Source organism: Mus musculus, chromosome 1 (assembly GCF_000001635.26).
Source record: "Mus musculus strain C57BL/6J chromosome 1, GRCm38.p6 C57BL/6J".
Classification (NCBI taxonomy): domain Eukaryota; kingdom Metazoa; phylum Chordata; class Mammalia; order Rodentia; family Muridae; genus Mus; species Mus musculus.
In genome coordinates, this window is record NC_000067.6 from 112,570,335 (window position 1) to 112,642,423 (window position 72,089).

Consider the following 72,089-nt stretch of genomic DNA (forward strand, 5'->3'; position numbering starts at 1 on the left):
CATGTGATTGGTTCCTAAAGTTTTTGTTGTTGTTGTTTGCTTTGTTTCATTCACCACACAAATGAGTTCTGTTTTTCTTCTGTGAAATTTAACCCCAGTGATCCCATTTTTATTTTGTCTGTTTCTCTATGACAGAGTGAAGAAGTTTAGTTCAAAACCACTGACACAAACCCTTTTTATAATGATGTATACATAGCATATGAATTAAAAAGACAAAATACAAAACAAGAAAGTTTAATTTGTAGTAAGTGAAATTACATCATAGCAGCATCTTTTAACAAACTTAGTAAATGATAGAACACATAAAATAATAAACTTGGTTTATTATAGAGGGATTTTGTGTTTGAGAAAGGTTCTCCTACAGCTTTGGTTGTCCTTCAACTGTGCTATTTAACAAATGAAGTATATTTCAGAAAGCCAACCACATTGTATGATTGATATATAGAGAATGTCATGCACCCAAATCATAAAACATAAAATTATCAGGACAACATAAAACCCTTATAAAATTTCATCACATATATAGAGTCCTTAATTTTGATAAATTCAGAAACAGACTGGAAATAAAGCTTGAAAACAATCTTACTAGAATCTGAAGGGGGAAATCTGAGCAAAGAACCTGTAAACCTTGGTACTGGAAGAAATGAGGGAAGTGAAGAAGAATAAATAGTGACATGCTGTCATGCTGTTAGAGTTAGGCCTGCAAGAACACACATACACACAATCAGAAGGGGAGAGAACCTTCAGAAAATGCTTGAGAAAGCTCCCAGTACCAGCAACGTTATGCCATGGATTTGGCCATCATGAAAATTCAAAGCATAGGAGAAAGGAAGAGGCTATAGCACTACATGACAGATGCTCTGCCAATGAAGAATAAATACATTATTTTACCTAGGAAATAATTACTCCTACCATGTCCTTAATATTATATAAATCAGCTTTTTAAGGAAGAAGATGCCTGACCAGGTGACTGATAGACCTAGCTTGAGTAACTCTTAATTATGGAAGTAATGATATACAATGAGCTAATCTTTGGGAGAGATAAGAATATAATATCTCCACACAGGGCCAGAAATAGTTTTTATTATTTAGACACACAAGAAAGAGTTGTCTCTTTCTCTGCCTCAATAGAGCCATGATATCCATACCCACTGGTATCTAAACTTTCCCTTTAAAATCTAGTGCTAAAGATTCAATTAGAAAACTGTTCATTAGAAAGGATTAGTGTTTGAATTGGAGTTTGGGCCTCACAAACATTATGTGTGTGTGTGTGTATTTTTTTTCAAGGCAAGAATACTTATTTAAGAAACCATAGAAAACAATACCTCTCTCTTCATACAATATTTTTCTTCTGCTGCTAAAACAGAACAAAGAATATTTCATTCTTTAGGCAAGGACAAGAGTAGAATGGTTTGCTTTGATAGCACTTGTCATTACATCTCCCTAACTAGTTTTCAGTCCTTCTGGTCTTCACTGGGAGATGAATAAACTTAAAGTACATAGTTAAATCAATGAACAAAGTTTAAGTAAAGACACTCAACAGAAGAGTCTGCCAGTAAATGTTTACATACACTTCCCAAATTCTCAGTTACATTTCAGGACCAACAGTGTGGTGGCCATGCTTGTAAACTAGTTCTGGGATGAAGATATAGAAGGATACTTGGAGTTTGTTGTTCAGCTTGCATAGCATTTTCAGTTTTAGAAAATACTGAAGAAAAATACACATTTTTATACATTAAACACACTTTCATGGGATAGAGAAAGAATATTTTAACTTATTTTATGATATTAAAATTTTCGTTAGAAAAATATATCAAGGGCATTACTAATGAGATAAATTATTTCTTATTATCATACATGCAGATAGCTAAAGTCCCTTTGTAAGAACTTTCAGGTATTTTACTAACAGTTAAAAAACAAAATAATGACAGAGTTTTATTATTTATTGAAGGATTTTGAAGTTAGGCTAATGTTTAAAAAATTAGTTGTTGGTAATTCTGTATAGTAGCAGAAGGAAGGATGCAATCACTTCAATGTATACAACAAAGCATGAAATAAAAGAGGAAATCTGTTCATAATAAATTCTCCTAGAATGCCATGAGGGAAAATGCTGTTTTAAAGCACAAAGAATTTCAATTAGAATAAGATAAAACATGCCTAACGATGGAATATGAGAGCTTCTCCACACTTTGTGTGGTATATTAAATTCTCTTTTAAATTTCAAAGCAGAAAGACAAAAATGTCAGAGCAGTATGGGATTGTACCTGAGACAACCTTAAATGAATTAACTGTGCATTCATATAAAATCATAATTTGTACTGGAAAGTAGAAATTTATACATGCCTATGTGCACAGGAAAGTAGTGTAATAGTCTTGAAAAGTTCAACTAAGCACAACAAGAGCACTCAACTATAGACAGTGAAATCAGACAACTAACCACAGAACAATGTATGAAGTGCATTTTGGGGACATAGATGTCTTGTTCTTTTAAAAAGATAAGTTTAAGAGATAAAGCATGTAGAAACTCTGCTCTGGAGTCTACAGGAGCTACTGATAATGAGATCTTTGTTTCTAAGCCATTTACTAACCAGAAAAAAAAATAAAACAAACAAAATATATTACTATATCACATAAACTATTAAACAGAAACTTCAATCACAGGCAAAAATGATTTTTTGTGAAAAAACCTTTCAGGTTTTATTTTTCAAAATCCAAGAACAATCTTTAAAATAAGTTCCTTATACATTCAATCCATCAAAACCATGAAAATCTTTTTACCGAGTCACCTGAGATACACGTTAGATTTGAAATATTAGAAATGAGGACTGAGAAGTGAAAGTTAGACATGATTGAATTTCCCCAAGTGTTCAACAGCAAAGTTGAAAATAATAGGATAAGGACAACAAAGTCTGAGAAGTACTGCTTAATTAGCCATTTCTCCATTGTCTGTCAAGATTTTATTCTGTCTCTATTGTGGGATTTATTCACAATAATTACATTGCTGAGAATAACCAGTTAATTATTCATTTAACTAACTTTTTTTAAATGGAGGAAATAGTAAAAGAATCAGTATTGGTGAGTTTTCCTTTTAGTGTTCTTCAGTAAAACAAACTGTATGCTGATTCTTGGGGCTAAGTGACTCCTACAGGCCAGTAATGAAATTCATTGTCTCACAAAACAACATGAACAATTCTTGTGGAACAAAAGCTAATATTGACATTTGACATCCACAGCCATATTAATTTCTGAACACACATGTCTACCTGCACAAATATGCACATTAAGAACATTGCTGATGTTGCTAATAATATGGCCAGTGCTTTTCTTTCTCTCTCTACAAGTGCATGCATCTGTCCACACATTTAAGCACGGAGTCTCCATACACATGCATCCACTTATACATTTCTACACACAGTCAGAAGGCTCTATGTAACCAAAAATGTATTCCTGGTTTTTTTTTCCTAAATTGCATTCCACAAAAGTCCAACCTAGTTATTATTTATACCTGTATTAAGCTACCAACTGACTGCATTGTCAAGTGGTTACATCACTTCTATCTTTCTCAACCAGCCTTTACAGAAATTCTCATGATCTGTTAAATGACACCAGAAAATATTCTACTCACCTCATTTCCAAATAGGATAGCCATGATAAACTTGCCAACACAGTCATTTCAATTGACATAGGTTTTCTTCATAGTCCCCCTTAAATCAGAAACAAACAAAGGGTATTTAAAACTCTTTCTTTTGTTTTGTCTCATCAGGTCAAGATTCATATGTTGAATTCTTTGTTTCTCTTGTCCTTCAGATCCATGAGTTCTGTGTATATGGTGTACCACTTTCACTTCCTATGGTGTGATAGAAATACGCTGACAAAAGCAACTTAACAGAGTGTGCTGGAGGTCCTGATGGAAGGAGATAGAAGAAGCATCTGGCATCCTGGATTTGTACTCAAGCAGCAGAAAGACAGAAATGCTGATGCTCAGCTTTCCCTTGTTTTCCTATGTAGTTAAGGCCCACCAAACCATGGAATGATGTCACTCATATTTAAGGTAGGTCTTTCCTTTCCATTATAATTAAGAAAATCGCCTAAAGGCAAACCAAATCTACACTACCTTCCTCAAATGTTCCCAAAGCCTGCCTATATTTGACTAGTCTGTGATCTTCAATATTGATTATCATAGTCTATGAACTATGAACAAAAGTCCATTCATGTGTTTGATGAATCTAGTGATAGGGAAACAGTAGATGATGAATATTGAATATATAGAGTACATAACATACTGTTGTGTAAGTGATACCATTATATAGATATATGAGTCATATAAATGATGGGTGTAATAGTAGATAATGAAGAATAAAATGCTTTACCAACTCTGACAGTAAAGAGAACACCTGGGGCTGAATATCCATCCTATAATGACTGTGAGCCAGTTGCATTAAGAGCGAAGAAGAAAACAGGGGTTCATGATCTTTCTCTCAGGTCTTTCAGCTTCTCTGGCACTGCACTAAATGCTGTGTTTATTTATTTCATTCATAACATAATAACATTTTTAATGATGGCAGGCCCCACATGGTACACCTATATAGTTGAACTTTCTCCTGGAGACAAATTGATCTGACACCAGGATTGCACTGCTAGCTTTGTGATCAGCCTCTTGAAGGGCATAGATTTGCTTCATTAAATTATATGTGTAGAGCTGCTTGCAGAAATGTCATCCTCCATAAAAAACACAAAAAGTTCAAATCTGATGGGGCCAGTATGCCCACTGGACATGATCAATAACTACTTGTTTTCTCTTTTCAATGTCCTTGCCTAAGATATTCATTGGAAGTTGAGAATGTTTGGGGAAACATTCCTGTCTAGGAACTCTGAACAGTGTCTACTTTCCAACTCCAGTTGTTTGGTACCTATGTGATGATCAAGTTGCACATATGTTACATATATTTGGGGAGGCCTAGGTTCAGCCTATGTATGATATTTGCTTAGTGGGTCCATCTCTGAGAGCCCCAAGGCTATCATTCAAGTAGTTGTGTATTCCAATAAAATAAAATAAAATGCAGGGCTTGGAGACGTAATCTAAGCAATAAAATATGTTCAATATAGAATGAGCAGCAGCATTTGAGTCCTAACCACCACAGAAAAACTGGTGGGATATACCAAATGATTATAATCACAGAACTGAGAAAGCAGAAACAAGAAGTTACCTGAGATCCTCTGGCCAACCAGACTATTTGACAAACTCAAAGAGAAGGAAGTGTTTTGTATCAGGAACAAGAGAGAGAGAGAGAGAGAGAGAGAGAGAGAGAGAGAGAGAGAGAGAGAGAGAGAGAGAGAGAGAGATGTTCAAGGCACCAAGTCTGTCCTGAGAATGCCACCCCCTAATGCACACCTACCTACAAAACTATATATATTCCTACAAAACAAAAAGATAGAGGAGGTAAAATATTTTCTTCTATATCAGCTAAGACATTCATAATTTTCTGGCTATACAGGTAAGTGGCTGCACATGGACCGTATGCCTAAAGGATTCCACTATAATTTATGCTACTGGATGCTCTAGACATCAAACCTTTGTTACGAACTGGAATAAAGTTATGAGCTCCGTTGCCTCCAGCATCCACATTGGAAGTTGAGGAACAATACGCCTCTTAACGCAATCAATATATCCATCATTATGATAAAAAACTATTTGTGAAGGAATGTGTTTAATCTTGTGATGGCTAGTTACATGCTGAAATGAATATTTTTTAAAGATTTATTTATTATTATATCTAAGTACACTGTAGCTGTCTTCAGATGCACCAGAAGAGGGTGTCAGATCTCATTATGGATGGTTGTGAGCCACCATGTTGTTGCTGGGATTTGAACTCAGGACCTTTGGAAGAGAAGTCAGTGCTCTGAACCACTGAGCCATCTCTCCAGCCCAAATGAATAGTTGTTATCATGCTATTTTATACAAATTCACAGTGAAGGAAGTCAAAATTATTAAGAAAAATGAAAGAGTGGTGCCAACTATCACACCAGAAATATAAATAAATAAATAAATATTCTCTGTAATACTATAAGTCAATATTACACTAAATTAGAGCACAAATTGAGGTAGAGATACAAATTAGGCAAACACTGCTGTGAAAATTATTGGGAAAATGAAACCATTGTGTACTTATTCATCACATTTATTGGACCTGTCTATTAAATTATTTACATATTTGGTCTTTATACCTTAATACTCAGTAAGGGACATGGGTATTATTTATTGCTATAGCTTTAGCACATGGTGTGTCCTCTGTCACAATCATATGATCATATTTCACAATAAATAATATGCACAAGGATGCAGTACTGCAGTTAGGAAAATACCTTTTCTGTAATTTTACCATAGATGAATGTTGTCGTTATGGATTATTCTTATTAACTTAGATGACAAGAAGAAAGAGGGTGGTAGAATATAAAAAAAGGAGCAAGGGATAATTCCAGTCTGAGGCGGTGACCTGAGCAGACCCTGGAAACTAGATCCACACCCAGACCCACAACACCCAGAGGAAGCTCTACTCCAAAGTTCTGTAACATGCCCAGGATCACATATGCTTTAACACGCCCAGAATCACTGGGTAGAAGGCTACAACATCAGCAGCTCCAAGACTACTAGTAACTGGGACCCCGGGATCCAGGGACACAGGAACCCCATCCAGCCAGTGGCACAGGTTCCTTCTAGTATGAGGCAGTGCCCTGAGCAGAACTTGAGCACAGACTCCTTACCAGGTCCCAAAACAATTAGAGGAGGCTTAACTTCCAGATGCTCTAAAATGCTCAGGATCCCAGGATTTCATAATCCCAGAGGCAGCTTGACTCCCAGGAGTTCTGACACACAAAGGATCTCCAGATCACAGGATATTAGAATCACAGGATCACAGAGACAGCTGAACTCTGTGGAGTTCTAACACAGCCAGGACACGGGAGGGACAGAGTCCAGTCAGAGAAAACAAGAGGAGGTACCACTAGATATAAGATGGCAAGAGGCAAGCCCAAGAACATAAGCAACAGAAACCAAGGCTAATTGGCATCATAAAAACCCAGTTCTCCCACCACAGCAAGTCCTGGATACCTCATGATACCAGAAAAGCAAGATTTGCATTTAAAATCACATCTCAGGTTGATGATAGAAAACTTTAAGAAGGACATAAATAACTCACTCAAAGAAATACAGAACAAGTAAACAGCTAGAAGCCCATAAAGAAGGAACTCAAAAATCCATTAAAGAATTATAGGAACACACACACACACACACACACACACACACACACACACACACAGAAACAAAACAATGGATGAAAAAAATTGAACAAAACCATCCAGGATCTAAAACTGGAAGTAGAAACAATAAAGAAATTACATTGGGAGACCACTCGAAATACAAAACCTAGGCAAAAAGTCAGGAGCCATTGATGCAAGCACCACCAAAAGAATACAAGAGATAGAAGAGAGAGCCTCCGGTGCAGAAGATACCATAGAAAACATTAACACAACAATCAAAGTAAATGTGAACTGCAGAAAGATCCAAACACAAAACATCCAGGAAATCCAGGACACAAAGAGAAAACAAACCTAAGGATAATAGGTATAAATGAAAAGAAAGATTTCCAACATAAAGGGCCAGTAGATATCTTCAACACAATTATAGAAGAAAATGTCCCTAACCTAAAGAATGAGATACCTGTAAAAATACAAGTAGCCTATAGAACCCCAAATAGACTGGACCAGAACGGAAATTCCTCCTGACACATAATAGTCAAAACAGCAAATGCACAAAACAAAGAAAGAATATTAAAAACAGTAAGGGAAAATGGTGATGTAACATATAAAGGCAGATCTATCTAAATCACACCAGACTTCTCAAGAGAGACTATAAGCGCCAAAAGATCCTGGGCAGATTTCATACAGTCCCTAAGAGAACACAAATGTCAGCTCAAGATAATACACTGGTTTTGGGCTAATATCCACTTATCAGTGAGTACATATTGTGTGAGTTCCTTTGTGAATGTGTTACCTCACTCAGGATGATGCCCTCCAGGTCCATCCATTTGGCTAGGAATTTCATAAATTCATTCTTTTTAATAGCTGAGTAGTACTCCATTGTGTAGATGTACCACATTTTCTTTATCCATTCCTCTGTTGAGGGGCATCTGGGTTCTTTCCAGCTTCTGGCTATTATAAATAAGGCTGCTATGAACATAGTGGAGCATGTGTCCTTCTTACCAGTTGGGGCATCTTCTGGATATATGCCCAGGAGAGGTATTGCTGGATCCTCTGGTAGTACTATGTCCAATTTTCTGAGGAACCGCCAGACTGATTTCCAGAGTGGTTGTACAAGCCTGCAATCCCACCAACAATGGAGGAGTGTTCCTCTTTCTCCACATCCTCACCAGCATCTGCTGTCACCTGAATTTTTTTTTTTTTATATTTTCTTTCTTTTTTTTTTTCCATTTTTTATTAGGTATTTAACTCATTTACATTTCCAATGCTATACCAAAAGTCCCCCATATCCACCCACCCCCACTCCCCTGCCCACCCACTCCCCCTTTTTGGCCCTGGTGTTCCCCTGTACTGGGGCATATAAAGTTTGCAAGTCCAATGGGCCTCTCTTTCCAGTGATGGCCGACTAGGCCATCTTTTGATATATATGCAGCTAGAGTCAAGAGCTCCGGGGTACTGGTTAGTTCATAATGTTGTTCCACCTATAGGGTTGCAGATCCCTTTAGCTCCTTGGGTACTTTCTCTAGCTCCTCCATTGGGAGCCCTATGATCCATCCATTAGCTGACTGTGAGCATCCACTTCTGTGTTTGCTAGGCCCCGGCATAGTCTCACAAGAGACAGCTACATCTGGGTCCTTTCAATAAAATCTTGCTAGTGTGTGCAATGGTGTCAGCGTTTGGATGCTGATTATGGGGTGGATCCCTGGATATGGCAGTCTCTACATGGTCCATCCTTTCATCTCAGCTCCAAACTTTGTCTCTGTAACTCCTTCCATGGGTGTTTTGTTCCCAAATCTAAGGAGGGGCATAGTGTCCACACTTCAGTCTTCATTCTTCTTGAGTTTCATGTGTTTAACAAATTATATCTTATATCTTGGGTATCCTAGGTTTGGGGCTAATATCCACTTATCAGTGAATACATATTGTGTGAGTTTCTTTGTGAATGTGTTACCTCACTCAGGATGATGCCTTCCAGGTCCATCCATTTGGCTAGGAACTTCATAAATTCATTCTTTTTAATAGCTGAGTAGTACTCCATTGTGTAGATGTACCACATTTTCTGTATCCATTCCTCTGTTGAGGGGCATCTAGGTTCTTTCCAGCTTCTGGCTATTATAAATAAGGCTGCTATGAACATAGTGGAGCATGTGTCCTTCTTACCTGTGGGGCATCTTCTGGATATATGCCCAGGAGAGGTATTGCTGGATCCTCCGGTAGTACTATGTCCAGTTTTCTGAGGAACCGCCAGACTGATTTCCAGAGGGGTTGTACAAGCCTGCACTCCCACCAATAATGGAGGAGTGTTCCTCTTTCTCCACATCCATGCCAGCATCTGCTGTCACCTGAATTTTTGATCTTAGCCATTCTGACTGGTGTGAGGTGGAATCTCAGGGTTGTTTTGATTTGCATTTCCCTGATGATTAAGGATGTTGAACATTTTTTCAGGTGCTTCTCTGCCATTCGGTATTCCTCAGGTGAGAATTCTTTGTTCAGTTCTGAGCCCCATTTTTTAATGGGGTTATTTGATTTTCTGAAGTCCACCTTCTTGAGTTCTTTATATATGTTGGATATTAGTCCCCTATCTGATTTAGGATAGGTAAAGATCCTTTCCCAATCTGTTGGTGGTCTTTTTGTCTTATTGACAGTGTCTTTTGCCTTGCAGAAACTTTGGAGTTTCATTAGGTCCCATTTGTCAATTCTCGATCTTACAGCACAAGCCATTGCTGTTCTGTTCAGGAATTTTTCCCCTGTGCTCATATCTTCAAGGCTTTTCCCCACTTTCTCCTCTATAAGTTTCAGTGTTTCTGGTTTTATGTGAAGTTCTTTGATCCATTTAGATTTGACCTTAATACAAGGAGATAAGTATGGATTGATTTGCATTCTTCTACATGATAACAACAAGTTGTGCCAGCACCATTTGTTGAAAATGCTGTCTTTCATCCACTGGATGGTTTTAGCTCCCTTGTCAAAGATCAAGTGACCATAGGTGTGTGGGTTCATTTCTGGGTCTTCAATTCTATTCCATTGGTCTACTTGTCTGTCTCTATACCAGTACCATGCAGTTTTTACCACAATTGCTCTGTAGTAAAGCTTTAGGTCAGGCATGGTGATTCCACCAGAGGTTCTTTTATCCTTGAGAAGAGTTTTTGCTATCCTAGGTTTTTTGTTATTCCAGATGAATTTGCAAATTGCTCCTTCTAATTCGTTGAAGAATTGAGTTGGAATTTTGATGGGGATTGCATTGAATCTGTAGATTGCTTTTGGCAAGATAGCCATTTTTACAATGTTGATCCTGCCAATCCATGAGCATGGGAGATCTTTCCATCTTCTGAGATCTTCTTTAATTTCTTTCTTCAGAGACTTGAAGTTTTTATCATACAGATCTTTCACTTCCTTAGTTAGAGTCACGCCGAGATATTTTATATTATTTGTGACTATTGAGAAGGGTGTTGTTTCCCTAATTTCTTTCTCAGCCTGTTTATTCTTTGTGTAGAGAAAGGCCATTGACTTGTTTGAGTTAATTTTATATCCAGCTACTTCACCGAAGCTGTTTATCAGGTTTAGGAGTTCTCTGGTGGAATTTTTAGGGTCACTTATATATACTATCATATCATCTGCAAAAAGTGATATTTTGACTTCCTCCTTTCCAATTTGTATCCCCTTGATCTCCTTTTGTTGTCGAATTGCTCTGGCTAATACTTCAAGTACTATGTTGAAAAGGTAGGGAGAAAGTGGGCAGCCTTGTCTAGTCCCTGATTTTAGTGGGATTGCTTCCAGCTTCTCTCCATTTACTTTGATATTGGCTCCTGGTTTGCTGTAGATTGCTTTTATCATGTTTAGGTATGGGCCTTGAATTCCTGATCTTTCCAGAACTTTTATCATGAATGGGTGTTGGATCATGTCAAATGCTTTTTCTGCATGTAACGAGATGATCATGTGGTTTTTGTCTTTGAGTTTGTTTATATAGGGGATTACATTGATCGATTTTCGTATATTAAACCATCCCTGCATCCCTGGAATAAAACCTACTTGGTCAGGATGGATGATTGCTTTAATGTGTTCTTGGATTCGGTTAGCGAGAATTTTATTGAGGATTTTTGCATCGATATTCATAAGGGAAATTGGTCTGAAGTTCTCTATCTTTGTTGGATCTTTCTGTGGTTTAGGTATCAGAGTAATAGTGGCTTCATAAAATGAGTTGGGTAGAGTACTTTCTACTTCTATCTTGTGAAAAAGTTTGTGCAGAACTGGAGATAGATCTTCTTTGAAGGTCTGATAGAACTCTGCACTAAACCCGTCTGGTCCTGGGCTTTTTTTGGCTGGGAGACTATTTATAACTGCTTCTATTTCTTTAGGGGATATGGGACTGTTTAGAAGGTCAACTTGATCCTGATACAACTTTGGTACCTGGTACACACAATATGTACTCACTGATAAGTGGATATTAGCCCAAAACCTAGGATACCCAAGATATAAGATACAATTTCCTAAACACATGAAACTCAAGAAAAATGAAGACTGAAGTGTGGACACTATGCCCCTCCTTAGAAATGGGAACAAAACACCCTTGGAAGGAATTACAGAGACAAAGTTTGGAGCTGAGATGAAAGGATGGACCATGTAGAGACTGCCTTATCCAGGGATCCACCCCATAATCAGCATCCAAACGCTGACACCATTGCACACACTAGCAAGATTTTATCGAAATGACCCAGATGTAGCTGTCTCTTTTGAGACTATGCCGGGGCCTAGCAAACACAGAAGTGGATGCCCACAGTCAGCTAATGGATGGATCACAGGGCTCCCAATGGAGGAGCTAGAGAAAGTACCCAAGGAGCTAAAGGGATCTGCAACCCTATAGGTGGATCAACATTATGAACTAACCAGTAACCCGGAGCTCTTGACTCTAGCTGCATATGTATCAAAAGATGGCCTAGTCGGCCATCACTGGAAAGAGATGCCCATTGGACACACAAACTTTATATGCCCCAGAACAGGGGAACGCCAGGGCCAAAAAGGGGGAGTGGGCGGGTAGGGGAGTGGGGGTGGGTGGGTATGGGGGACTTTTGGTATAGCATTGGAAATGTAAATGAGCTAAATACCTAATAAAAAATGGAAAAAAAAAAAGATAGATAGATAACAGGAAAATATTGCCAAATTAATAAAATGTACATAGAAATTAGTCTGTGCAGGGTTTTTGAACACAATAGCAAAAATAAATCAATAAAGACTGACTTTACATCTTTCTGTGTGTTGATAGAATACACACACACAGTAAAATAACACCACTAGTCCACTCACCAAATTAAACTGTCTATATTTCTAAAATATTTACTGCATTGTGGAGCACAGAGCCTAATTCTATGAAAAGGATGGTAGTACAAATAAAATGAATTTAAAATATTTAGTGTCTGTGTGTGTGTGTGTGTGTGTTTGTGTGTGTGTGTGTGTGTGTAAAACAGCTATCCAATAAAGTGGTAGAAAAAATATCTGTAGTGGCACTAATTCTATATAACAATATAAAACTTTGGGTTTTACTTTTTTCCAATAGTTTATTTTTTATTCACTTTACATCATGATCACAGTCCTCCCTCCTCTAAGTCCTTCCCTTAAAAAGTCTTCCTCCCATTTCCCCCATCCTGTTCTTTTCACAGAGGGTGGATTTCCTCCTCTTGGGCACCACCCTGTCCTGGGACATCTAATCCAAGCAGGATTAGGTGCATCCTTTTTTGCTGAGGCCTAACCAGTCAGTCCAGTTAGGGGAAAAGGATCCAATGGCAGACAACAGAGTCAGAGACAGCCCCTGTTCCAATTGTTAGGGAACCCACATGAAGACCAAGCTGCACACCTTCTACAAATGTGAAAAAAAATAAAATAAAAAAAAAAAGATAATACACTGAACAAAACTCTCACTTACCATAGATGGAGATACCAATATATCCCATGACAAAACCAAATTTACACAAAATTTTTCCACAAATCCAGCCCTACAAATTCTGATAATTGGAGAACTCCAAAACAAGGAGGTAAACTACACATTAGAAAAACAAGAAAGTAATCTTTTTAAACAAACCCAAAAGAAGATAGCCACACAAACATAATTCTAACTCTGACAACAAAAATAAGAAAAAGCAATGATACTATCTCAATATCAATATACTCAATTTCCCAATAAAAAGACATAGGCTGACAGACTTGATATGTAAACATGACCCAGCATTTTACTACCTAAAGGAAATGCACCTCAGTGACAAAGACAGACACTACCTCAGAGAAAAAGGCTGGGAAATTTTTTTCATGCAAATGGTCCCAAAACCAAGCTGGAGTAGCCATTGTAACATGGAGTAAAATTGACTTTCAACAAAAAGCTATCAAAAATGATAAGGAAGGACAATTCAAACTCATCAAAGGAAAAAATTACCAAGATGAACTCTGATTTCTGAACATCTATACTCCAAACGCAAGGCCTCCCATATTCATAAAAAAAAAAAAACTTTAATAAAACACAAAGAACACATTGTACCTCACACAAAAATAGAATTGGACTTCAACACCCCAATTTCATTAATAGACAGATCATGGGAACAGAACCTAAACAAAGACACTGAAACTAACAGAACTTATGAACCAAAGAGATTTAACATGTATATAATATTGCATCCCAAAACAACAATATACCTTCTTCTCAGCACCTCATAATACACTCTCCAAAGCTGATCATATAACTGAAAATAAAACAGGCCTCAACAGATACAAGAATATTGAAATAATCCCATGCATTCTATGAAATCACCATGGACTTCAATAACAGCAAAAACAATGGGAAGCCCACATATATATGGAAGCTGAAAGCTCTACTCAATGATAATATGGTCAAGAAAGAAATTAAAGGCTTTTTAGAATTTAATGAAAATGAAGGCACACCATACCCAAACTTATAGAACACAATGAAAGTAGTGCTAATAGGCAAACTCATATCTCTGAGTGCTTCTAAAAAGAAACTGGAGAGAGCATACACCAGAACCTCGACAGCACACATGAAATCACTAGAACAAAAAGAAGCAAATACACATAAAAGAATGATACAGCATAAAATAATAAAAGTCAGGGCTGAAATCAACCAAGTAGAAACAGAAAGAACTATACAAAGAATGAATAAAACCAGGATAGATAAATCCATTGCCAAACTAAACAGAGGGGACAGAGGCAGTATCCAAATTAACAATATCAGAAATGAAAAGGGAGACATAACAACAACATAAACCAAGGAAATTCCAAAAATCACCAGATCCTACTACAAAAGCCTATACTCAACAAAATTGGAAAATCTGGATGAAATAAACAATTTTCTAGACAGATACCAGGTACCAACGTTAAATCAGGATCAGAATAATGATCTAAACAGTCCCATAAGCCCTAAAGGATTAGCAGCAGTCATTGAAAGTCCCCCAACACTCCCCCCTCAAATAAATCCCAGTAGTCAATAGATTTTGTACAGAATCTATCAGACTTTCACAGAAGACCTAATACCAATACTCTTCAAACTATTCTACGAAATAGAAACAGAAGGGACACTACCCAATTTGTTCTATGAAGCCACAATTATGCTTATACGTAAACCACACCAAGAACCAATCAAGAAAGAGAGCTTCATACCAATTTCCCTTATGAATATTGATGCAAAGATACTCAATAAAATTCTCACAAACCTAACCCAAAGACATGTCAAAATGACTATCCATTATGCTCTAGTAGGCTTCATCTTAGGGATGCATGGAAGGTTCAATATACAGAAATCCATAAATGTAGTCCACTATGTAAATAAAGTTAAAGAAAAAAACGCATAGACATCCAATGAAATGCTAAGAAAAGATGTGACAAAATTTAACATGTCTTCATGGTAAAAGTCTTGTAAAGATCAGGAATTCAAGGCCCATAACTAATCATAGTAAAATCAATATGCAGCAAATGAGTAAGCAACATCAAGCTAAATGGAGAGAAACTTGAAACAACCCCACTAAAATCAGGGACTAGACAAGGCTGCCTACTCTTTACCTACCTATATATTACTTGAAATTCTAACTAGAGCAATTAGACAACAAAGGGATGAAAATTAAGAAGTCAAAATACCACTAGTAGTAGATGATATGATAGCATACTTAAATAAACCCACTCAAATTCTACCAGAGATCTCCTAAACGTGATGAACAACTTCAGTAAAGTGGCTTGATATAAAAGGAACTCAAATAAATCATTAGCCTTCCTCTACTGAAAGGTTACACAGACTGAAAAAGAAATTAGGGAAGTCACACCATTTATAGTAGTTACAAATAATACAAGATACATTTATGTGATTCTAATGAAACAAGAGAAAGAGCTGTATGTCAAGAATTTCTAGTCTCTGAAAAAATAAATTGAATAAGACCTCAGAATATGGAAAGATATCCCATGCTCATGGATTGGCAGGATTTATATAGTAAAAAAGATTATATTTCTGAAAGCAAAGCTACAGATTCATTGCAATCCCCCATTAAAATTCCAACTCAATTCTTGATAGAGTTTGAAAGAACAATTTCCGAATTCATTTGGAATAACAAAAAACTAGAATAGCAAAAACCATTCTCAACAATAAAAGAACATATGGGCGAATCACCATCCCTGATCCCAAGCTGTATTGTAGGGTAATTGTGATAAAAACTGTATGGTATTGTTTAAGAGACAGGTAGGAAAGTCAATGGGTTAGAATTGAAGACTGAGAAATGAACTCATACATCTATGGTCATTTGATCTTATCAAAGGAGCTAAAACCATCAAGTGCAAAAAGACAGAATTTTCAACAAATGGTGTTGGTTCTACTGAAGGTTAGCATGTAGAAGAAAGCAAATTCATCCATTTTTAACTTTTTGTACAAAGCTCAAGTCCAAGTGAATCAAGAACCTCCACATAAAGCCAGATACACAATAACTAATAATAAAGTGGGAAAGAGCCTTGAACACATATCATAGGGGAAATTTTCCTGAACAGAAAACTAATGGCTTATGCTCTAAGATAAAAAATAAACAAGTGGGACTTCATAAAATGTAAAGCATCTAAAAGGCAAAAGACACTGTCAATAGGACACAATGGCAACTAACAGATAGGGAAAAGATCTTTACCAATACTACATCTCATAGAGGGCTAATATCCATTATATACAAAGAAATCAAGAAGTTAAACTCAGGAGAATCAAATAAGCCTATTAAAAAATGTGGTACAACAATAAACAAAGATTTCTCAACTGAGGAATATCGAATGGCTCAGAAGCACCTAAAGAAATGTTGGATATCCTTATATATCAGGGAAATGCAAATCAAAACAACCCTGAGATTCCACCTCACACCAGTGAGAATGGCTAAGATCAAAAACTCATTTAACAGCCAATGCTGGTTAGGATATGGAGAAAGAAGAACAGTCCTCTCTTTTTGAGAGGATTGTAAGCTGGTACGACCACTCTGGAAATCAGTCTGGCAGTTTCTCAGAAAACTGGACATAGTATTACCTGAAGACCCAGCTATACCTTGGTATATATGACATATACTTTTGGGCATTCGTAAAGAAGATGTTCAAACATGCAATAAAGACACATGTTCCACAATGCTTGTTGAAGCTAAATTTATAATAGTCAAAAGCTAGAAAGAACCAAGATATCTTTCAACAAAGGAATGGAAACAGAAAATGTTGTACACTTACACAACAGAGTTCTTCTCAGGTATAAAAGGAGGGGGATGGGGCAAAATAGTCACAGGAGGAAATACAGAGACTAAGGGTGGAAGAATGACTGAAGGAAAGGCCATACAGAGAGTGCCTCACCTGGGGATCTATCCCATATACAGTCAGCAAATCCAACCAGGATTGTGGATGACAAGAAGTGTATGCTGAGAGGAGCCTGATTTAGCTGTCTCCTTGGAGGCTCTGTCAGAGCCTGACAAATACAGAGACAGATGCTTGAAGCCAACCATTAGACTGAACATGGGGTCCCCAGTAGAGGTCTTAGGGTTTATCTATCTTGTTGATTTTTTCAAAGAACCAGCTCCTGGTTTGGTTGATCCTTTGTTTAGTTCTTTTTGTTTCCACTTGGATGATTTCTGCCCTAAGTTTGATTATTTCCTGCTGTTTACTCCTCTTGGGTGAATTTGCTTACTTTTATTCTAGCACTTTTAACTGGGCTGTCAAGCTGCTAGTGTATGCATTCACTAGTTTCTTTTTGGTGGCACTCAGAGCTATGAGTTTTCCTCTTAAGAATTCTTTCATTGTGTTCCACAAGTGTGGGTATGTTGTGGCTTCATTTTCATTAAACGTTAAAAAGACTAATCTCTTTCTTTATTTCTTCCTTGACCAAGTTATCATTGAGTAGAGTGTTGTTCAGCTTCCATGTGAATGTTCGTTTTCTATTATTTATGTTGTTATTTATGTTGTTATTGAAGATCAGCCTTAGTCCATGGTGATCATATAGGATGCATGGGATAATTTCAATATTTTTGTATCTGTTGAGGCCTGTTTTGTGACCAATTATATGGTCAATTTTGGAGAAGGTCCCATGAGGTGCTGAGAAGAAGGTATATCCTTTTGTTTTAGGATAAAATGTTCTGTAGATATCTGCCAGGTCTATTTGTTTCATAACTTCTGTTAGTTTCACTGTGTCCCTGTTTAGTTTCTGTTTCCACGATCTGTCCATTGATGAAAGTGGCATGTTGAAGTCTCCCACTATTATTGTGTGAGGTGCAATGTGTGCTTTGAGCTTTACTAAAGTGTCTTTAATGAATGTGGCTGCCCTTGCATTTGGAGCGTAGATATTCAGAATTGAGAGTTCCTCTTGGAGGATTTTACCTTTGATGAGTATGAAGTGTCCCTCCTTATCTTTTTTGATAAGTTTTGGTTGGAAGTCAATTTTATTCGATATTAAAATGGCTACTCCAGCTTGTTTCTTCAGACCATTTGCTTGAAAAATTGTTTTTCAGCCTTTTACTCTGAGGTTCTGTCTGTCTTTGTCCCTGAGGTGAGTTTCCTCTATGCAGCAAAACGTTGAGTCTTGTTTGTGCAGCCAGTCTTTTAGTCTATGTCTTTTTATTGGGGAATTGAGTACATTGCTATTAAGAGATATTAAGAAAATGTAATTGTTGTTTCCTGCTATTTTTGTTGTTAGAATAGGGATTCTGTTCTTGCAGCTATCTTCTTTTAGGTTTGTTGAAGGATTACTTTCTTGCTTTTTCTTGGCCATAATCCCCCCCCCCCCCCCTGTGTTGGAGATTTCACTTTATCATCTTTTGAAGGACTGGATTCATGGAAAGATATTGTGTTCTCTTAGGGTCTGTCCTAACATCTGTCCAGGATCTTCTGGCTTTCATATTCTCTGGTGAGAAGTCTGGTATAATTCTAGTCTGCCTTTACTTGATCTTTTACCCTTACTGCTTTTACTATTCTATCTTTATTTAGTACAGTTGTTGTTCTGTTTATTATGTGTCAGCAGAACTTTATTTTCTGGTCCAGTCTATTTGGAGTTCTGTAGGCTTCTTGTATGTTCATGGGCATCTTGTTCTTTAGGTTAGGGGAGTTTTCTTCTATAATTTTGTTGAAGATAATTACTGGCCCTTTAAGTTGAAAATCTTCATTCTCATCTATACCTATAATCCTTATGTTTGCTCTTCTCATTGTGTCCTGGATTTCCTGGATATTTTGAGTTAGGATCTTTTGAGATGTTGCATTTTCTTTGATTGTTGTGTCTATGTTTTTTATGGAATCTTCTGTACCTGATATTATCTCTTCCATCTCTTGTATTCTGTTGCTGATGCTCACATCTATGTTTCCTGATATCTTTCCGAGGATTTCTATCTCTAGAGTAGTCTCTCTTTTGGTTTTCTTCATTGTTTCTATTTCCATTTTTAGACCTTGGATGTTTTTGTTCAATTCTATCACCTGTTTGGTTGTGTTTTCCTGTAATTCTTTAAGGGATTTTTGTGTTTCCTCTTTAAGGACTTCTACCTGTTTAGCAGTGTTTTCCTGTATTTCTTTAAGTGAGTTATTAGTGCCCTTCTTAAAATCCTCTACCATCATCATGCGATATGATTTTAAATCCAAATCTTGCATTCCGAGTGTGTTGGGGTATCCAGGCCTCTCTGTGATGGGCATACTGGGTTCTCATGATGCTGAGTGGTGTTGGTTTCTGTTAATAAGATTCTTACATTTGCCCTTTGCCATCTGGTAATCTCTGGTGTTAGATGTTCTATCTATCTCTGGCTGGAGCTTGTTCATCCTGTGATTCTGTTAGCCTCTGTCAGCACTCCTGGGAGTCCAACTATCTTCTGAGTCCCAGTGGTTAGAGCACTATCTACAGGCAAGCTCTCCTATTGCAGGGAAGTTGCACAGAAGTCTGGATATCAGCTCTGCCCCCTGGCTGAGGATGAAGGCCTGAAGGGACACTGATCAAGAAGCTTTGTTGCTTCTGCAGCCCATGTGCATTCCCCTACACTGGGGCATTGAACGCCCTCAGGCCCCAGCGTCTATCCTCCCACTGTTAGCCAACAAGGCCGTCTTCTCCTACATATGTGACCAGTGCCATGGATCGCTCCAAGTGTATTCTTTGATTGGTGGTCCCGTCCCAAGAAGCTCTGTGGGGTCTGGCATGTTGACACTGTTGCTCTCTCCATGGGGCTGCAAACCCCCTTACCTCCTTCAGTCCCTTATCCATCTCCTACATCAGGGACCCTTGAGCCCAATCCAATGGGTGGCTGAAAGCTTCCCCCTTTCTATTTCTCAGGCTCTGGCAGAGCCTCTCAGGAGACAGCCATATCAGGTTTCTATCAGCAGGCACTTCCTAGCTTCCACAATAAAGTCCAGGTTTGGTGGAGAACACAAATGCCAGCCCAGATTACTATACCCAGCAAAACTTTCAACTACCATAGATGGAGAAACCAAGGTATTCCATGACAAAAACAAATTTACACAATATCTTTCTACAAATCAATCCCATGTACCCTATCAGAACACCACATACTAAGGCTGGTCTTCAATAAAAACAAAAACATTAGAAAGCCCACATAAATGTGGAAGCTGAACAATATTCTACACAATTATAACTTTTTCAAGGAAGAAATGAAGAAAGAAATTAAAGACATTTTAGAATTTAATGAAAATGAAGCCACAACATACCCAAACTTATGTGACACAATGAAAGCAGTGCTAAGAGGCAAACTCATAGCTCTAGGTGCCGCCAAAAACAAACTGGAGAGCATACACTAGCAGCTTTTCAGCACACCTGAAAGCTCTTGAACAAAAAGAAGCAAATACACCCAAGGGAAGGAGACAGCAGGAAATAATCAAACTTAGGGTTGAAATCAATGAAGTAGAAACAAAAAAGCCTATACAGAGAATCAATTAAACCAGGAGCTGAGTCTTTTAGAAAAATCAACAAGATAGATTAACCCTTAGCCAGACTAATGAGAGGGCACAGAGACAGTATTCAAATTAACAAAATAATAAATGAAAAGAGAGACATACAAAAAGAAACCAAGGAAATCCAAAGTCATCAGATCCTACTACAAAAGCCTATATTCAACAAAACTGTAATTCATGATGAAATGGACAATTTTCTAGACTGATACCAGGTATCACAGTTAAATCAGGATCAGATAAATGATCTAAACAGTCCCACAACCCCTTAAATAGAATAGAAGCAGTCATTAATAGTCTCCCAACCATAAAAAGTCCAGGACCAGATGGGTTTAATTCAGAGTTCTATCAGACCTTCAAAGAAGACTTTTCAAACTATTCCGTAAAATATAAACAAAAGAAACATTACCAAATTTGTTCTATGAGGCTTCAATTACTCTGATACCTAATTCACACAAAGACCCAACAATGAAAGAGAACTGATGCAAAAATACATCAACCTCTGGTCTTAAAATTAATCTATAACTGTACCCGTATAGGCATAAAGACCTTCAAACACAATTTCTCTCTAAACTTCTCTCAATCTCTCTCTCTCTCTCTCCCTCTCTCTCTCTCTCTCTCTCTCTCTCTCTCTCTCTCTCTCTCTCTCCCTCTCTCTCTCTCTCTCTCTCTCACACACACACACACACTCACACACTGTAACACAATACTAATCAATTTAGTTTCTTACATAATTCAGTTTGTAGATAATGCATTGTTATCAAAAGTCACTTGTTATTGGTGAATGTTTTTGCATTGAGACAATGAGGATATGAACAGCATAGATGGCCCATTGCAATCACCCCAATTTTGTTGATGAGATTGAGAAATGACCCTTTGAGGCATAAAAGAACCCCACAAACTATTTATTAGTGTATCTTCAAAAAGCAAGTCTAAGGAAGAAGTGTTAGTGCTGTGAATTAGCAACAGACTTCATATAGCCATTGTACTCATGAACTCTTAATACCTATGATCATCTCTGTGATATTTGCACGCAATTGAGCCCATCCATATTACATCATGTAAGAAGGAGTGGCACATGGTACCTTGTCCTTTACTGGAGATTTAGGTGCAGTTAATAGTGTCTCCAATCACTTATTTCTTTACATTGTTTTCATAGAATTCATATTAGTATTGGTCTTCTGGAATTGAAATATCCTACGACCTGACTCATTTATGGAGCATCCATGTATATATCAAGCAGTACTTTAAAAACTTTGACTAATAGGCTTTTTAGTCCTTGAAGTAATACTATGGTGTATATAATATGGCAGTTTGGATATAGCAGATGAATACACTGAGACCGAACTCAAAATGTAGTGGGCAAGATTTAATAAAGTAACAGCAAGAAAGCACATAGACCAGAGCTCTGGGGTCGAAACTCATACACCTAGTATGGTGCAGAGGAGAATCGACCTCGAGCCAAATTTTTCACAGGCTTATATAGGAAAAACTCAAGGGGGGAGAGCGGGGCAGGGAAAGTACAAGTTTGCATAACTAAGGGGTTCTGCCAAGGGACAAGGGGTTCTGCCAAGGGAATTCTACGTAACTAAGGGGTCATGTCTTATTATTTGGCAATGTACCCGGTTCATTCTGAGGTTGTTCCAGGAGGCCCTTATCTCAAAAATGTTCTTGGAACAGTCTTTAGTTGGGAGGGTTCGAACTCTAGGGTGAGGAGTTCAGGAATGCATTCTGGGATGAAGAGTTCAGGAGTGTTCTGGGAACAATCTCTAGATGGGAGGGGTCGGGCTTTGGGGTGAGGAAGAGTTCAGTAATTTTTTATCTTTATTCTTCATTCCCCACTCCTTTTAGAAAATAGCTCTAATCTTAAAGCGAGTTTTCAACCTCTTGGAGGACCCGATATTGTTGCCTTAGTACCATAACCTGTACTGCATTTATCCTTTCTCTAATAAAAGCTACCAACTTATTAAGGATGCAGGGGCCAAAAGTAAGCAAAAGCATAAGTGTAATTAAAGGTCCTGCTATGGTGGAGAGGAGAGTGGTGAGCCAAGGGGACTTATTAAACCAGCTTTCGAACCATCCTTGTTGGCTTTCTCTTTCTCTTTTACGTATATCTAGGCGTTCTCTAAGTTTGGCCATAGAATCTTTGATTACTCCTGAATGGTCAACATAAAAACAACATTCTTCTTTTAGGGCAGCAGAGAGTCCTCCTTCTTTAAGGAATAATAAGTCTAATCCCCTTCTATTCTGTAGCACCACTTCGGACAGGGAAGTTAAAGATTCTTCTAATTTGGTTATAGACTGTTCTATAGTTCTAAGATCAACATCCATAGCTGCACGTAGTTCTTCATAGTATTGGGGGGTCTTAATTAAGGCAGCGGTTCCTGTACCTAGTCCAGCCGCTACTCCCAATCCTAATAGAACTGCCAAAGTTAAGGTAACGGGTTCTCTTCTCCAGCGGACCCGATGCTCAAATTTGTCTAAAAAGGAGCTATCATCATGATACAGGAGTCTAGGAATAAGCTGAACCAAAATGCAGAAATCTTTGGAACTATTAAAAACAGATATAGACACACAAGGAGTGAGACCGGTATTGCAAGCCCACACTGTGTCTAGGGGGGGGCACTAGATACTGACCACTTTTGCTAGACTGGATGTTCTGGGTCTGATTACAGAGGTGCCCTTTATCCTGAGGTACCCGGCCTAAACAAAGCCCTCTTCCTGAAACTGCTGCTAGAGTCAACTTTCTGTTTTCTCCCCAAAGGCATTGAGAATGATCTGAAGTAATATTATAAGTCCTGATCTGAGCTATTCCTTCATAATAAGGGGGGCTAGAGGCATAGCATAACCAGCATGATTGAGTCATATTAGGATTAGTCCTATTTAAAGCTAAAAAAGCTCCCTGGACTAGACTGACCAGATGGCTCTCTGTATCTAGGGGCGGTGGGGAAGCCAAGGTAGACTTTATGAGGGGAGTATTAGTCCCTAGGAAGGGTACCACCGTGTTGGACTGTGGAGTTGGTGGAGCTGGTACGGCTGGGACCTTTGGGGGAGCCTGTACGACTGGGGGGCTCTGTTCTATAAGGACCTTGTTGGGCCCTACGAGTGTCACCGCTGGGTCTCTCACTGTTAGTCTGATCGTGAAAATGAACCCAGGATCTCTTAGTGGAATGTATACTCGCCAACCCCACCTATTTCCTTTAAGCCAACTCAGACGGTGTTGTTTCCCTTTCTCGGTGAACTTTATAAGTAGGGGATTGCAGTATTTACCTTTGCATGATCCCGGGGGGCTGTTTTTAAAAGCGCACCCATTCTCTGGATATTTATAGGGGTTTCTTTCTCCTTGGTTTGACTTATCATAGCCACTACCTCGTTTTACCGTGGTTAGGTCCCAGTCAGAGGAGGGCTTCCAGTAAGCTTCCCCTGTCGTTTCACATGTCCATTTACCACAAAAGTAATCTGATGCCCCTCCACATTCTTGTTGAAGCCTTTTGCTCCGACCCTGACCAGGGCAAACATAAAATTGTGCAGCTCTAAGATTAGCTCGGTAGAACTGCCCCGAACATCCATACGAGTTCCCTATCCCGCCCGGGACACACCGCTGTTCAGAGGGTGGGTTGCTAAGATCAGTATGATCAGGGAGGTCCCAATTGGGGGATCCTGCCGCTAGCTTACAGATGTCAGGTGTGAGATCAGGCCACCAAGTCCAGAGGGGATGGACTGCAGTGGTTGCCCATACAATGTTTCCCTCCTCATTAAGCACTTCCCAAGACTGTTGAATTGGAGCATGAGGGTTGTGGTTCCCTAGGCTCAGGGTGGCACCTGAGGTGCAAACGAAGCTTAAGAGGATTGTCAGTGGCTGCCACTGTCCAATTGTCTTCGTGGTTTTCTTCATCTTGACTGGCGGCCCTCTTGACGTGGGAGGCGTGGATCCAGGAGGCAATCCCGTCAACTTTTACCGCAGTAGGGGTTGTCAGTAACACCAAATAGGGTCCCTTCCACCGTGGCTCGAGGCTACCGGTTCGATGCCGTCTGACCAAGACTTTGTCTCCAACTTGGAACCCGTGGGGTACTGCGGTGGTCCCTGGGGTATAGGCTGCCTTCAGTTGGTCCCAAATTTGGGTCCTAATCACTTCTAGGGCCTTTAAATGAATAAGCAAAGAGGAGGGTAAGACAGGGTCAGAGTCAGAAACCAATGTTCCACCAGCTTCCATTAAGGGGGGAGGTCCTCCATACAGAACTTCAAAAGGAGTGAGCCCGAAACATCCAGAGGTGTTTCGGGCTCGGAAGAGCGCAAGAGGGAGGAGAGCCACCCAGTCTTTCCTGCCGGTCTCAATGGCTAATTTAGTCAAGGTCTCTTTTAAGGTCCTATTCATCCTCTCTACCTGTCCTGAGCTTTGAGGGCAGTAAGCACAGTGTAATTTTCAATCGATGCCCAACTGAGTGGCCAAGCCCTGACTTACCTGGGCAACAAAGGCTGGTCCATTGTCGGACCCGATTACCTTAGGGATTCCAAATCTTGGCAGGATTTCTTCAAGGATCTTCTTGGCCACAATCTGGGCAGTCTCAGTTTTAGTGGGAAATGCCTCAACCCATCCTGAAAAAGTGTCTACAAATACTAACAGATACTTGTTACCATACATTCCAGGTTTAACTTCAGTAAAATCTACCTCCCAATACACTCCAGGACAGTCTCCCCGTTGTCTCTTTCCAGGTTCTTTGTAGGCTCTAGTCGCATTAGTGAATGCACATGGTTTGCAGGAGTCTATAGTCTTTTGAGCCACTGACTTCAGGTTGGGGACTTGGTATCGGGAATTTTTAATTAGTCTCATCATTTTTTCAACTCCCAGGTGGGTGAATTGGTGTAGTCCTTTCACAAATTTTATTCCTTCTTCGGGAGTCAATTCTATTTTCCCTTCAAAAAAGTATGGGAGGGGATCACTGGTCCACAATAGCTCTTTTATGTTATACCTTTCATCCTCAGGGCTTTTGGGCGGATCACCTTTTTCAGTTAAGATCATGGCCCCTTGAGCAACTTGTTTTGCCACTGAGTCTGCCATTCGGTTGCCCTTGGCCACCAAGTCTTCTCCTCGTTGGTGGCCGGGGCAGTGGATGATGGCTACCTTCTTAGGTGCATGTATGGCTTTCAACAGGGCCAGAATTTCTTCTTTGTTTTTAATGTCTTTACCAGCCGAAGTCAATAGCCCTCGCTGCCTGTAGATGGCCCCATGGATGTGTGCGGTAGCAAAAGCATAGCAGCTGTCAGTGTAGATGCTAACGATCTTACCTTTAGCCTCTCGGAGGGCTTGTATAAGCGCTATAAGTTCAGCCTTTTGTGCCGATGTTCCTTCAAGCAAAGCGCTTGCCCAAATTACCTTTTTCCCGTCCACCACCGCAGCTCCAGCCTTTCGCTTCCCCTCTATCAGGAAACTGCTGCCGTCCGTATACCAACTGGGAGCTCCAGGCCAGGGTTGGTCAGTCAGGTCCCTTCTGGTCCCAGTTTCTTCAGCGAGGATGTCTGCACAATGATGTACTGGGACGGAATCATTTGTTAGAGGGAGAAGGGTAGCTGGGTTGAGGATGGCAGGGGGCACAAAGTTTACACGCTCATTTAGCAGCAGGCTCTGATAGTGTGTCATTCGGGCATTTGTCATCCATCTGTCAGGTGGCTGCCGCACGATACTTTCCAAGGCATGAGGGGCTACAACAGTCACCTGCTGTCCCATTGTCAATTTGTCAGCATCTTTGATCAGCAGGGCTACTGCCGCAATAGCTTTCAGACATGTGGGCCATCCACTAGCAACGGGATCTAATTTTTTTGACAAATAGGCTACAGGTCTCTTCCAGGGTCCCAGTGCTTGTGTCAACACTCCCCTGGCTACACCCGCTCTCTCGTCCACATATAGGACGAAAGGCTTAGTCAAGTCTGGTAATGCTAGTGCGGGGGCAGTCATTAGAGACGACTTGATAGCCTCAAAAGCTCTTTGGTGCTCTTCTTTCCACTCAAAAGGAACCCCTTCCTTAGTCAAAGGATATAGAGGTGCCGCTAGGGTTGCAAAGCCTGGAATCCAGAGTCTACAAAAGCCAGCAGTCCCCAGAAACTCACGTACTTGCCGTGGGGTGGTTGGCGATAGGATCATCATAACAGTCTTCTTCCGGGCTTCTGTGAGCCATCTTTTACCCCCTCGGAGGGTATACCCCAGGTAGGTTACCTCAGTTTGACAGATTTGTGCCTTTTTAGCCGAAACTCGATACCCCAAGTCACTCAGTTCTGTGAGGAGCCTCTCAGTTCCCTGGTGACACAGCTCCTTCGAGGCCGCCGCGACCAAGAGATCATCCACATACTGTAGTAGGGTAAGCTGAGGGTTTTCGAGCTCGAAAAGGTGCGAGATCCCGATGGAGGGCCTCGTCAAACAGGGTGGGGGAATTTTTGAACCCCTGTGGTAGCCTAGTCCAGGTTAGTTGACCAGTCTGTCCGCCCTCTGGGTCCCTCCATTCAAGGGCAAACAGGAGCTGACTCTTAGGGTGCAAGCGCAGGCAAAAGAAGGCATCTTTTAAGTCCAGGACTGTATACCATGTTCTCTCGGGTGGGAGAGAGCTTAATAAATTGTACGGGTTCGGGACTGTGGGGTGAATGTCCAGGACCCTTTTGTTAACTTCCCAGAGGTCTTGCACCGGGCGATAGTCATTGGTCCCTGGTTTTCGAAACGGCAGAAGTGGTGTATTCCAGGGGGACTGACAGGCCACTAAAACTCCTTGGTCTAGCAACCTCTGGATATGAGGCCGAATGCCCTCTCTAGCTTCCTTGCTCATGGGGTATTGTCTTACCGAGATGGGGGTGGCATCAGCTTTAAGTTCTACCACAACCAGAGGCACTTGTTTAGCCAACCCCATTCCTGCTTGTTCTGCCCAGACATTGGGGAACGCAGTTAGCCAGCCTGAAGAGACTGCATTTTTGGGTTGCTCTTCATGCAACCGGTACTCTTCCTCTGTGTTGAGGACAAGGAAGGCAACGGGGGCTTTTCCCCAGCTTACTTGTGGGCCTTCTGAAGTAAATTGGACTTGAGCCTTTAGTTTGGTTAGCAGATCGCGCCCTAAGAGGGGAGCAGGACACTCAGGTATCACCAGGAAGGAGTGGGTCACTATGTTCTTGTTTATCTGTAGGGCTCGTTCGGTTGTCCAGGGGTAAAATTTACTACCAGTGGCTCCAATCACCATGGTCTTTTTAGAGCCTAGCTTGCCTAGGGGGCTAGTGAGTACTGAATGCTCTGCTCCGGTGTCTATCAGGAAGTTGACGGGGGGGGTCCCCTCCACGAACAAAGTTACCCTAGGCTCAGGGATGGGGTCTGAGCCCCGACTTCCCTAATCATCTTCTAGGGTCAGGACCTTGGATCGCTCCCGGTTTTTAGGGCAGTCTCTAGCCCAGTGTCCTTTCTCTTTGCAATAGGTGCATTGGTCTTTTTCCAGTGGTATCTTTCTGCCACCTGGCGGTTTCACTGCCCTGTTGCCCAGGAGCCCTGTTTTACCTTTTCCTGACTGTCTATCATTTACAACTGCGGCCAAAATTTTACTCAAATTTCTCTCCTGATGGCGATCCTGTCTATTTTCCCTCTCCTCCGTTTCTTTCTTCTCTCTCTCTTGCCTCTCTTCTTCTGTTTCCCTCTTATGATAGACTTTCTCTGCTTCTTTTACTAAATCTTGGAGCGTATGATCTTGGAGCCCCTCCAGCCTTTGCAGCTTTTTCTTAATGTCGGGAGCGGACTGACCAATGAAGGCCATGGCTACAGCGGCTTTCTGCCCCTCTGACGAGGGGTCAAAAGGGGTGTACCTCCTATATGCCTCCATGAGACGCTCAAGGAAGACTGAGGGTGGTTCAGTCTGCCCCTGCAAGACCTCTCTTACCTTAGCCAAATTGGTGGGCCGTCTAGCGGCTCCTCTGAGACCTGCCACTAGAGTCCGGCGATAGACAAGGAGGCGTCCCTTACCTTCCGCAGTGTTGTAGTCCCAGTTGGGGCGGTTCAAGGGGAAAGCCTCGTCCACGAGGTTAGGGAGAGCAGTGGGTGTGCCGTCCTCTCCTAGAACATTTTTTTCTCGCCTCCATCAGGATTCTTTCTCTTTCTTCTGTGGTAAAAAGAACCTGCAAAAGCTGCTGACAATCATCCCAAGTGGGTTGATGGGAGAACATAAGTGACTCAAGGAGCCCAGTAAGCCCAGAGGGGTTCTCTGAGAAGGGAGGGTGGTTAGTTTTCCAATTATATAAATCAGAAGAGGAAAAAGGCCAGTATTGTAAAGGAATGAGATCATTAGGTCCTGGCGCTGGCCCTCCCACATGTGCTCTAAGTGGCAAGGCAACTGTTGAATCCGGCCCCCCTTCCTCCCCGGGGCTTTGGCCTCGGCGGCTCCGAGTCCCCCCCGCCGGTCCCTAAGCCCCTCTCGCTATTGGTCCCGGTGGTGGGGCGGCTGCAGGTGGCTGCTGGGGCAGGGGGTAAGGGGGAGGTTGGGAGTCCATCCAGAGGAGGTCGTCAATCTCTGGATAAATCTTGGGGGGTGCTGACGGGCCGGACTTTCCGGCTGCATCAGACTGAGCAACCGCGACCGTCAGTTTCGAAGAATTTGGGGTCCAAGGCTTGACCCACGGAGGTGGGAATTGGACGAGATTCTGCCAGGTCACAATGTAGGGGATCTGATCAGGGTGACCCCCCTTCCTCCTGGAAAACAATTCGCCTGACGGCGGCGATTAGTGACAAGTCAAAAGCACCTTCTGGTGGCCAGCCCACTCAAAACGTCGGCCACTCGGAGGCGCAAAATGTCTGCCACGGACCCTTTCTGACCTCCACCGACTGGTTGTGGGCTCTGACCTGCACCTTTTTCCAATGCTCCAGAGTTAGAGAAAGGGGAGTGGACACAGATTGTCCCATTTCCAGAATAATAGTAGACACAACAAGAGCGAACACGAGACTAAGACAATAAAGAAACCAAAAGCGGCGGCAACTTCGCGTCGACCACAAGCAACTCAAAGAATCAGATGGCCTTTCTAAGGCCGGCCGATTGAGACCCTCTGCACGAGGTGGGACTCGAACCCACGATCCCGTAACAAAACACGAGGTGGGACTGAACCCACGGTCTCGCAACAAGGCGCGAGGCGGGACTCGAACCCACGATCTCGCGACAAAACACGAGGTGGGACTCGAACCCACGATCTCGCAACAAGGCACGAGGTGGGACTCGAACCCACGATCTCGCAACCCCAGATGGTCTCTTGGCCTCCAAAGGGGTCCACCAGGCGTACCTGGTCCTCCCCTGTTCCTCCTGGGACGTCTCCCAGGGCGAACGGACGGTGGACACCTGGACACGTCTATCCTTATCCACCCCGCGTTCCCTCTCGGAGCGCGGTCTCACTGAGCGTCCGCAAAACCGAAACTGCGATTGCACCAAACTTAGAAACAGAACACAGACACCAGACCAAGACAGAACAAAGAATCTTACCTTTAAGTGGGTCTAGGACCTCTGGGTGGTCGCGCTGATCCCGGACGAGCCCCCAAATGAAAGACCCCCCGAAGGGAGACCCTCACTCAAGCCTCGGGACAGCCGCGGACCCAAGAAGACACTGAGATCGAACTCAAAATGTAGTGGGCAAGATTTAATAAAGTAACAGCAAGAAAGCACATAGACCAGAGCTCTGGGGTCGAAACTCATACACCTAGTATGGTGCAGAGGAGAATCGACCTCGAGCCAAATTTTTCACAGGTTTATATAGGAAAAACTCAAGGGGGGAGAGCGGGGCAGGGAAAGTACAAGTTTGCATAACTAAGGGGTTCTGCCAAGGGACAAGGGGTTCTGCCAAGGGAATTCTACGTAACTAAGGGGTCATGTCTTATTATTTGGCAATGTACCCGGTTCATTCTGAGGTTGTTCCAGGAGGCCCTTATCTCAAAAATGTTCTTGGAACAGTCTTTAGTTGGGAGGGTTCGAACTCTAGGGTGAGGAGTTCAGGAATGCATTCTGGGGTGAAGAGTTCAGGAGTGTTCTGGGAACAATCTCTAGATGGGAGGGGTCGGGCTTTGGGGTGAGGAAGAGTTCAGTAATTTTTTATCTTTATTCTTCACCATCAAGCACCAAGTCTAGTCAAGTATGTTGGATCTGAAGTATCAAGATTGAAATACTTTCATCTTATAAACTTTTAGAAAATTCTCAATGTTTAATTTTCTAAATTCTTTTCTAATTATTATTAGGTATTTTCTTTATTTACATTTCAAATGCTATCCCTATAGTCAACAATATCCTCCCAGTACCCTAATCCCCTAACCACCCACTACCACTTCTTGGCCCTGATGTTCCCCTGTACTGGGGCATATAAAGTTTGCAAGACCAAGGGGCCTCTCTTCCCAATGATGGCTGACTAGGCTATCTTCTGCTATATATTCAGCTAGAGACATGAGCTCTTGGGGGAATGGGTAAGTTCGTTTTGTAGTTCCACCTATAGGGTTGCAGACCCCTTCAGCTCTGTGGATACTTTCTCTAGCTCCTTCATTGGGGGCCCTCTGTTTCACCCAATAGCTGAATGTGAGCATCCACTTCTGTGTTTGTCAGGCACTGTCATATGCTCATGAGAGACAGCTATATCAGGGTCCTTTCAGCAAAATCTTGCTGGCATATGCAATAGTGTCTGCATTTGATGGCTGATTATGGGATGGATCCCTAGGTAGGGCAGTCTCTGGATGTTCCATCCTTTCGTCTTAGCTCCAAACTTTGTTTCTGTAACTCCTTCCATGGGTATTTTGTTCCCAATTCTAAGAACATACATATGTGTAACATTTTAATTTAAATGGTAAATATAATTAATTAATTAATTAATATTGAAAAGATAGACAAACTGTCAGAGTCAGAATAGGGAGGGAAAGTGCTGGGAAACACCCACTGGCTTCACATAGCCATTACAATTATGATTCATGAATTATAAACACTTATGATCATCTGCAGGAGATCATATTGAGAACATCACCATTCTAATATGGAAGAGGGAGTGGTTCATGATGCCTTACCCTTGCTTGGAGATATATATGCAGTTAATACTTGCTAGGGACAAGTATATATTCTCTTTGTGATATTATTGGTATGTTGGACATGCATCTGTAAAACAATCTCTTACAGAATTTCTTGTAAGTAATCTTAGTACAATCCAATGATCTGTCTCTGTCTCTGTCTGTCTGTCTGTCTCTCTCTCTCTCTCTCTCTCTCTCTCTCTCTCTCTCACACACACACACACACACACACACACACACACACACATACACATTATTATAAGAGGAACTAGTTGAGGACAGATACAAAGTAGCAGGAGGGTGAGCTGAAATGGGGATAAATATGATCAAAGTACATTATAGACATGCACAAATGCCATAATTATGCATACTGATATATTAATACATAATTAGCAGGTGTTAATAAAAATAGTTTTTAAAAGAATTGATAGTAATGTCTCTGTAATATACAATTGTTTAAATAGGGAATATTCTCCACAGACTCATCTGATTAAAAAACATCCTTGGTTTGATACAATAAGAAGATGACAAAACATACCATGTGATACCTAACTGAGGTCACTTCCTCATGGCTCCAGGCTCCTGTGATATAAGAGATCTTGATGGAATGCCTTCTTCTAGTTATCTACTGCTATGATGTATCTCCAAACAAGTGGGATGAATTTGTCATGTAGTGAATCAATTAAACTGTGGGCCAGAGTAAAGCTTACAATGTGATATAAAATATATGTTTCACTTATTTGTACAGCTAAATCTCAGTCCTTAATGGCTTGCTCTTTCACAAATTTCATTAAGTGTCTGAAAACCAAGTGTCATAATTACTAGTGTTCATCTTGCTTTCTCTTTTTAGTTCAGAACCCCTGCCCAAGGAATATTGACACACATCCTTATAGTAGGTCATCTTATCTTAATCAACTCAATGCAGGTGATCCCTCATAGAGTTCCCCAAAGGTCTGTCTTATAGGTGATTGTGGTATCCACCATTTGTTGTTGAGATAAATGCTCACAAGTAGCTGTAAATGGTTTTAGGAACCAAGGATCCTGCTTCCTGTGCTTAGTGTTTACAATATGTTCATTCATTATGAATAAATTTAAAATGTATGTAGTACCTTCTGAGAGCCAAGTACTACAAACAAAGCACATCCTTCAGTGATGAAACCCATTTATTTAATCAAGTAATCCTAGTACTTTCAACTTGAAGCAGGAGGAATATGAGTTTGAATGCATCCTGAAACACATAGGGAGAACCTGTCTTAAAGTGGCATTGTTAAAAAAAATGTTTCAAATAATTACATCAATGTAATAGTTAGATGTATTCACACACAATAACATAAAAGCACAAAATTAAATCCAATGAAAAAAACGATACTTTCCACATCATTTCTTACAAACTTTTCTGGGGGTCAGCACCACTTTATTAGGAAAGTGAAACCCCTTGTTACAGGTGGAATCATGCATTTTATGTAGATAAAGGATTCATGCCATCTTGTACGAAGAATTTGCTGTCCTGTACATTACAGTATCTAGCTTTCCCATACCTGTCGTCAAATACATTTTAGTGAGTAGCTGACAAGTTCCTAAAAAATGTTGAATTCAGAATTCATTTATTAGTTTATAAATCAACATTTCACTTTAACATCCATTGGTACTTTGCACTCTATTATCTGATTTGATAGTTATGTCATGAACGTTTACAGTAGTGTTGGTGGACAGTTATTTTGTCTCTATGGAAAATTGAAAAATGAGAATTTTGGATTTCTTAATCAAATGCAGCAGATACTAATGAATCATCTCAGAGCTTTAGATATTTGGCTTGGGGTGGAATACTGGTTCAGAATCTGCCAGATTCTAGATTCAATTCCTAATATGAGAAAATTTTTAAAAAATGGCAACTGTTACATTTACAAGAGAAATTCACTATCATTTGCAAAATCAACATCAATAAACTGGACTCTAAAGAAAAGTATTTGAGGTCAAAATGTAGAACAATGGACATGAATGTCAGCTATTGGATGGGTCACAGGGCCCTCAATGGAGGAGCTAGAGAAAATACCCAAGGAGCTAAAGGGATCTGCAACCCTATAGGTGGAACAACATTATGAACTAACCAGTACCCCGGAGCTCTTGACTCTAGCTGCATATGTATCAAAAGATGGCCTAGTTGGCCATCTCTGGAAAGAGAGGCCCATTGGACTTGCAAACTTTATATGGCCCAGTACAGGAGAACGCCAGGGCCAAAAAGTGGGAGTGGGTGGGTAGTGGGGTCGGGGGGAGGGTATGGGGGACTTTTTGGACAGCATTGGAAATGTAAATGAGAAAAATACCTAATTAAAAAAAACAATTAAAAAATGTTGCAATAAACATTAATGTAAAGATATCTTTTACGGCATTATGGTGTTCCCAAGTTGGAGCATTATGTACTTTTATAAAATATTTAGTTACATGTTAAGAAGGAACTTTTTGTTTTGATGTTTGCTTTCTCTAAGGTCCTTCTCTTTCTGCATTTGAGACTCCTATTAAATTTTGACAGGAGTTTGTTTTCACAAAGATTTTTTATAAATATTTACAGGGCTTAATAAATTAACCATGCTAAGTATCTCATAAAAAAAAACTGCCCAATCTCATACTATTTTTATGTTTATATGTACATGTAACTTTTGGAAAACAAATTACTTGAAAATTCATTATTAAACAAAAAAGCAGTTTTATAAAAATTTATACTATGAAGCTTCTGGGAATGTTGGTGGATCAGAAACTGACCCTGTGTAACCCAGCAAAGGAAAAGAATTCAGATCTGCACAAATACTATTTCTATGAGAGGAAGGTCTAGAGAAATATAAAACACATCAAAGTAGTAGTTCCTTTGCATAAAATGTGACCATTAACTAGTGTCCTGTGTACAGTAGAATTTGCTACAGGAAAGGTAAAAAAAAAAGTAGCTGAACAACCTGGTAGTAGCACAGGAACCAAAGAGGACTGCTGAGCTTCATGCTTCCCACCACTAGAGAGCTTGAATACCCTCAGAGCACAACTAGGGAATAACATCAGAGTAACAGTACCAGGGGCTGGTCATCCTCGCTGCAAGCTTCAGGTCGAGGGAGCCCTGCCTGGAGGTTATAAACCCTAAAACTCCAAAGGGTGATTGGGTGATATGGAACACCTAGCCTGATAAATTCAGACAGAAAGTTCCTGTCCAAAAATGCTCTCAGAGATTGTATCAAGTTATCAAGCCTGCCTTGAAAGGATCTGTGGAACATTTTGCAGACTGCAGCTTCTGCATCAAAAACAATCCAGTGAGGATGAGACTGCATTCCAGCTCAGAAGGCAGATTGGTGTATTTCTTCATAATAGTTTGTATTTTATGCTTGTTTTTATTTTATTCTATATCCTTTTAAGTTCACTTTTGTACTTCAGCCCTAGGGTTTTGTTTGAGGTTCTGTAACACTTGAGTAAATTTTGTAACTATTCCTCCTTTCTAGAGACTTATTCTAAAGTATCTCCCTGTTGTTTTTCTTCTTCTTCTTCTTTTAAATTTCATGCTTTTTAAAACTGTTTACTGGTTATTTTGTTTATATACATTTCAAATGTTATCTTGCTTTCCTGATTCCTCTCTGAAAACACCCCATCCAATCCCCCTGTCTTTACAAGGGTGCTTCCTCACCCACCTGCCAACTTACTCCCCACAGCCCTAGCATTCCCCTACAAGCCTTCACAGGACCAAGGGCCTCCCCTCCCGTTCATGCCAGAAAAGGCCATCCTCTGCTGGAGCCACCAGTCCCTGCATGTGTATTCTTTGGTGGGTGGTTTAGTCACTGGGATCTCTGGGGGCTCTGGTTGGTTGATATTGTTGTTCTTCCTCTGGAATTGCAAATCTCTTCAGCTCCTTCAGTCCTTTCCCTAACTCCTCCTTTGGGGTCCCCATGCTCAGTCCAATGGTTCCCTACAAGCAGCTGCATCTGTTTTTTGTAGGGCTCTGATGGAGTGTCTCAAGAGACATACCTATAAGACTCCTGTCAGACACCATATCTTGGAATTAGCAATAGTGTCTGAGTTTGGTGGTTGCATATGGGATGGATCTCCAGTTGGGGAAGTCTCTGGATAGCCTTTCCTTCAGTCTGTGCTCTACTTTTATCACTGTATTTCCTTTAGATAGTAGCAATTCCTGGTTAAAAATTTGAGAAGGGTACGTAGTCCCATCACTCACCTGGGGGCTGTACCTAACCTCTGAATATGGTCTCTATAGGATCTCTTTCCCCTTTGTTGGCTATTTCAACTAATGTCATTCCCCCTCCCCCATTGGGTCCTGGAAGCCTCTTTCTTTGCTGGCATCTTTGCTTCCTTTCCTTCTTTTGGCTACCTGCAGTTGCCAATCTCCTATTGCCACACACCTCTGTACAATTTCCTGATCCTCTGTATATCTCCACACTCTACTCCCACACCTGATTTTTCCCCGTTTCTGTCCTTTCCCCCTCCTTTCTTCCTCCCAAATCCTGCCTACCCTCTATCTCCTGTGATTATTTTGTTACCCATTCTAAGTAGTCCTGAGACATCCACACTTTACTCTTCCTTCTTCTTGACCTTCATATGGTCTGTAAGTTGTAGCATGAGTATTCCAAGCTTTTTCCTAATGTTCACTATCAGTGAGTAATACCATGTGTGTTCTTTTGTGACTGTGTTACCTCACTCAGGATGATATTTTCTTGTTCTATCCATTTTCGTGTGGATTTTATGAAGTCATTCTTTTTAATGGCTGAGTAGTACTTCATTATGTAAATGTACCATATTTTCTGTATTTATTCTTCTGTTGTGGGACATCTAGGTTGTTTCTAACTTCTGGCTATTATAAATAAGACTGCTATGAACATAGTAGAGCATGTGCCCTAGCTATATGTTGGAGCATCATTTTGGCATATGCAAAGGAGTGGTATATTTTGGTCCTCAGGGAGTAATATATCTAGTCTGAGGAACTACCAGACTAATTTCCAGAGTGTTTGTAAAAGCTTGCTATCCTACCAGTAATGGAGAAGTATTCCTTTTTCTCACAGCCTTGCCAGCATCTGCTGTCACTTGAGTTTTTCATCTTAACCAATCTGACTGGTGTGAGGTGGAATCTCAGGGTCATTTTGATTTGCATAAAAGAATTTTAAATGTTATGACCATGAATTTCCTTCTAAGATACTAGTAGGGTTGCAATTAGCTGGAAACAATTCATTAGAAAACCTCACATCTAACTAATATGCAAGAAAGAAAGGTTGGAAATTAATATAGGAGGGCATATCCATTTCAATAGAGACACATCTGTTCACATGCCACGTGCCTGCGCACGCGCACGCGCGCGCGCACACACACACACACACACACACACACACACACACACACACACACTACAATGAAAAACATAAGGCTAGGAAGGATGACAAAACAGAATACTGTGATACCTCTCCAAGCTCAGAACTCCTCAATTTTGAAAGAAAACTAGTAAAAAAGTTAAATACTAACAGTTTAGAGTCCTACTTTTACAAATGATTAATGGCCAGAAGTGAATTTAAGAAAATAGAAAAGTAAAGAAAGGTAATCAAATCAGGACCTAGATTAGAATGTTTGGAAAGTACATTCAAGTAAACATGCTAAAAGTCTACAAAGTAAAAGGAGAGGCCATAAACACCAAAGGTGTAAAGAATACATTTTTAGCAGATATTCCCAAAATTCATATAAATAAAGGGAAACACACACACACAAATTTTAAGTAGTAAGGTTGACAGAGGAAAGAATATCTGTGTGTCATGCCATGTCATAGTCAGTACAAAGATTACTTTAAAATGTAAAGGAAATGTGTCTGTTGCTGATGGAACAAAAATTACAATTCCATCAGAAATGTTAATAGCCAGGAAATAATGAAATATTACATGTTAATCCCAGAATTATAATTTACAACCAATATAATTATGCACAGAAATGTTCCATTTTCATATTATTTAGATAGAAGAATATTTGAACACAAACAATTAAGGCATTTGATATTGAAACCCACACTGCAGAAATTACTTGAAAGGAAAAGCACAGCTATTAAACAGAAAGTCTAACACTACCAATAGTCCAAACAAGAGTGGTATTTAAAAAAAAACAAAAAAACATAGCAATTAGCAAATTCTTGAGTGAATTAAGTGTAGAAGAAATATATTCTAACATAGTGAGAAATATATACAACAGCATGTGAAAAAAAAGAGAATTCAGAAAGGCTAAATGAGAAAAGAGTTCCCACACTCTCCACTATTATTCAAATAATGCTCCAAGTTTTAACACAATATAAAAAGAGGGGGAAATAAATATAGCACAAATAGTAATTGATGAATGACTCAAATTAAAACCAGAAATATTGAATCTAATTGAGGAAAATTCTATAAGACCTAAACAAGAACTTTCTGAATAGAACACAATAGCACAGAAAATAATATCAAGAGCAGTGTTAGGAAATGAAGATGTTTCAAAAGAAATTCTTATCTTAAAACTCAACTATAAGTAAAAAATATTTTCTAATTGTATTTCTGATGTTAGTAGTTAAATCATTGTTGACCAAGGGTAACAGAGTTATTGTGGGACCAAGTAAATAAGATTGAAAAAGTAGTTAATAAAGGACAGAATAGAATATTCTGTATTCAGTTACTTGAACCATTCATGGACCATGACTAATGATGGAGGTTGAAACATGACAGTGCTGGTTTGCTGTATATTGCTACCTATATTTTCAGTGGGTGGGAAGATATCTTATCTCTCTGAGTTCTGATTTTCATCTACAAGTTCCTGTGTTCCACCCACAGCATCCTTATAAAAATGCTTGTTGCTAAATTTCTTATTCCTTAATTGGTTAATTTCTGTAGAGAGAATTGGAGACAGGAGGATCAATTCACTGACCAGAATCAGTAAGCCCTAAAGAGAGACCCAATCTCAAAAACAAACTGGAGGGTTTCTAAGGAAAAACATCCAAATACCCAAGGATAATGGACTTAGTTAGGGTTGTACTGCTGGGAACAGATCCCATGACCAAGGAAACCAACATTTAATTGGGGCTGTCTTACAGGTTCAGAGGTTCAATCCATATTCAACAAAGGGAGAACATGACAGCATCTGTGCAGGCATGCTCCAGGCAGAGCTGAGAGTTCTACATATTTGTCTGAAGGCTGCCCAAAGAATGTTGACTTGCAGGCAAGTACGATGAGGTTCTTAAAGCCAACACCCACAGTGACACACATACTCCAGCAAGACCACACCTACAACAATAGGGCCACACACTCTAATACTGCCATTCCCTGGGCCAAGCATATGCAAATGATCACAGTAACTCTGAATTCTACATGGATAGACACACACACACACACACACACACACACACACACACACAAGGAAAAAGTATATTTGAATGTATTATAAAACAGGGAAACATCCAGAATAGCAGTAAAGTTTCAGAATCACAGGAACGTAGTGAAAATTACAGAGCAAGAGTCCTGAGCTGATGGACATCAGTTAAAACATTCATTTGCCAATAGATTGTGTGTGTGTGTGTGTGTGTGTGTGTGTGTGTGTGTGTGCCAGAAGCTGGAAAGAACCCAGATGCCCCTCAACAGAGGAATGGATACAGAAAATGTGGTACATTTACACAATGGAGTACTACTCAGCTATTAAAAAGAATGAATTTATGAAATTCCAAGGCAAATGGATGGACCTGGAGCATCATCCTGAGTGAGGTAACCCAATCACAAAGGAACTCACACAATATGTACTCACTGATAAGTGGATATTAGCCCAGAAACTTAGGATACCCAAGATATAAGATACAATTTGCTAAATGCATGAAACTCAAGAAGAACTAAGACCAAAGTGTGGACACTTTGCCCCTTCTTAGAATTGGGAACAAAACACCCATGGAAGGAGTTACAGAGACAAAGTTTGGAGCTGAGACGAAAGGATGGACCATCTAGAGACTGCCATATCTGGGGATCAATCCCATAATCAGCTTCCAAACGCTGACACCATTGCATACACTAGCAAGGTTTTGATGAAAGGACCGAGATATAGCTGTCTCTTGTGAGACTATACCAGGGACTAGCAAACACAAAAGTGGAAGCTCACAGTCAGCTATTGGATGGATCATAGGGCCCCCAATGGAGGAGCTAGAGAAAGTAACCAAGGAGCTAAAGGGATCTGCAACTCTATAGGTGGAACAACAATATGAACTACCCAGTACCCCCCAGAGCTCGTGTCTCTATCAGCATATGTATCAGAAGATGGCCTAGTTGGCTGTCAGTGGAAAGAAAGGCTCATTGGTCGTGCAAACTTTATCTGCCTCAGTACAGGGGAAAGCCAGGGCCAAGAAGTGGGAGTGGGTGGGTGGGGGAGTGGGTGGGGGACCATGTGGGTGACTTTTTGGATAGCATTGGAAATGTAAATGAAATAAATACCTAATTTAAAAAAAAGAAATTTCAAAGGAGCTTTTTAGAGTGACCTCTGTGTCTGGGTGTTATTGTACCTTTTCTAATGTATAAAATTAACTGTCATTCTGTCCCTGAGCAAAAACATTAGGTAAGTGCGCAAAAAGCATCTTACCTTAAGGAAAAAAAAAATGATTATTTTTTCTCTTTGTGGGAAAACTCATTCTACCCTAAAAAACAATCATGCAGATATCCATGTAGTTTGCTGTCACACTCAGCCAAAGGGAAATCGTAGCATCTCTTTTGATTATGGGCAAAGAAGTTTCCCTGGATGCTTAATGATTATTTAGAACTGGAAAATCAAATAAACTCCTTGATTTTCATATTTATTACCTATTAGTATTCTCTTTGTATTCTTCATGGGACAAGCACTGGACATCACTTTCATCCAAATTTAGAACAGAGCCAATTTTGGCCATGACCATCTCCCTTAGCTTCAAATGAAGTTTATGTTATAATACAAGCAAGCATGTTGAGGCATGCCTCCATCTATCACTTATGTCTGTATATGCTCATGCATGTTAATGTATATGTTTATGCTTGTTCAAGGGACTGTGGAGTCCCAGAAGTAAATTTTAAACTTCTACTTCAATCCAGTTCTATGTTTATTTTCTTCAGACAATAGTATCTCTCCCTAGCTTGGGTAGGCTGGCTGGACACTGTGCCCATATAATTATTGTACATTTGCTTCTTATCTCTGGGAGTGCAGGGTGCACATCAACTCACCTGCTCTGTAAATGGTTTCTGAGAAATAAACTCAGGCCCTTATGCTCACAGAGTAATAACTTTACTTACTAAGACATTGCTTCAAACCCTGCTTTTCTTGTTTGCTCTATTTCATTCCCTTAATGAAGCTTACAACAGTGTATTGTTTGAGCACAATCACACCACGAAGGTTATGTGTTGGTCCTTGAATTGTATGTCTTCATTTAATTAATAATTATGAGGTTAGTTAGAAGATGATGCACACTTTCTCCAGCCAGTATTAACACCTGATGGAAGCTTGTACTAACCCCCAGTCCTGTGACCATTATTGGAAAATGTATACACTTGTAATGATCCAACAAAAGGCAGTGGACAGGTCACCTGTAGGCTTATATTGGTTAAAGACTAATTTATTTGAGGTATTTATTGTTTCAGCTTCCATTCTGGTCCACTGACAAAAGGTGGGTGGAGAAAGATGGTTAATAGAACAAAGAGTATGTAAACTTGTTTAAGAGTAGTCCTTTGCAGAGATTCCAATCTTCATTATCAGGATATCAACAGTCCATGTCAATCAGCAAACACCAAACACAAATCTGTAATAATAGTCCAGTCCAACAGGAAAATACCAAACAGAAATCAGTTTCAGTGGGTTGGTCTAGAAGAAAGTAAAAGGCTCCACCCAATCTGCTCCAGTCTGAGGAAGTAGCCAATAGCAGCTGCAATACCAACAAAAGGTGTTTAGTGCTTTTTCTCTCTACAAAGTCACAACGAGTGGAGATCAGTGAAGATCAGCAAAGTGTTTTACGGCATAGTGATACAAAAGTGTCAGCCATGAAAAACAACAAAGCATTGCAAGGTGAACCAATGCCAGAGTGGCTTTTGCTCTCTGTTGAGCTATACTTTTACCAAACATCCTCTATAGTGTCTGTCTCAGAAAAACATCCTCTCGCATGTCTGATTCAGCAAAACATCCTATCATAAGATATTATCCAGAAACACATCACATGACACAATTGAGTCTCCAAAGAAAATGGAAATTTCCACTCAGTAACCTGTTGGGTTTTTTGTTTGTTTGGTTGTTTGCTTGTTTTTACATCAGCATTAACAAACACACACCATTAAGGAGAAACACATCACTCGACAGATAGTTCCACTATCTGGTGTATCTCTGGCAGAGTATCTCTGAAGTACGAGCAGGATATACAAATGGTGTTTGTCCTTTTAGTGTCAATGAGAATTTTTTTTTAATTTCATAAATTGTATTTTGGTCACATTCACCAAAACTCCAACTGTTCTAAAACCTACCCTCTTTGCTACACAGGCAACTTTGAATGCTTTCCCTCCTCCTGCCACCCCTCTCCCTTCTACTCTTCTCCTTTCCCCTCCTCCCCCTTGCACTCCTCATCCTCTTTCTCTTCCTGCCCCTCCTCTGTCTCTCTCCCTCCCTTTCCCTCTCTCTCTCTCTCTGTATGTGTGTGTGTGTTCAAAACTCATCACATACACTTTGTGCTCTTTATATACTCTCCTATAGATGTGTTTTCACTGAAGCCTGGATAACCCACCAGAGTCATTCATTATTCTGTCTTCAACTGTGTCTAGTTTGTTCTCTTGCAACCTGTCTCTGTAAAACTGTCTTAGTAAAACTGCTATACACTCACACCACATCTTTTTTTCTTTCTCTCCTTTTTTTTTTTTTTTTGCACTGGAGCCTAAAGTTGCCTCTCTTTCCTGTTTCTTTCTGTGATTGGACAAGAAAAAGGAAGATGGAGTAAAAAGTTTGAGAGATGGGTGACAGAGGAGAAGGAAGAGGGAGATGGGAGGGAGATGGAGCAAGAGGAAGACGATCCAGATTTGGTATGGCTTTAAATAGCCACAGGTAGCTATAATATCATACAGGGATAGAATAATTGGCGTAACTTGTCTCACCTAGATGGAAAATTTATATCAATATTGATTAGCTCTAAATTTTTGTATGGTCATCTTGTGAATTGAGAATTTACTGATATATAAAACGAACTGGTTAATTATAAGCTTCTAGAATTTTGATTTACTGGGTTAAGGGGAATTGTGACCACTGAAGACAGGGGGTGGATGGCTGGGAACATAGTGAAATCCACCGTGAGATAACAGGGTTCATTTGCTTCTGGGGATAGCCTATAGGCAGAAGACCACCAGGAAGATAGTTGGCTGTAGCTAGGGAACTTGATGATTTTTTAAAATAGTTCCCACATCAGCGTGGTAATCTCATTTCAATCCCTAAAATTCAATATAAAACTACAGTTTGCTAGTGTATACCTGTAATTCCAGAGCTAGGGAGGCAGAGACAAAAAAATAAAAAATAAAATCCCAGGAGTTCAGAGTCACGTGAGTCACATAGAAGAACCATAGGCCATTGAAAGACTGTTCCAAAAACAAAGAAAAGTACACCTGATGAATTATATGAAGGATGTTCTCTGGCCTCAATATACTCACCCACACATGAAGAAACCACACATATGAGCATATATTCACACACACACACAAAAAGTAACAAACATCTTTCAGATAAGAAATTGCTGAGAACCACAGCATGGATATAAATAAAGAAGTTAACATCTGCTTTTCTCTTAAAATGGAGGAACAAAGATCAAGATATATGAGTTTATTGTGATCTTTGCCTAATTGTTCCTCCCATGTGATTTCTTGAAATCACTGTGTCTATGGAGCTAAACATTTGGTTAGCCCAGCTCTAGCCTCACAAATTCCTATATTTTACCCAACTCTTATTTGGGAAACAGAAAATATGAAAGTAATGACACTGGCTTAAAAAGGCTCTCTAATATCCTGAATAATCTGTGAGGTATGTCAATGAGCTGTAAAGAGAGGTCTTAGTTACAGCTCTTAACTAGGTGGAACTAGTTTTTACAAGGTGTAGTCTTCTACATTGAAAAGTAGGTAGCTATAAATATCTAGTGAATATTGTTAAAGTATAAACAAGGAAAAGAAAAACCTTCATTGTCACAGCTGGTCCACTTGTTATGAATTAGATGTTGCTAGAATGAGCCTTGAAAGCCAAGCATGAGATCCCAAAAGCCAAGTGCTTAAGAAAAAGAAGTCCTCCACACAGACTCAATCTCTCCTGGAAAGGTAACTATTTCAGCTTCCCCTGGACAACTCTCCACTGATTGCCTGGAATATGAAGTAAAAGCCCTAATCTATTTTTATTGCAGTTTACCTTTAAAACATAAAACAGTATTCCAGCAAATTTATTGGACATCAGCTAAGGAAATTATAAAAGAGCCACAGAGAAACAAACAAACAAAAAAAAAATCAATAGAACAATACAAAAACTCAGTATCACCATTTAGTAATTCTGTGTGCATGTACATGTATGATTGTGTGCATGTCTGAGTTATATGTGCCCAAATATGCATAAATAGCAAACCTTTGTGTAGCCCACATAGGTCAGAGGGAGGTGGAGGAACCTTCCTATCTCCTATTCATTCTCTTGAGGCAGGGTCTCTCACTACTTCTGGACCTTTGATGGCAGCCAACATTTTCCTGTGCTTCTCCTGTCTCTACCTCCACTTTGGGGGTACAAGCATATCTGTTACTATACAAGGTTTTTTGCATGTGTGCTGGCTAGTCCCAGATCCTTAGGCTTATATAACACGTGCTCTAAGGTATAAATCCTTCTCCACAGCCACAATACATTTTAATTAAAATAAAATAAGGTTCATTCATAGTATTTTCTCCATTCATAAGTTCCTTTCCCAGGCCTATTCTCATTCACATAAATGTCAGAACAGTTTAAGGTACTTTCAATTAAGTCTTCAATTAAGTTTTTAGATGCATAAATGACCAAAAATTTCCCCCTGAGTTAAAAATTCAAACACCATTGAATGGCATGATAGGATATGCACATCTGCAGTCTCAAGATTTGGGGGGCTGAAGCAGGTGTGTCTCCCCAAGTTGGCAGCTAGCCTTGACATTTTGGAGTGATTTAAGCCAGGAAAGGCTTCATAATGAGTGCTTGTCTTAATAAATGAAAAATACACACAAAATACTAAACTAAACTAAACTAAATTAAGCAAACAAACAAAAAGCAAAAGGCAAGTTGCAAGCCTTATTGGTTACTGCTGGAGATTTCAAAATGCTGAGCATGCCTCTCTGTGCATTTCTACCATGAGAGCCAATGCAGTGTGTGGCAGGAAACTTGCCACACACCTGCTTGTGTTTATTTATGTGGCTGTGTGTTACATAGCACACCTTACCATACTAAGAAGAAGGCAAAAGTAAAATGAACAATAAAGAAAAATGAATAAGTCTGCTTGTCACCACAAATTTATACTTTAAGTTACAAATAAATTCAGAGAGAAAATGAATAATTTTAATGTTCGTAGGATTGTATTATATGATATTTATCAGGAAAATTTTATGTTGTCTTTATACCTGATAATTTCCAAATTGATTTTCCACTAATGACATAGTCAGTGCAACCACAGTGGATGATTTTTATATTCCAAAATGTAACAGAGTATTGTGCCATATCTGATAGCATACCATGTAACTATTAGCAATATGGTTTTAAAGTACTCTGTATGGGGTGAGAGAGATGGTTCAGTTTGTAAAGTGTTTGACATGCAAGCATAGGTATCACAGTTTGGTTTTCAGCTCTGAGGGAAAGTGTGGATGCTGGGGCATGACCATTCCAAGTCTGTGGAGGCAGAAACAGGAAGATCTTTGGAACTAGCTGGCCAGCAAAATCAGTAGAATACAGAATCTGTGAGTTCTAGGTTGAATGAAAAATGACTCAGGAATCCAGCTTGTATTATATCCTCCATAAACTCCCATATACAAACATGCATGCTGGTCAACAATCCAGCAATCATTGATGAACACACACATACACACACACACACACACACACACACACACACACACACATACACACACACAAAACCAGAAGATACCTGTTCTTTGCAGTTCTTCCTGTAATACACTGAGTTACATCTTCATGAATGCATTGCTAGCATTTTCTTTTTCACTGCACAAAAGCAACAATTGATGCAGACACAGAGTAACTGCTAATTTTAGCCTCCTAATATTTATAGAAGTACATTAAGACATTTGTTGTTGTTGTTATTTTTTGGGGGGGGTTGGGTTTTGTTTGTTTGTTTGTTTGTTTGTTTGTTTTTGTTTTTCTTTTTTCTTTTTTTCTTTTTTTTTTTCTTTTCTTTTCTTTTTTTTTTTTTTTTTTTTTTTTGAGACAGGGTTTCTCTGTATACTCCTGGCTGTTCTGGAACTCACTCCATAGACCAGGCTGACCTTGAACTCAGAAATCCGCCTGCCTCGGCCTCCCAAGTGCTGGGAATAAAGGCTTGTGCCACAGCCGCAGACACAAAATATTTCAGAAGACTAAAAACCTAAAAACACACTGCGACTCTTGTCAGACAGATAAAACTTCATTGTCTTCCATATATCCATTTTGTTTACAAAGAGCCTCATTCTGCATATGGCCATTGATATTGTTATTTTAAAATAGGTCATCTTCTATGTTTTATTTTTCTTCCAACCTTCCAGCTGTTACTATGTAGATGCTTAGCTTTTCTTCTCTCTAAACCATGCATCTGTTTCCAGGGTTTCTATGAGAACGATCCCTTAGAATGATACCATTTATAATTTTATTGCCTTATCACTAAAATTCAATGGTCTGTTTCATGACAACATATTCTGGTTTACACTTTTTTTGTATGTTTGTTTCAGGGAAAAAGTAAGCTTTTGAATACAGTAACTAAATTCTTGCATATTCTGTTGAGGGAAAGAATCCAATGTATTCTCAAATGAAGCTATTTCTGCTTAAAAGAAAGATATTAAAGTTAAGGTACTTAAACAAATATATAAAGTAGAGAAAACCAAAGGGCTGGGGAATTGGATCAGTAGTTAAACTGCCTGTCTACCATAACCAAGGCCTTAAGTTTTATGTCTCACTCTTCATAATTACATTTTTAATTTCAGTAACTGGAAAGTAGAGGCAAGAGGATCAGTAGTTAAAGGTGTATAGCGAATGTGAACACAACCAGGGCTACATGAGGCCTGTTTAAAAATAAATGAGAAAAAAACAAACAAACAAACAAACAAACAAAAACAAAAAACACAGGGAAACCAAACCATACTAATTTGTCTTTATTCCTACATTAATTTCTGTTGAAGAGACACTATCTACATCATATCTGTGCAATCATTTCTGTTTGTATGGCATTAGTTTGAAATGCTACACACTGTCACATTGTGTTTTCCTTCCTCAACTCTCAACTCTAACCTTTGTATACAGTTCAGTCCTTCAAGAAATACTTTCCAAAAAGTCAAACTAAAGTATGGTATGTAACCTTGACTCTCAGAAGGCAGAGGCAAAAGGATCAGGAGGGCATGACCAGTTTGGCCTACTTACTGAACAGTGTCTTTAAAACGTAAAATAAATAAATAAATAAATATTAAAATTGCACTTTGAGGTTTGAATATGCTGGGAAGTTGCTCTATCTGTAAGCTATACTGCAGACATTCTTCTGTGTTTACCTATATATTATTTACATGTTTTATTTTCAAATTTGTATTGTGCTAATTTATATGCACATTATTGGACTATATGAAGACATTTTATACAAGTCTATATCATATATTATACATATCCCTCTGTACTGGGTAGTTTTATGTCAACTTGACACAGCTGGAGTTATCACAGAGAAAGGAGCTTTAGTTGAGGAAATGCCTCCATGATATCTAACTGTAAGGCATTTTCTCAATTAGTGATCAAGGGGGAAAGGCCCCTTGTGGATGGGACCATCTCTGGGCTAGTAGTCTTGGGTTCTATAAGAGAGCAGGCTGAGCAAACCAGGAGAAGCAAGCCAGTAAAGAAACATCCCTCCATAGCCTCTGAATCAGCTCCTGCATCCTAACCTGTTTGAGTTCCAGTCCTCACTTCCTTGGTGATGAACAGCAATATGGAAGTGTAAGCTGAATAAACCCTTTCCTCCCCAACTTGTTTCTTGGTCATGATGTTTGTGCAGGAACAGAAACCCTAACTTAGACAAATTAGTACCAGGAGTGGGGTATTCCTGTGACAACCTGACCAGGTTTTGGGGAGGACTGTGAAAGGACTTTGGAACTTTGGGCCAGAAGATCCATTCGGTGTTAAGAGCTCTATTGAATGTTGTATAGGAGCTTGGAAGATAATGTTGAGAAGAGTGCAGGAGATGGAGGCCTGGCTTGTGAAACTTCAGAGGGAAGATTAAAGACTCTTACCAGGGCCATTGCTGTTTTGATTGTGAAGATTCTGTAGTTCTGGTTTGTGGAGAGCCGCGCCACGAGCAATCACCATTATAAGATGGCGCTGGCTTCCACTGTGCCTAACTAGTAAACAAGCTTTATGCGCAAGTGCAAGAGTGAATTCACACCTAGTCACTGCCCATCTCTTGGCATAGTAATGGGGTGATAGGCGAGCAACGAATCAGGAGCTCTCATGCCACATCAGGTGCTGAAACGTCACGCTGCGGGCTATATAAGCAGCGCCATTTTCCCGGTTCGGGGTCTTCTTTCCTGATAAGTAAGCAATAAAAGCTTTGCCTCAGAAGATTCCAGTTGTCCTGAGTGTGTTCTTGCTGGCGGGGACAAAAGCTCGGGATACTGGTTAGCTGGGGCTGAAGAATCAGCTGTGATTAAAAAGATACCAGAACTACTAAAGCAAAAACTTTGCATTACTGGGACTATTGATGCTGGTTAGCTGGAGCTAAGAAATTAGTGGTGATTAAGAAGAGACCAGCATCATTGATGTGATATCTTCTGGAAAGTGGTTTTTTTTTTTTTTTGTTGTTGTTGTTGTTTTTTGTTTTTTTGTTTTTGAGATCACACAGGCTGTGTTCCAGAGACAGCCAAGGTTGTACCTTGTGCTGTGGCTGGACTTGATAATGTGTAAGAGTCACCCAGGTGAAACTAGTTTTGAAGGCATGAAAGGTTCATGCAGAGCAGCTGAGGCTCAGCACTATGAGAGGCCATGGAAGGCCATTGGTGAAACTGCAGCCTCAGTTGTGATTGATGGCCCAGGACTGAAGGGGTCATGAAAAGGATTTGAGGCTTGACACCATGAAGAGAGCCTATGAGAGGCTATTGTTGAAGCCTAGTTACAGTGGAAAACAGCAGCGTTTCGGAGATGCCAGTACCATGAGATGACCACCAAGAACAGCAGTAGCAGTGGAGTACAGGCAGATGGAGCCTAGAAGACAAGATGTGTGCTACAAAGGGTATAGCTGGGGAAGTGTCCCAAGCCCTTGGAGGAGCCCAGAAGTTCATGAGTTGGATCCCAGACATTGGACAGTTGGAGTTTAATTTTTGCTTTTGATTGTGACTGTGCCCTGATATTTTTCCCTCTTGAAGGAAGAAAATATTTTAGTGAAGTCCACAGTTAAGAGACTTTGAATTGTAAAGACTTTGGATTTTAAGAGAGATTGAAAATTTAATAATTTGTAAAGACTGTGGGACTTTTAAAGTTATTTAAGATCTTGGGGATGAATAAGAACTAAGGGTTGAGGCTTACTAGTGATGTATTTGTGTGTCAAGTTGACAAGGGGTCAATTGTACTGGCTAATTTTGTGTCAACTTGACACAGCTGGAGTTATCACAGAGAAAGGAGCTTCAGTTGCGGAAATGCCTCCATGAGATCCAACTGTAAGGCATTTTATCAATTAGTGATCAAGGGGGAAAGGCCCCTTGTGGGTGGGACCATCTCTGGGCTGGTAGTCTTGGGTTCTATAAGAGAGCAGGCTGAGCAAGCCAGGTGAGGCAAGCCAGTAAAGAACATCCCTCCATGGCCTCTGCATCAGCTCCTGCTCCCTGACCTGCTTGAGTTCCAGTCCTGACTTCCTTTGGTGATGAACAGCAGCATGGAAGTGTAAGCCGAATAAACCCTTTCCTCCCCAATTTGCTTCTTGGTCATGATGTTTGTGCAGGAATAGAAACCCTGACTAAGACATGCACATAGAAGTATTGATGAATTTCACCTTCCCTGAAGTCGAATGGGGGTGTCCCGGGACAGTCGAACAGGGTCTGAGGAACCACCTATGGAGAGAATGAAGGGCGAGAAACAAAAAGACAAGAAAACAGCAAGTCTTATTGATCAAGCTGTCAAATTTTTATTATTCCCAGGAAATTTTTATGCCCACAGAAGCAGGGTATGGGGAGGGGGATGATGCAGAATCACTTTGTTTCTAGGAGAATGCACCTGTTCCCAAAAGCAGGATATTGGCTAGGTTAAAAATTTCAGCAGGAGAAACAGAACAGAATGAGTTGCTAGGTACCTGTCCACAAGATCTATAGATATTTGTTCTATAGCTGTAGTACTTATGGCTGACAAGGCAGCTAACATTCAAACAGGGTCAAAAATTCCCTGGGGCCTCTATTCTCTTGAGGGTTAGGTGCATCGTCTCTGAATGAACACAGACCTGAAATCCTCTACTGTATGTTTGTTGGGGGCTCATGTCAGCTAGTGCATGTTGTCTGATTGGTGGTCCAGTGTTTCAGAGATAGCAGGGGTCCAAATTAATTGAGAATGCTGATCCTCCTAAAGGATCCCCCTTCTCCTCGGATTCTTTCAGCCTTCCCTAATTCAACAACAGGGGTCAGATGCTTCTGTCCATATAAGAGTGCAAATATATGCATCTGACTCTTTCAGCTGCTTGTTGGGTCTTTTGGAGGGCAGTCATTATAGGTCCCTTTTTTTGTGAGCTCTCCAAAGCCTCAGTAATTGTGTCAGGCCTTGGGATTTCCCCTTGACCTGGATCCCACTTAGGCCTCTTGCTGGACCTTCTTTTCTTTAGGCTCCTCTCCATTTCCATCCCGATAATTCTTTCAGATAGGAACAATTATGGGTCAGAGATGTGACTTTGTGATGGCAACAAGATCGCTCACTTGATGCCCTGATTTCCTGATGGGGGTGAGGTTAAGTTCTCTCTTCCTACTGCCTGGCATTTTATCTAAGATCCCTCCCTTTGCGTACTGAGGGTCTCTCACATCCCAGGTCTCTATGCATTCTGGAAGGCCCCCCTCCAACTTCCTATTTCAGAAGTTTCCCTGTTTCCATTCTTCTGCTGGCCCTCAGGGCTTCAGTCTTTTTCCCCTCTCCTAATACCAGAACAGATTCCATTTTTACCCCTCCTACTGCCTGCCATCCACTTTCCCTCCCAGGCCCCTCCCTCTCTCTCCACCTGTGATTGTTTTCTTCTCTCTCCTAAGTTGGACTGAGGTGTCCTCACTTGGGCACTTCATCTTGTTGAGCTTTTTGAGTTCTGTGTACTTTATCTTGGGTATTCTGTACTTTTATGTTTTGCTAATATCCACTTATTAGTGAGTACTTCTCAAATACATCTTTTGGGTATGAGTTACATCACTTAGGAACATATTTTCTAGTTCTACCCATTTGCCTGTGAAACTCAAGATGTCCTCATTTTTAATAGCTGAGTAGTATTCAATGTGTAAATGAACCACATTTTCTCCATCCATTCTGTTGTGAGACATCTAGGTTGTTTCCAGCTTCTGGCTATCTCAAATAAGGCCGCTATGAACATAGTGGAAGACATGCCCCTGTAGCATGGTGGGGCATCTCAAGTGTAGAAGATATTGTAGAAGAGATTGCCACAACTGTCAGAGAAAATTCAAAACCTAAAAGACTCCTAAGTCAAAGCATCCAGGAAATTCAGAACACAATGAAAAGACCAAATCTAAGAATAATCATTCCAGTCCACTACTTTTTTTTTTCAAATAATTTTTTTATTTGACCTTAAAGGGCACTTACACTTATAATAGTCTTCTACTTACTCTTCATGGAGAGTCCTCGTATTTAACCTTTTGTTCTGAAGGATGCTTCTGCTTATTAGAAAAAAAATGTTCTTATCTTTACTTTCAGCAATTAAGGGAAAGTGTACTAGTTATTTCTGTCCTTCATGATACTGAGAAATAGACTTTCATTTGAAATGCTTTTCCTGTTTTGTTGTTTGTCTTTGTTTCAAAATATGTGTTAAATAATGCCAAAATATTATTCATCTCACTGTCATTAACTGAGTATTTATTTTCATTAAAATAATGACTGTCTTATATTTTCCTATATGGAGTAGTTGTTTTACCTTATATTCTGGAGAATTTATAGATTTTGCCATAAGACAATGTGTGTTCTCTAACTTTTGTTTTTCTAATTGATTTATACTCACCAATAAGGATTATGTCTATTTATAATATGATATATGATATATGAATATTTATGTGTTAAGAAAAAATAAAAAATTAAAAACAATTTTGATTGCTCAATGCCATTATGCTTTGTGAATCTATCATATGGAAGCTATTTTGATTTGTCTTCTTATCTAGTTAACTGTCTTGAATACCATGTGAGCACTGCTTCAGCTATATGAGGGCACTGAAGTAGTCTTCCATTTACTTGGTTCATTGACGCCTTGTGACCTGCCCCTCATTACTTTCTATTCAGCATGAGAAGAAAGTAGATTCTTTGAACACAGTCACAGGACATCAAGTGTCTCCCTGCCTTAGAAAGATATGATGACATCATCCAAAGGGGGGACATTTCCATTGCCTCACTGTCTTTGGTGAAGGATAGGACTCCTGTGCTCCCAAATTTCCACAAATTAAATGCTTGCTGCTTAGGGGAAACCAGCAGGTATCCAGTAGGATAAAAACATCTGTAAAGTGATTATAAAGAAAACTCAGTTCAAACTGACTTTGAGAACCTGAATCAGGCTTTAGAGAATCTAATGTCAGGTGGTTCATTGTCAGCATATTTGAAACACAATACAATTTGAGGAAATTCCAGGAAACAACCATTAAGGTGTGACAACTTAGAAATTTCTTTACAAAATACATGTGAACATAAGGGCAGTTTCTATAGCTACAATCAAGTACAGTCTGTGAGTGAGATAGCATCGTGGTCAACAAACCATAAAGTGTATGTACATGTGAAATATCTGGAGAGAACAGGTTCTATTAACTGAGAGTAAAAGAAAATGGTCTAGGAAGGGAAGAGTCTGGTTAAATCATTCTGGAAATTTTGGGTGAAGTCTGCCTCTATAGCAAAACATGGATGAGGTCTGCCTCTACAGATAGTCAAAAGATAACCAGATCATTAACAATACTCACTCCCAGCATCTGAATGTTTCCTTCTTTGAGTAGAGGCCTCTACATAATTAACATTCTCAGATCACTAATGCTCTGAGGGCATAAGGACATTTGTGCTCCTAATGTGCTGTAGTGTGGGCCCCACTGTGAGTTTCACTTGCTCCCTGCTCACCATCACTTGAAGGGCATGAAAACACAAGACCAGCAGTGAAGAGAGTGTCACTCTGACTGTCATTGGCAGAGATCACTTTGTGCTAACAAAACAATTGTGAAAGTAGATGTGAAAGACATGGAGGCCTGGAGATGTTTGTGGAGAAAGGAGCCTACCTCATCAATTATGCTTGCTAGTTCAGTCACAGGAATTACTTAATAAAGGACAATAAAAGTTTGAAGAAAGGTGATTTTGCTCTACCCCAGGATTGCTGTTCACTCTTTCTTTCCTCCACCAGTCAGCATTTGCTTCTGATGGAACCATTATTTATAGCCTCATAACAATGGGTAGAGAAATACTTCTGTAACATCTTGTCTGTGATCTAGACTTGATTATTGCAACCCATGTATTGATAATTGATTTATAAAGTATTTATGAAGTTGGCAAAGAACATGGCTCAGTTGGTAATGAGCTTACCATGCACATATGGTGACATGAGTTGCCCACACAACCCACATTATAAAGCTGGATACAGTGGTGAATACATATAATCTTGATGTACATAAGGGTGAGGCTTATTCCTGTTGTCCCTGGCCTAATTGACAAATTTTAAGCTAGTGACAGTCTCTGCCTTAAATAAGGTAGGCAGCATAGAATCTGACTTCACATATTCCTATATACACATATACACACAGAGATACATGCACTTGCACACACAAAAACACACATGAGCATGTTCAGACTGGGTGGGACAAACAGAAATAACTAAAAAAAAAGGTATGAAAAACAAAGGTTCATACAGGTGTATTCATATTCATGCATAGTAGACAATAGTTTCTATCTCTACTAACTTTAATACTGAAAATTTGGGTGTGCTGGAGCAGCTGGACAGAGTGTGCATGTATATGGAAAACAAACCAAGCACTAACAGCCAGTTTTCACTAATTAGCAATTCACTGTATTCTTTAGTGAAATGTGTAAGATGAACTGTTTTAATTTACACATAGGTAGGTACAGAAGCAATTACAATTTCTTAATTTTCATAAACAGAGAATGCTCATTTAGAGAAATGGTGGCATCTAGGTTTCCAGGGAAGCTCCCTCTGTGATCAGTCTTATTTCTATAATATTCCCTGTTAGACTAAGTTTTGTCATTTGAAGTCCCCTTGATAGTTGCTATTTCTTGGTTGATAATGTTTATGTTGATCCATGACAGTCAATATTCAAGAGACAAAAAACCATTCAGAGTCAAACTAGCAGAACTAAACTTTGTGTGCTGTCAAATTGTTATGTGTATGTTCCCTTCAGGTTCATATGTTCAAGTTGTATCACATATTTTGATGGTATGAGGAAGTGAAGCCTGTGAAAGTCAATTTATTCCTGGGAATGGAGTCCTTAGGAACAGGGTTAGTATCTTTATGAAAGGGATTCCAGGGAGCTTGTAAGAAGGTTCAGTTAGTGCAATGCTTGCCACAAAACCATAAAGACCTGAATTCAATCCCAACAACAACATAAAAAGGATGGGCATAGTCGTATACACTCAATATCCCAGAGATATTTAAGTGGGCAGAGGAAAAACCTTGGAGTTCACTGCTCTAAATATCAAGAACCAGGCCAATGAGAAACTCTGCCTGACAAAAAAGGAGATGGGTGTTATTTGAGCAATTGTACTTGAGGTTAACAGCTGATTTTTACATGCACTTCTGTGGGGAGCGGGTGTGGCGGCAGTCCCAAAGGCGCCAGGGACTGCAGCTAAGTCATATGACTTGCATCTGACTTCCTCATATAAGACACAAACATCTTGAGTGCTGCGCAGGTGTACCAGGATACGGGTGAATCCATTTTGATGGAGATATGCCCCTGCTGCCCTGATTAGCTGAAGCTGTGTGCCTGGTGAGGGGGCGTGGCCTGCGGTTCGTGGATGAGAGAGAGTATAAAAGGAGTGAGAGGCCCAGGGTTGGGGGAGATATAAACAAGGGAGATATAAAAACAAGGGAGATATATAAACAAGGGGGAGATATAAACAAGGGAGATATAAACAGGGGAGATATAAACAGGGGAGATATGAACAAGGGAGATATAAACAAGAAGAAACAGGACTGAATAAACGTGTGCAGAAGGATCCTGTAGCAGCGTCGTTCTTCCTGGCCAGTTGAGCGGAGCGCGCGCAACAAGTGGTGCTGAAACCCGGGAAAAGAAACATCTTCAGGCAAGAGCGAAGACCCCCTGCTACAGGGAGGATTCAGAACTGCATCACGGGGAAGGAGTGGTTAATAAAAGTTCCCGTAAAACAGACTGTTGAGAAGGATCCGGCGTGGATTCAGAACTCTTCAGCTGGGGAACGGTACTGATGAAGAGAAAGAAGAAAGATGAAGACTGAATAAACTGCTGTTAGAAGGACTGGTGGTCGCGTTGTTCTTGCTGGTCGAGAGCAGGCGCGACACACTTCTATGCATGTGCTTGCACATTTACATACCTGAGAGCAGCCTCACACACAAACATGCACCCACAAAGACAGACTAAAGAAAGAATTAGGGATATCGAGCTCTATCTTGTTCCTTTCTATTATCTGATGGCAGTGGCTCCATGTAGCTTCTATGAGAGACCAGACTCTGAACCTCTTTCTCTTTCCCTTGCCTTTGGCCATCTAGTATACAAAACATATAACATAAATTTATGTTAGTTAGGTGTCTATGGTTCTATGCTTAAGCAGCTGGAATTGATTATGATATCTTTCAAATCCACCCTTCTATCATCTTTATGATCCCCATAAGCCACTGGGCCAATGTGTTGAAGATGGCCAAGCCTAAAGAGCAAAACGAGAGAGATCTATGCAGATGGGAAGGGTGCCTAGTTCCATTCTGTTTAGCAAAATTGATATTTTAAACCACCAATGCACCACTGATTTTCAGTTAGAACAACTTAGTCTGAACTAGAAAAGCAAACTGAACTTAATATTCATGTTCTAATTTCCACATAACAAAAATACCAATGAATAAAATTGATTCAATAAAGATGCATATATGGAGAAATATATTTCTTAAATTAATTTTTTTTACTAAATTAATTGAGGTACACAGAAATTAAGAGTACTGAGTTCATAGATTTGTATTTTAGTCTACTCTTTCTTGGCTTTATTTACTATAATTTTCAGATGCTAATTTCACTTACTTCACATTTATTGCTAATAAGGAAAAGTTTAGGCTTATCATATTAATAATATGGCTATAAATTTCTCCTCCCCTATACCCTTGTCTTACTTTCTCTTCTTTTGCTGTGATAAAAATATTCTGAAAAAAAAAAAGCAACTTCTATGAAAAGGTGCTTATTCTGACCCACAATTTAAGGGTACAGTACATTGCAGCAGAAGAGCCAAGGCAGTGGGAAATTGAATCAGTTAGTCACACTGCATGTATAATTAGAAAGAAGAAAGAGATGAATGCAGGTGGTTAACTCACTTTCTCCTTTTTATACAGCCTAAATTTTATCACAGGCAATGAAAATACCCATGAGGGGTGGGTCGTCTAACCTCAATGAATAAAATCATTTTCAAGCACACAGAGAGCTCTAAATCTTGAAGGAGTTTAGATTCTGTCATGGTAGCAATTAGCATTGGCCATCACAACTTCCAAAAAAAATATGTGTCACTCAAGAGTTCAATATCTCATGCTTTCTTCAAACAGTAAACAAAACTAGGACAGATTATATGATAATCACACCTGGGAACTAAAAGCATCCAGGATTGGCAGTCTGCATATGATATCTATGCAACACAGACCTCTGAAAATTGTTATTTGCGGACTTAAACTGCAAAATCTAGATTAAGTAATTTCTGATGGTTTCACAGCAGAAGAAAAAGAATTTAAAACTGAAAAGTCACACAGGCCTTTCTACTGCTCTATGCTGAAATTAATGCCTGGCATCTGAATTTTCTGCTGGATTTTTTTTTGGGGGGGGGGTGGTTCTGAATTATACACATACTTCCTGAGTGTGAAAGGCTGGGAAGATTACTATGTAATATGCCAGGAAGAACAGGCTTATTAATTCTAGTGAAGGAACTGTCTGCCTGAGAATACTGAGGATGTTAAAGATGGCCTAGTGCTTACAAAGGCTGACTCCAATGACATCCTTCTCCTTCAGTTCTCCCCTTTTCTTAGAGCTGTTAATGAGGTGTTTGTGTTTCTGTTTTGCTCTAGAGATTGCATCCATCCAGCATTCTTTGGCAACAATAATCAAGAACTCTAGAGCATCTCTCAACTGCCAAGAAGGATGCTCAAGCATTATCACTGGACACGTTTCTCCTTCCACTGCTAAGAGAGTCATTTTTATTTGGCACCTTGAGAGGAACTGGAATCCACCAGCAGACAAGCATTTGGATCCCTTGTAGACTTTCTTGATTTGGCTAAGTAAAATGGAAACACTCATCTTAAGCTTGTGTGGTGTCTTTTGGCACTGGCTGACAAATACCACGTAAAGAAAAAGCCTTTGCTTTTTGCCTTACTTTCTTTCTTCTTCTTTCTTTTTTTCTTTTTAAATATTGGACCATATGTATTTCACAGTTAGAATGAATAAAGAGAAAAGGAAAAGGCAAGATAAATAGCACAGATATTGAGAGAAAACTGGAGGGCTGGGGTGTGGGAAAGAGAGACAGACAGACAGACAGGAGCGTTTCTTTATTTTAACAGGAAATTTTCATTTCATTTGACTCTACAGATGAAGTTAGTCTTTCACTAACTCATATTTTGTTTCTACCATGTTATAAGAGGCTGCATTTTTATTGGCTTCTGTCTGCTTATGTATCCAACTATTTATTTACATCAATACAGAGTTATGGATATTTACCACACAGATCTGTCTACAGATAAATATGCAAATGTATATTATATTGTTTATAATTTCAGTGTTGACCCTTGGGCACCTTTCTGCACAGTTGATATACTCTGTTTGTTTTTGAGGAATACAGTATGTTCCCCAGAGACTACTGGAAAAATGCAACATCTTCTCAATAGACTCCCAACTGGTTCATATTTCATTATCTGTAATTTTCCTGTAGATATTAATTTTGTTTATTTGTTTTTTTAATTTCTTTGAACAAAGTTAGTAAAGCAGCTTTAAAAATCCTTGCTTCCAAGCTACATGTTCTTGATTGGTTTGTCACGTTTTGGCATTTTGCTTTCAAAACTTAATCAGGTATTCTTATATTTTTGAGGCACCGATATTCTCTTTTTTTTTTTTCTTTTTCTTTTTTTCTTTTTTTATCCATCCCATAATCAGCCTCCAAACGCTGACACCATTGCATACACTAGCAAGATTTTGCTGAACGGACCCAGATATAGCTGTCTCTTGTGAGACTATGCCAGGGCCTAGCAAACACAGAAGTGGATACTCACAGTCAGCTATTGGATGGATCACAGGGCACCAAATGGAGGAGCTAGAGAAAGTACCCAAGGAGCTAAAGGGGTCTGCAACCCTATAGGTGGAACAACAATATGAACTACCCAGTACCCCCCCCCCCAGAGAGCTAGTGTCTCTAGCTGCATATGTAGCAGAAGATGGCCTAGTGGGCCATCAGTGGAAAGAGAGGCCCATTGGTCGTGCAAACTTTATCTGCCTCAGTAGAGGGGAACACGAGGTCCAAGAAGTGGGAGTGGGTGGGTGGGTGAGCCGGTGGGAGACTTTTGGGATAGCATTGGAAATGTAAATAAAATAAATACCTAATTAAAAAAAAAAGAGAGAGAGAGAGAATATTGCCTTACTTTCTTTGTATCACAGTAGTAAGTTCACTTACCTCCTCCTCCTGCTGCTGCTGCTGCTGCAAACTCTGCCCCAGAACCTTCTTCACACTTTCCATGTGGCCAAAAGCCAATAGTTCTCCAGGAATCTGACAAACCTTTTCTATCGGATTGTGATGACTGAAGCAACAGCCTCATGGATTGAACAGCTACTGCGTTTTCATACTCTCCAGTGAAAATATAGCTGTGTTATGTTTCTTTAGAGCTGTGATTCCAAACCTTCCTAATATTGTGTCCCTTTGGTACAGGACCTCCTATTGTGGTAACACTCAATTCTAAAATTATTTTTGTTGCTATTTCATAACAGTAGTCTTACGCAGGGCGTGGTGGCGCACACCTTTAATCCCAGGACTCCGGAGGCAGAGGCAGGCAGATTTCTGAGTTCAAGGCCAGCCTGGTCTACAAAGTGAGTTCCAGGACAGCCAGAGCTATACAGAGAAACCCTGTCTTGAAAAACAAAAAAACAAAAAATGAAAAAACAAAAACAAAAACAAAACAAAACAAAACAACAACCAAAAAAAAGAAAAAGGTAGTTTTACTATTGTTGTGAATCAAAATGTGAGTATCTGTGTTTTCCAATAGTCTTACCTGACTACAGTGTTCTTCAGCCCTGATAAGGGTCATGATTCACAGATTGAAAAATGGTGCTTTAGAGATATATAAACCCATACCTGGCTGTTGTAGAGTTGTTATGTTGTTGTTTTGTGTGTTATCTTTTCTGGTTTTTGTTTTGTTTACATGCTTGCTTGTTTGTTTTTGTTTTTGTTATTGCACTTTTTATATGGTATGGTAATTGCTTAGTTGATTGGACTTTTTTCCCCGTTTGGTGGTAGGGTTTGGCTGCTTGGCACTCACATACCAAACAGGCTTCAAACTCTCAGAGACCCATCAATCTCCTGAATGTTGTATTGAAGAACAGCCTTGCTTTATTATTAGTGCTGGAAAGTTTTGGTGAGCAAACATCCAAAAGTAACTTACTGATAATTTTCTTACATTATTCCATTCTGAAATTTCATCAGATGCTGAAAAGTTTGGAAATTCCTTCATTTTCTATCTGAAAACTGTTCAAGATTTTGGATACTTTCAATCTCTTCAACAATTCATTCTGTTTCTCCTTCCACTCAGTTCCCTTTAACCAATTAAATTTCCCCATTTTTGCTTTTTCTCCTTGATTGGTTTTAATCTAATTGATTATGGTATATTGTTTGGATAAATGCTCATTTTTTATTGTCTCCCTGGTTCCCCATTTTTTGCTCCTGCTGTCATATTTCCTTCTTGGAGATGATTTATTTAATATATTCTAATTCTAATCATCCCAAATCTTTTAACACTCAGAATGTTCTTTGTTCTCAAATACATTCTTTGCCTTCTGTTACAGCTATATTGACTGTGAAGGATCAAAAATGGATACAAATTCACTCATTTATTTTCTTGAAGATTTTCTAGCCTGGTCTTTGGATCTTCTAATTCTCTGGATTTGATCCATAATGTGGGACAGAAGAGGCATTCTATAACTTTCTGAACAGATGATATTGAAATTCTAAAATTATTTATTTGAATGCTTAAATAGTGGATCAAGTCAGTATAGGGGAGGGATCAAGGTAACCCACACAAATTCATCACATTCTGTGAGTCATGATGAATGATTGAGTTTTGCTGACTGAAGACACCTTTGCTGGTATGTAATGGTTTCCTTGAAGATTAAAAACTCTCTTCTATGGGAGAAGCTCATTCAGAGACAATGTATTTCCAAGGATGGAGAAAAACAGGATGTTCTAAAAGAGGTAAAATTTTTAATCATAAAGGGAAGCTCATTAAAATCAGGAAGGAATCAACTAAATGGCCTCAAAAAGTTTTTACAACTGGTTGGATACATTAGGCAACTCTGTAAGGACTGTCAAAAACCACTCCTAGAAGAATAAGGATGCCTGGAAGAGGCTGAGAAAGGATACTCTGTAAACTGGTGAATAGCCTGCAGGATATACAGTACACTCTACCTTTTATGAGATATCATACTCCCTGGGGTGGGCATTGGTGATATTAGATGCCTTTGAGTCTTCTCTGCTCTTTTGTGTAACCTCTCACCTATATTTCTGCAATTAATCTCAATAAAAATTCTTGGTTCCATAAATTAGACTTTTTTGTAACATTATTATTGTCTGCCATCTGTTTCCTGTTGAATAAATATGTATTTGCTCATTTCTCCACTGCAATAGTGTCATAGAAGAGGTGGTAGAATAAAATGTGGTGGCTCCATGGGTGGTTTAACATGTGCCATGTGTACTCCTGAGAAAATATACTCTACAGTAAATTAATAGTAAAAGGTTTATTGGAGGAAGGGAGAGCAAAAGGAAGTCTCAGAGTGGGGAAAGGAGAGAGAGATAGAAGAAGTAAGACAGACAGACAGGGAGACAGGATAGAGACTGACAGAGATTGAGGGGGAAGAGAGAGAAGAGGAAGGAGAGAGAAAGAGAGAGAGAGAGAGAGAGAGAGAGAGAGAGAGAGAGAGAGAGAGAGAGATATAAAAAGAAACAGAGATAACTAATGGAAAACAAGAGATGAAAGACTCAAAGAAAGATCTGTGGTGTCTGGGGCACAGCACCTAGAACACCTAGTGTGTGATTGGTTGTAGCTGGTAATGTTGTAAGCTGTTGCAAGGCCCTGATGGTAGCCCAATGGTAATGCCGATTTGCTAGCAACAGGAATCAGAAGAAACAACCTTGGTTTTTGGTGGTCAAACTAATTCCTGCCCCTTGCTTCTTCAGTAAATACTGTTAACACTTCGTAAAACATTTTTTCTAAGGCCAGGCATGGTGGTGCTCGCCTTTAATCCCAGCACCTTGGGAGGCAGGGGCAGGCAGATTTCTGAGTTCGAGGCCAGCCTGGTCTACAGAGTGAATTCTAGGACAGCCAGGGCTACAAAGAGAAACTCTGTCTCAAACAAAACAAAACAAAACAAAACAGGCATGGTGGTGCTCGCCTTTAATCCCAGCACCTTGGGAGGCAGAGGCAGGCAGATTTCTGAGTTCGAGGCCAGCCTGGTCTACAGAGTGAATTCTAGGACAGCCAGGGCTACAAAGAGAAACTCTGTCTCAAACAAAACAAAACAAAACAAAACAAAAACAACAACAACAACAACAACAACAACAAAACAGCAAACTTTTTTTCTGGGAATAATTCCCTTGGCCAGAATTAAAGCTTTTTCTTCTCCCAAAATGAGATTCCAGGAAGAGTTCCACTGTCTGGGAAACCATTGTTTCAAGAATCTGATGACCAAAGGAAGAGCGCAAATGCCCGGGCCAGGAAGCAGGGAGTGGGTGGGTTGGGGAGCAGGGCAGGGAGAGGGTATAGGGGGCTTTGGGAATTGCATTTGAAATGTAAATGAAGAAAATATCTAATTAAAAAAAGAATTAATAATAGCTTTATGAACTAACTAAAAATATAATTTGAATAACTTTCTGCTGTTCTTAGTGGTACTATGATAACTTTTGTTAATAGTTTTAATAATGTAAAATATTTAATTCTAATATGAAGTTTTGTTTATCAATTTAATGGAGTATATTGTAATTTATTTGCCATGTTCACTAAGAGTTTTAAATGTCTAATATCCTAAAAATAGATAAAAAAAAATCACTTTTAAAAATGCATAATACAGTGTAGAGTCAATGTTTTGTGCTTGTTTAAAATAAAACTGGGATCCTGGGGAGAAGCATCAGAGGTTCTTCCAAAAGTGCAAAACTTGTTTTCTGGAATGTACATCAGGCAGGCCACAACTGCCTATAACTCAAGATCTAAGAGGTCCAATGCCCTCTTTTGGCCACTGGTAGCATCTGAATTCACACAATATATATGAATTCACATAGTCACACATACAACAAACAAATACATATTCAAGTAAATACATATACAAAAATGGAATCTATAATGGGAAAATAAAGAAAATATAGTTTCGGTAGTACTATGAAAGTTTGGAAAAGATGATTTCTTAGTTCTGGCCTTGCTTCTTCCAGAAGTGCCATGTGATGTTGAAATAACTGATTGATTCTACTCCTTGTAGAATAAATGTTGTGATCCTGACATCATGGGATCAGAATCCCATGTGAACAAGTCTCTGGACATGCCTGTGAGGAACTTTCTATATTGGGTTACCTAAAACAGCAATGCCTATTTTAAGCTCTAGTATAGAATGTGGTTTTTGCATAAAATAAAATATAGGAAGTATGCTGATCAGCAGCATTCAACACTATTGCTTTATGGTGAATGCCATGGGACCAGTTGCCTCAAGTTCCTGTAGCCATGACTTACCTGCCATGATGGATTGTGCCCTCAAGAAGTGCAACAACAGAACAAAACAGAACAAAACAAAACAAAACAAAACAAAACAAAACTTCTGTGTGTCAAAATAAATGTTTTCTTCTTTAAGTCATTCTTACCAAAGATTTTGTCATAATGATAAGAAAAATAATTGATACCAACTGCAAAGTTCAATTTTAATTTTTTCTAACCTTCACTTTTACTTTTCTTACTGAAATACAGCAGAGTTTCTTAATTGTTATTCAATTTTTATGTTGTATATGAGGCAGGGCAGATGACAAAACTTTATAATGGTCAGATTCACCTAATGTTATCGCTGGTTCTGACACAGGCAAACAGGAAGATGTGGATGATTGTCATAAAACAAACTTACCTGCTATACAGGGATCCTAGTCCTGTGAGTAGGGCACTTGGGTAAGAATTTAAAGAGGCCTTGGTCTCATGAAAGACTAACAATTTTTAGAAATGTAAGGACAGAAGGAATAGCAGGAGGGAGAGTTGGCAGGGAGGAGAAGGAGAAGGGAGGAAGGAGGAGAAATAGAAGGAGGAGGTTTAGGAGGAAGAGAAGAAGGAAGAAGACAAAGAAGGTGAAGAGGAAAAGTAGAAGGAGAGGAGGAAATGAAGAAGGAGGAGGAAGAAGAAGAAGTAGAAGAAGATGAAGGAAAGAAGACAAGGAAGAAGAAGAGAAAGAAGGAGAGGAGAAGTAAGGAGGATAAAGAGAAGAGAAGGAAGGAGGATGAGCAGGAGATGAAGGAGGAGGAAGAGGAAAAAGAGAAAAAGAAATGTGGGTATAAAAAGCATCTTTAAATATACTCAGTACATACTTGCCTTCTTCCAGTCCTGATTGTTTGTAAGTCACTTCTGAATCCTCTGACTTTCCCACCTCTTAGCTGAGAAGAGATATTGTGTCCTAACCTTTATCAATACTCTTTGGTACTGTGATTTCTACTAAATCATTTACTTCCATTTCAAGAGAGTCTCCATAGTCCTTCATGAAAAATGACAGTAAATAGGATGGTAGTGACAGGATGATCTTAATTAAGGATGATGGTAGAAGAGGAGTAACAGAAAGCAGATGGTTGTGACAGAATTTTGAGATGAAAAAGTATAATCCTGAGAACAGACAATATTGAATGAGAGAAAGAAAGAGTAAGAGAAAGAGGGTAACTGTAAAAGAAAGTGATGGTCATATGGGTAATAGTAAAGAAAAGGATGGATAAAGAGAATTATAGTAAGAAAAGTCAATGTAGAAAAGAAGATCTTGGTGAGAGAGGGTGATGTAAAGGTTGAATGAGAGAATGATGGTGAGAGATGGTATTAGAGTAAGATGATGATGTATAGAGAAGATGATAACAGTATAATTCTGAGAAAGCATGATGTTTAAGGATTGTGATAGAGAGAGCAAGATGATGAAAACCGGATTTTGACAAGGTGATGCTAAGAGAGGGTGATGGATCAAGAAAAAGTGATAGTGACAGAAGATGATGAGGAGAGAGGATGAATGTGATGGTGAGATAGGGTGATGGTAAGAAAGTGGTGATGAGAAAAAGGATAAAGGTGAGAGAGAATCATGTTAGAGTCCGTTTTTCCTACTTTAAATTAGACCATATCAGTTCATAGTGAACCATAAATAAACATGTGCCTTCTGAACCTGTTTTATCCTTGAAATGTTTCAGTTGAATTAACAGCTTAATAACTTTTCATGGTTGGACAATTGCCTTTTAAACAAATGAAAGATTGATGATATCCATATAAAAATGTAAATTATAGTTGCGAATATCCCCACTGCCACACAATCCTACAAAACTGACCAGAGGCTAAGCAGTGGTAACCAAATATCAGAAAAAGAAAGATACACCATAACAGTGAAGTGATGCTAGACCATGCTCTGTATCATGTTTTCTGTGTTAGGGTCATAAACCCCAGCAATTCTTATAAATGTGGCTTGCTTATAGTTTCAGAGATTTAGGCATTGGCGTCATGTCAGAAAGCATAGCACCAGGTAGGCAGACATGTTGCTTGATACATATTGAGAGTTCTACATCTCATCTTGATCCACATTCCAAAGAAACAGAGAGACTGGGAATAGCTTGAGCTTCTGAAACTTCAGAGTGCAGCACAAGTGACACATTTTCTCTATCAAGACAGCACCTACCCCAATTAATAGAATCACTCCCTAATACAAGCACATCTATGAGTCTATGAGAACTATACTTATTCAACCCATCATACCAGTGAATCAAAGATCTAGAAGAAATAAAAACATCAATATTAAGATAGATTAAAGAAGTTGCAAGTGCCTGAATGGCATCCGTTAAAGTGTGTGCTGTGACCTTACATTTACAGGCCCTGGCTTTGTCTAATTTAAATTTAATTCATCTCCTTATAATAATATGGCATCTTTTTTAATTAATGTGCAATTCCTAGTGAAATAAAATGTGGTTCTGTGTACCAGAGGCTTTCCACAGATATCTCTGGTCCGGCCGGGTGCAGGGGTTCAGGGAAAGGAGAGAGAGTATGAGCAGACACCTTTTCAAAAATTTTGTATGGGAAGCAAAATCTTCACGCTATCATGTGAGACATGCCAAATTATCTCTCCAAGAGAGTTAGAATGTAAAGAAACAAGCCAGGACTGAGCAATAAGTGCAATAGATGGAAGGCAGTAATACCTAGGTTGGAGCAATGACCCTGCATTGGGACAGGAACAAAAAATTCTCTTTGTAAATAGAATTGTGATATGCAGAGCATATTGTGGATATAGCAGATGCTGGTTAATTACCTCTGCTTGAGTGGAAGCTTAAAGCTTTTGTAATAAAGATGATATTTCTCACTCCCTTTGCTCTGACATGCAGGGATAATCAGCGGGAACCTACGGTAGGGGAGAGAGAGCAGGAGGGACAAGAAACAAAAGAATGGGAGCAAAACAATGTGACTGATCAAGCTCTGAAAAACTTTATTCTGGGATGGCAATATAAGAAAGAGGAGACTTCATGGGAGGAGCAAGAGCCCAGGAGCTCTCATAAGGTCAGGTGGCAATCTTCAGCTCCTACAATCAGTGGTCACAGTGTCCTCTCCACCCACAAATATTCTTCCTGTTATGACCACAAATGTTCTCTCAAGGCTGTTTATGTAAACTAGAAATTTTCTACAAGGCCATGGTTGAGGCCATGGCTCCTGGCATCCCTTGTGTATTTATGATAAGTGTAATAAAGCCCTATTGGTCATGGTGCTATGCTTATTTACTTTATAGGGTTTATGAAGCCTACCTTTCCTCTTCATTCATTCTGATGCTGAAGTTGATCTTATTCTACTCCTAGGGCCTGGCCCACAGTTAATAAAAAAAAAAAAAAACCAAAAAAACAAAAAAACTCTGTTCATAGCTTTGTCTCTTTTCTACTTTGATCTCTTCCTTTTCCTTCCTCCACTACCTTATCAAAATTGGGCATGTTTATTCTGTGTGGGCAAATGCATAAATATAAAACAAAATAATATTTGTGTTAGAAATTAACTTGTTTGTATTTTTGTCTCTCTCACTTGAGTGCATGTTTGTGTATATACTTTATGTGTATATACAAATGTTATGTGAAAATCATAGCTTTACATGAGGTGTCTTCTACAGTAATTCTCTAACTTAGTTCTTAAGATATGAACTTTCCCTAGCCTGGATTTCACTGATTCAGAGATCCTGTATGAGTATAATGGCCCAGGGATGCTTCTGTCTTTACCTCTCCCTGCACTGCGATGGAAGGTCTATACTGAATTGTCTATGTTTTTACAGGGGTGCAAGAGATCCAAACTCAAATCCATGTAAGTTCACAGCAAGCACATTTTCCAGTGAGCCATGGCCAAGGTCCTGCATCTACCTTTGTAAGGGTCCATGATTTACTGAAGAATGACACCCAGACTCAAATAGTATATAAGCACAAAGAGGGTTTTATTCTGCATGAGTCCACCATGCTGGGGTTTCACCACTACAAAGAAAAAGAGGCACCCAAGTGAGTTTGTAGGTCTTATTTAAATCACATTAGGGAATTGTGGGGTAGGTGACTTCTATGTTAATTGTTGGGGATATCTCTATGGACATTCCATTACAGAGGTGTGGGGACTGGAAACTTGCTGGAGACATCTGTAAACTGTTGCTGACCTATTTATTGTCCTTGCTTTATGCCAGATGGCAAGTCAACTTCTGAGGCCTGCACTTTCCTGAAAATGCCTAGTTTGTGGAAACAGAGATTTAGGCCTAGTCTCCTTTACTGCCAATTTGAAGCCTGTCATGGAATGGGACTAGACTTCTCACCTTTAATAAAGGTGAAAGATTAGAATACTGTAAGATATCTTCTCTTTCTTGTTTTTTTTTTTCCTATCAAGACATCTAAGAAATGTTAATAAATTTGGATTATTCTTTCTTCAAATGTATATTAATTTGCAGTGATTATTGTTCCTGCTTGACATTAAGTATGCAACCAGGAGACTATTTCTTTAGCCATATATTGCCATAAACAACAATTTAATAAATATCTTCATTCAGGGGTCTGTATAGACTTCCCATAAATAGTTAAAATGTAATTTACAAAATAAAATTGGTGGGTCACAGGTTATGAGCATAATTAACCAAATGTGCTGTACTCAATTTCTCATTAACCAATATTATAGAATTTCCCCAGTGACCTTACATTTACAGGCCCTGGCTTTGTCTAATTTAAATTTAATTCATCTCCTTATAATAATATGGCATCTTTTTTAATTAATGTGCAATTCCTAGTGAAATAAAATGTGGTTCTGTGTACCAGAGGCTTTCCACAGATATATCTGGCCCTGCCAGGTGCTTCAGGGAAAGGAGAGAGAGTATAAGCAGGAAGTTGTCTCTGTTGCCTCCACTGCTGCAGCTGGCTCCTCCTCTGTCTCTGCGGTTGCCATCTCAGTTGCTACACAGTGCCCTGCACTGAGTCTAGTTGGGCTAGGTCAAGGAGAGGCTGACCAGAGAGCACGGAGTGCAGGGGAGCTTCAGGTGGCATTTCGAGACAGCAGACCACTTCCCAAGGGGCAGTGTTACAGCTCTTATGATAGAAGCTCTTAGATTATGGAGTAGTTTTCACACACCTTTATTCCTTCTGAATATAATTCTCATATCCAGTTTTGGGGTGATTCAGGGTCTGACAGCAGGTACTTCTCATTGGCTTGGTCTGAGAGCTTGGAGATACCTAATCTGCATGTGGGAGGGTTTGGTACTGCTCCTACTTGACTGATGGCCACAGGCCTCTCTGCAGGGGAGGGGGGTTGAGGGAGGCTATAGCTATGTGATAGAATCCAGAGGCCCAAGGGGCATAGCCAAACACATGCAGTCCCTTGCCGGTAACAGTCTCCTGCTGGGTCACTGGAATTTTAAGCGTGAGCTGGACCAGGGACCATGCTGCCTATCACAGTTCCCCACTCAACACTAAAACAAGGGAGGAATGAAAGAAGAAGGAAATAAAGAAAAGAGAAATAAAAAGGGTGCTTGATCAATGGATCAAGATTAGGAAAGAGCACTGCAGTTTTTCCTGAGGACCTGGGATTTATTTCTGGTCCCTAGATGGCAGCTCACAACTACATGTAACTCCAGTTGCAAGGGCTCTAAAGCTATGTTCTGTACTCCAAAGTCACTGAAAAAAATATTCGGTCTATAGATACTCATGCATGTAAAATGCTAATACATATAATGTTTTTTAAAAAGTCTTTTAAAAATATATTTTGAAAAAATAAAGATAGATGGGAAAGAGAAGGAAGAAATATAAAAAAAATATTCATATGCTTGTTATTTATTTTTGCCTTTCTCCCTTTTCAAACTTTCATTGAGATATCTTCTCTTTAAATTTTTTTTGTTGTTGTTGTTTTTCTGTTTGATTTTGTAGATATATTAAAGCTAATTACATCTTTTCTTTCTTAATGTTATTGTAGAATTCTTGTCAATCATTACATACCAAAAAGGGTGCATTTCTTTCTTGACAGTGGTTTGCTACATTATGTTCTTGAATGCAGTCTTGCATATACAGACAAGCAAATCTGTTGGGTCTACTTCTTCCCTTCTGTGCTCTCCACACAAATCCCATGTTGTTTGGGGATTTCTTTCCTCTTTTTTATTGCTATATATGTGATAGCATCATACTGAGGCTTTGTTGTTTTATTATTCAAGGTCTAAAGTTCTGTTTTTTTAATATATTTTTGCTTGGTTTTCTTCTTCTTCTTTTATTTTTTAATTTATATTTTATTTTTATTTGTTTAATGTTTTTTAGGACATAACTGATAGAAGGAACCTATATAAATACAAAGGGGATTCATTAAAATTGCTTATAGTCTCTGGTCCAGCTAGTGCAACAATGGCTATCTACTGGTAAAATTCCTAAGAAAATCCAGTACTTGTTCAGTCTACAAGGATGGATGTCTCATATGTGTTTCAGAGAAACCACAATTCTGAAGAAGTAGGCCATGATGCCATTGAAGGGGTGAACTTACCAGAGAAATCAGGGACATGTAGGCAAAGAGCAAGACATTTTTATTTTCATGTTCTTTCTTATGGGGTATTACAAAATGGAGTGGCCCAGATTTATTGTACTTCTTCTGACAACCTCAAGTGATTTGGATTGAAAGGGAGTCCTGTGAATAGATTTTAATAAACTCTACTTGATATTAATATGAAACAGTCATACACAGCTCAATAACTTAGGCAGATTCTTATGGATTATTTAAGCAGCTCATGCACAATTATTGGGGGATTAACCCTAATGTTTATTTCTACTAAGTAGACTGTTAATTCCCAGGTGTGCTACCAAATACTTATTGTTAGAATCTTCCCTGCATTATTTCTTCTCCAGCAGTCTCTTTTGGCAGGTGGAATCTTACTTGATCCTGTGCTCCTGAACTATCACATTTAAAAGAGATCTCCTTCTCTGACTTCCTCTGTCTCCACTCTCCCAAGTAATTGGCTATAACTATCTTCATTTCACCAATAGATTCAAATTGGGGAACAAAGTTTTCGCATAGCATTACTTGCTGTACCTGAGGATTTGCTTGTCAGCGACAACTAGTTTTTGCAGAATAGTAGTTAGCAAATGGATACATAGCAGCAACTGACAAACCTCCAACCAAGCCATTCTACCACAAATGTTCAAATTAACATAAAATCAATCACAGCTGTACCAATGTCTTGTGTTTTTAGTTATTTCCAGTTATAATCAGATTGAAAACAAAGAATAACAATCACAATAGGTTTCAGTTGGAGAAGAGGCCCTTCATCTAATGAGAAATGACTTGGTAGGGAGCTGTAGTAAAAGATCTTCCAAAAGATCTTAATTTAGTTCTCAGAAGGTCACTCACAACTTCCAGTAACCTCAGCTCCAGGGGTTATGATACCTCTTAGTCCTCCTTAGACCCCTTCACACATGGGCATATACACAGACACAAATAATAACAACCTGCTATTTATCAAGCCTGGGATCAGATTATTTGTTTCCATAGTGTACCTACCTGTGAAGTCTATAAATAAAATTAAAATCAGATGTAAGCCACATGAAGCTACTTGGTTGTTGAGGTAATGCTGTTTACAATATGCAGAAAACTCTCACCATTCCTGCCCTTAACCAGGTTTTTTGATTAGGTTGACCTTCCCATTCTGTCTTAGAGATACAACATTCCTCTAGATTTTTATCATTAGTAGATAATATTACAGACTGACAAGCTGTAACTCTGTGACATACACCCTGCATTTTATCAGTTTCTCTCAAATGAATGAATACATAATTTCCTCTATTTCATATTCAAATCACTTACATCTGAGCTCAAATCATATATTTATCACAGCATTTTCATGGCAGCTCCCCATTAAATCAGTATTTTATTTACTATCTTATTAATAGGTAATATAAGGAAAGCACTATTCATATTTAAAGGAAAAGCATAGATATTATTCAATGCTGGGAATCACAGAAAGTATATGAAGGAGACTACAGAAACAATTCAAGTACTCACAAATACATAGTGATGCTATACGACTTCCCCCTTGCTTGGAAATTCATCCTTAACCAAATGTAAGGAGTGTTTTACAAGACAAAATGGAAGCTTTATGATTCAGAGCCTTGGAATTAACGTTCCAGGAATGTCACCTATGTGTGCATTTAACTCTCTACCCATTAATTCTTGATTTCTTACAACAGAGACTGCATACATATATCTTTCTCCTTGCTGAGTTCAGAACCAACAGTTTGTTATATTCTCCTTATCATCTTAATGTTCCAGTTGCTCAGCTATTCTTCCTGACTTAGATAATTATGAACTTCGATAATTATCAACTAACTAAGAAGGCTAATACAAAGCTTGCTATCTCAGCATGAGAATTTGATTTTAGATTCCTAGAACCTACTTTTTAAAAGCCGGGTATGAAGGTTGTATTATTTAGGATTTTGTTGCTGAAAAGAGACATCATGGCAAAAACAACTTTATAAAGGTCATTTAATTTGGGGTGGCTTACTGGTTCTGAGGTTCAGTCCATTATCATCATGTTAGGAAGCATGGCAGTGACAAGACAGGCAGGGCACTGGAGGAGTTGAGAGTTTCACATCTTACTACAAATTCAAACAGAAGAAGCCTGGCTTCCAGTCAGCAAGGAGGAAGGTCTCAAAGCTCACTCCCACAGTGACACACTTTCTTCAACAAGGCCCCATCCACTCCAACATAGCCACATCTTCTAATTGCTACTCTGTTGGCTAGGCATATTCAAACCACCACAGAGA